Here is a 70,732-nt window from a genome sequence, read left to right as displayed (position 1 = left end):
AAAAGCATTATTCAATTTGAGGGACCAAACGGACAATTGGCAAATATCCATCCATTTGTGTTAGATTATTCAGAACCTTTGTTAGGGAGAGATTTAATGGCCCAGTGGGGTGTCACAATTGATATTCCAGACTCTCCACAGCATATTTGTGCAGCAGTCATTGCACAACAGTGCCCCACCCAAAAACTGAAGTGGAAAACAGACAAACCAGTTGATGTGAAACAGTGGCCGCTCAGTAAACAAAAAATAAAGGTGCTTGAAGAACTAGTGGAAGAGCAACTAAAAAAGGGCCACATTGTGGAGACCATGTCCCCATGGAACTCCCCAGTGTTTGTCATCCAAAAAGCTGACAAAAAGAGATGGCGGCTCCTCTGCGACCTCCGACAAATTAATAATATAATTGAAGATATGGGTTCTCCCCAACCTGGTATGCCATCCCCAACGATGCTTCCCCAAGATTGGAAATTAGCTGTTATTGATATTAAAGATTGTTTTTTCCAAATCCCCTTGCACCCTGATGATGCACCGCATTTTGCATTCTCCGTCCCTTCCAATAATATGGAATCCCCTATGAAAAGGTACCATTGGACCGTTCTTCCTCAGGGATTAAAGGTATCTCCAGCTATCTGCCAGTGGTATGTCTCCTCCCTGCTTTCCCCAGTACGTGCAGCTGCAGAGAAGGCCATCATCTATCATTATATGGATGATACCCTTGTGTGTGCCCCCAATGATGATTTACTCACATATGCGCTTGACCTAATGATCGATGCATTGATTGTTGCAGGTTTCGAGCTCCAGGAAAAGAAAATTCAAAAGATGCCACCCTGGTAGTATTTGGGCTTAGAAATTAGAAATAGGACCATTGTTCCTCAAAAATTAGAAATCAATCCAAGGATCAAGACCCTTGCGGATGTCCACAAGTTGTGTGGGTCTTTGAATTGGGTAAGACCATGGCTTGGTCTGACTAATGAAGACCTTGCCTCTCTTTTCAATTTATTGAAAGGGGGAGAGGACCCAGGTGCTCCTAGGTCTATTACCCCAGAGGCACGGAAAGCTCTAGAAAAGGTTCAGATTGCAATGTCCACAAGACAGGCCAACCGATGCCGGCCTGACCTGCCATTCAAATTTATCATCCTAGGTAAGTTGCCACACCTCCATGGAATTATTTTCCAGTGGGAGGAAAAACAAACACCTAAGGCAAAGAACACACCAAAAAAGGACCGGGACCAGAGGGACCCTCTCTTGATCATAGAATGGGTTTTCCTCAGTCATAAAAGGTCCAAGAGACTGACAAAGACTCAGGAGCTGGTAGCAGAACTGATCCAAAAAGCAAGGACCCGGATCAGGGAGTTAGCAGGATGTGATTTTAAGTGCATTCACATTCCAGTTGAGTTAAAATCAGGTCAAAATACTATGAAAATACTGGAACAATTGTTTCAAGAAAATGAAGTGTTGCAGTTTGCTCTGGATTCCTACTCAGGACAAATTTCGGTAGCGCGGCCCGCTCACAAATTGTTCGAACAAGATGTTCAATTTACCTTAAAATTGAGAAGTGCTTTAAGTAGGAGACCTTAGAAAGGGCTCTAACTGTCTTTACAGATGCGTCTGGGAGGTCCCACATGTCCGTTATGACTTGGAAGGATCCTCAAACCCAGCAGTGGGAGACAGACATTGCTGAGGTGGAAGGTTCACCTCAGGTTGCTGAATTGGCTGCGGTTGTTAGGGCCTTTGAAAGGTTCTCAGAACCATTTAATCTGATTACAGACTCTGCATATGTGGCAGGAGTAGTATCCAGGGCAGATCAAGCAATACTGCAAGATGTGTCTAACATCACACTTTTCAAATTGCTCTCAAAACTGGTAAAGTTAGTCACTCACCGAGAGCAACCATTTTATGTGATGCATGTCAGGTCACACACTGACTTGCCAGGGTTTATCGCTGAAGGCAACAGAAGGGCAGATGCTCTTGCTGCACCTGCAGTGATGGCCACTATCCCAAATGTTTTTGAACAGGCAAAAATCAGCCACCAGCTTTTCCACCAAAATGCACCTGGCCTGGTTCGTCAGTTTAACATCACTCGAGAACAGGCCAAAGCGATTGTGGCCACATGCCCAAATTGCCAACAACATGCACTCCCTACAGTGAGTACGGGAGCAAACCCAAGGGGACTGAACAGTTGTGAACTGTGGCAAACAGATGTAACACACATACGGTCTTTTGGACGGCAGAAATATGTTCATGTTAGTGTAGATCCTTTTTCTGGAGCGGTCTATGCTTCTGCCCACACAGGAGAATCATCTATTGATGCTATTAAGCACCTCTTACAGGCTTTTTCTTTCATGGGCATCCCCAAGGAGCTGAAAACTGATAATGGGCCTGCTTACAAATCCAAGGAATTCGGGAGCTTCCTGCAGCAATGGGGAGTAGAGCACAAAACTGGCATCCCCTACTCCCCTACAGGTCAAGCCATTGTAGAAAGAACTCACCGTGATATTAAAAGGGTCCTGGACCAGCAACAACAGGTTCTGAAGGTGGAACCTCCCCACATCCGGTTAGCCAGGGCGCTATTCACAATCAATTTTCTGAATTGTTCTTTTGACAGCCTGAACCCACCCATCTTACGCCACTTTGGGGGGAGCAATCATAGGTTAATGAAAGAAAAACCTCCAGTTTTAGTAAAGGACCCTGAGACTTGGAAAATGGTGGGACCCTACAAATTGGTTACTTGGGGACGTGGATATGCCTGTGTGTCCACCCCCTCTGGTTTAAGGTGGGTTCCTTCCAAATGGGTAAAGCCCTATGTTCCCAAGGTCTCAGAGAAATCTACAGAAGCACCCCAGGTTGCTCATGCTGCCTGGAGAAGAAAACGCCGCACACGTTCTCTGGAGGAAATTCCATTTAAGCCTCCTATCTGGAATAGCTTGTAATATATGTTTGTCTTAAGTTTCCTTTTACCGGTTTAGATCCTGCTGTTCGTGTGCAGTCTCGAGACGCCATGAGACCGAGCCTGCTTCTCGTCCTACTTGCGATCATTTCTCCAGCAACCTCCTGGTTAGTCCCTCAGCCCAAAGCGAATGTATGGACCACTCTGGCCAGAGCCCTTGGACAAGATCACATTTGCCTCTCCACCGCGACAGCCTCTGACCCTCTGTCAACTTGCCTGGTGGGAGTTCCTTTTAAATCCTCAGAGTTCCCAAATGAAATGTGGAGTGCCTTAAATGAAGTTAACTTACTCGCACCTTCCCCTGGCCGTTACCCTGCTGACAATCCTTTACTGTTTTGGCAGGAGTGGGCGAGAAAGTTACCAGTATCAAAAAGGGAGACACAAGAGTTCCATCTCTTAGGCTCCATGAATGCAACCTTTTGCATTCACTTTAAATTCAATTCCCGCTTACCATATCATGAAGCTAAACCAAACACCTATTCTGACCCTAGCAACCCACACTACACAGACAAGAAATGGTGTGAAAATTCAGTCTTAGTCATGCACTCATCTGGTGGTGATTACAAGCCTCGTGAACTCCCAAAGGGTGTGTTTTTAATATGTGGAGACAGAGCATGGGCAGGTCTCCCTCCTTGTCTGCTCGGAAGTCCATGTACCTTTGGCAAGCTGAGCCTGTTAACACCAAATCGAACAAACCTAATACATTGGCAAACTAAAAACAACACACATACATTGGCTATCAAAAAAAGAGACCTAAGGCAATTAGACCCTGACTGTAATTCAGAAATTATTCACTGGTCCAGACTTAAGGCCACCGCAATTACAGTCCTTCTGCCGTGGATCTCGGCAGCAAAAACCATGGGAGAATTAGGCCGATTGGAATGTTGGGTTGCAAAACAGGCAAACCTCACTTCTACTGCCCTGAGTGACCTCTTATCAGATGAGGAAATTACCAGGCAAGCCACCATTCAAAATAGGGCAGCCATAGACTATCTGCTCCTTCTGCACAACCATCGCTGTGAAGAATTTGAAGGACTCTGCTGTCTTGACTTGTAATCAAAGGCAGAGAACGTACATGCCACAATTGACAAGATGAAAACCATGGTGAGCGACGTCAAGAGAGAAACTGATGACTGGCTGAATGGACTGTTCAATGGCTGGGGACTCTCGGGCTGGTTGGGATCTATTCTGAAAATGGTGTTTTTAGTGCTATTTATTTTAGTTATAGTTATTGTAGTTTTTAGCATTGTGTTTGGACTAATCAAACACATGGTGCTCAAGTTAATTTCAAGCTCACTCCCCCTCCTGAAGTCTACCATTTGGAAGCCCTCAGTGCTCAAATGGATGACCTGGAAGCCTCAGTGGAAAACACTGACCCTCCTGTAGAGGAAGAACTGATTTACCAACCATGGTTTGGCAATCATTCTGCACCACAAACACAGTCCTCTTCTTTTTAAACAAAACTAGGGGGAGATGTTGTGGTGTGCTGTAATGTCCCATTTTGGCCTTCCAGGTCATTTCCGCAAGTGTGCCTATACCTCTCTCCCTTCCCCCTTGCCCCCATGCTGAGTGAGTCCTGTCAATCAGGCTTAACATTCCAGCAAGGCGTCGTGTGGTTGGTCAAGTTCAAAGGATGCCCCTATGCCCAGAGGTCATTGGCCTTTCTGGGTGTCATCTTCCCCTGAGACCCTGCCCCTCTCACCTGGTTGGTGGCTCACCTGTACCTCCCCTCCCTCTGTCCCTGAGCTTAAAAAGGTGATCAGAGCATGCGGTCGTAGTTCTGTTGGAGCAGTTCCTCACGTTCAGACCTCTGTAACCATGGAATGAACCTCTGGACATTAAACCCTCCAGCAGAATCCTCTCCTTTTTCTCTTCACCATCGCCTGAAGCTATCCTCCTGAGGTAAACGGGGTTTCCTAACAAGCCTGGACTTGTTCAGTGCCCAGCTGCAACCACCAGCAAGCCAAGGTATCTCTGGGGTGATACACCGCAGTTGCTGCCTTTGGCCCAGCAGCGAGGGTCAGACCGGCCCAGGCACAATCTAACTGGTAATATTGGGAGCCTTTTTCCAATAAATATTGAAAAGAAGTTTCAATCCAGCAGACTATAGTGAATTTCACCTATGATCCTGTTTCTAATGTAGCAACTGCCTTTGTTCCTACCATACGTAATGCCACTGTTTATGTTATCCATCCCATCGTTGCTCTAAGATTAAACCATGAAAAAACAATACTCTGTCCTTCAGAACATAAAGTGTACACACAAAAGATAAATAGAAAGTAGCAGACAGTAAACTTAAAATCCTGCATTACTAGAGAACAAATAAGATTCATTTGTGAAAGCAATACTATTAAAGCTCAAAATGTGTGTTTAGACACTGAACAAAGTATTTGTCACTTTGAAATTCATCCAGTCACTGACCAAAAATCTGTGCTCGTATATACTAAAAAAAATGTATGCTTGAGAACTGCTTGTGCTGCTGTACAAATTGATAGCAATGATGTTATTCTGTCTAGTAGAAACCATTCTAATCTCTGTATTTGTAATTTTGTTAAAATTATTAAGTGTGGTTTTTTGTATTTAGTACCAGTAACATCTCACCAGCTGATTTAAGCCAATTACACAATGTATCACAAACTGCCACCTACCCCTAATAAGATAAACCTTACATTAGTAAAACAATTAATTAAGCACCAAGACCTATTAGAAAGCTTAAAAAGAATCCAAAGAAGCAGAAAGAAAACCTTAATTACTGTCCAACATAATATAAAAGAGATAACCAGAGTTCTACAAAGACTAAAACAAAATATAGATCATCACTAGTGAGATGTGATCTTTGAGTAGTCACCAACTGCAAATAGAATCTTTAATAAGTTGTGCCACCCCATTGTAGTTTTACTAATATTAGTTAAAATAAGCTTAAAATAATCTATTATATTGTTAATTTAGAACTAAAAGATGCTACAACAAATAGCTGTACTAACCTCTTTGTCAAGCCTACATAGTGAAGCACTAAAAGACACTTACTGTCGTAAAAGTTTTCATTAAGTAAAAGAATTTACTTATTTCCTAAGAAAAGAGAGAATAAAACAAAGTAAAGATCCATTCTAAATTAAGTGAAGTGTTTAAGAAAAGTGAAAAGTCTGTAAAGCCAAAGCTAAAAGAAAAACTCGCATGCCGAAACAGCAGAGACAGAAAAAGAAAAACAGAAAAGACCACAAAGTCGATTTGCCCCTGACTTAGAAATTCCTTTAATAAAGAAGAACTAGTGCTAAATGTCACACAAAATAAATATGTATGAACTTATTGTGAAACTATATGCATTTAGAAGAGAAATAAAAGAAGACCCGAAGTCTTCAGAAGTACACATGCCTTTTTAGAAGACTTGCGTCCTGCGCCCATCGTAATAAAAGCATACCAAGCTTTACAACTTTTACAAAGTTGTGAAGTTTCTTCTTTTCTCTGCAAAACAGTACTGTCGGTGGTGCACTGTTGAGGTGGCAATTGGCACTCATTGCTCTTCCACCTTCAGGAGACCTACTGCAGATGGGCTTTCTGACAGTCCAAGCAAGCTGTTCAACTGCTTGACACCTTCTGTCTCTACAGCAGCTATTCCAAATGCCCATCTGAGTCCCTTTGGGTCTTTGAAATAGCCACTTCGAAGGTAGTCTATGCCCAAAATACATGGGGCCTCTGGGCCAGTCACAATAGAGTGTTTCTTCCACTCATTTCCAGTCAGGGTCACCTCAGCTTCCACCAAAGTAAAATCCTGTGATCCCCCTGTCACACCAGCAATAGAAACAGACTCTGTCCCCACATGTCTCAATGGGATTAATGTGCATTGTGCACCAGTGTCAACCAAAGCTTTGTATTCTTGTGGTTCAGATTTGCCAGGCCAATGAATCCACACAGTCCAAAACCCACGGTTTTCCCCAGCCTCTACCTGGCTAGAGGCAGGACCCCTCTAAGCCTGGTTATCCTTTTTTCCCTGGGCACATGCCTTGGAGGTTCCTTCAAGGGGATCAAAAATATTGTCATTACCATCATATGTGACAGTTCGGTTACTGGCCACTGGAGCTGCTTCCCTTTTGGACCTTCCTCTCTGAGTCTTCAGTTCACGCACCCGTTGTGCCAGAGCAGTGGTAGGTTTTCTATGCCATCTCCCCATGTCTTCTCCACAATCACGCAGGTAGAACCACAGCTCAGCTCATGGGATGTACCTTCTGTCGCCATCTGGGGAACATCTGTGTTGGGTACCAGAATCTCTGATCTGTACTGCTGAGATTTGGAGAAAGCTCTCTTTAATCTCCTCCCTCAGTTTCTTGTGACCCTCCTCCATCTTGTCTTCCAACCTTTACAGACATGTTTCCACTGCTGCCATTCTGGCATGTGTTGGGCCATGCACAGTGTCTGCATATGCTCGGAGCTTCTTTGCCATATCCGGCACAGTCTCCTCACCATCATCCCGCTTCATTATGGCTAAAGCAGAAGCGTATTCTTGTGGCCCAAGTCATACAAGTTTTCTCCACATCAGAGATGTGCATGGTACCAAGTCTGGATTTACAGTGTTTCCATCATCTGAGAAGACAATCTCGGCCACTGCCATTTCTCTCAAGCGTTGAATCCCTTGTTCTATGGTTTTCCACTGGGTTTGCTGCATATAGAGATTTTCTGCACACAGGTATCTTTGTGGTACACTTCTTAGGACCCACTCCCAGAGGCTGTGAGGGTTAGCCCCCCTCATCATTTCTTGGCCAATGACAGGATCCTGTGATGGGGATCCCAAATGCCTGGCTTCAGTGCCATCCAGAATTGTAGCCTCGCCTGCAGCATCCCAGAGCTGAACTAACCAACTAATAATTATGGATTCATCAGGTCGTCGGGTGTAATCTTTTCGTAAGCCACGAAGGTCCTTCAGGGAAAAGGACTCAATATTTGCATCTCATCTTGCACCTGCTGCTTTGACTCCTGATTTTATGTCAGGAGGCATCGAGGTTTCTTCTCCTGTATCATCATCATCATCATCCACTGGTTGATTAGTTTTTTCCGTGCATTTCCCACTGCTAGTACTGGTAGCAACAGCCATGGGTTTAGATGCTGGCTTAGGCTCACTGTCTGGTTTGGCTGCTGGCTTCGAGCCTGGGCTGTTGGCTACAGCTTGAGTGACTGAGATAGCTGATTTATCTCCCTGACCCCCTGCCTCTGTCTGCTGCCCTACACTATCTAACAGAGTGTGATAAGCATAGGCCAGGGCCCAGCTTATTGCAATGAGCCTTTTCTCCTTAGAATCGTCATGGCACTTCTCTTTTAGGTATTTTCCCACCTCAGTTGGGTTCTGAATTTGTTCCCATGGAAAATCCCAGTCTACAGGATCAGAAAATTCCTTCTGGGTTTGGCCTATATTTTCCCATTGTCCACACCACTCAGGATTTTTCATGCCTGCATCTGCTTCTGGGTCAGGGGAGGGAGAAACAGGAGAGTTTTCTGACAAAGTGAAGGGAGACGACCATCTGATTGATGAGCATCGAACTCCGATTTATTGATCCAGCTTACACACTTTTATAGTAGTGTTAATTAAGCTCATACACATTACAAAATCCAAGCTCATCAGTGGTTACAGATTACACACCAACCCCTCCTTTGTTGTCAATACCTGTGGTTTTCTTGTTGAGGCTAATACTTGTTTTTTCTCATCCTGTTGTTGACTTGTTATTGAACATTCTCAAGGCCTCCATGTTTTCCACCATGTTTTTCTCATCACTTACTCAAGGACATGGTGTTTATTGTTGTTAAGGAAAAGGCCTGAGAACTTGCTGCTTACAGTTGCCTTTTACTTTTTAACCAGCTATATATGTTCATGGCCTTTTTCTATAAGCTGTGTTTGAACAAAGCTCTCCACAGTTTTCTTTGGAGAAGCTGACTCAGATCCTACAGGCCTGTGCTGAGCGTGGGATTTTTTGCCTTGTTTCCTTCCCCATGTAAAATGAGGCTTCTCTCTGCATCATCATGGTAACACCTCCAGCTTCCCTCCCAGAGCAAGCTGGGATGATCATGATCTCCATGGAGCCTCTTCCCAAGGCAGCCAGACTCCCTGTTTGCAGGGCTCTGCTTTCACCCAGAGCTGCTGTTGCACTGCTGGCCCTGGCGCTGTCTGACAAAGGGAGACTTTGCAGAGGGGTTGTCTCTTCCCCCCAGCATAGAAAATGGCTTGTTTGTCGGGTGCCAGCAACAACTCCTGAGCACCCTCACCTGCCTCAAGGCTTGGAGGGATTCTGGTGCTTCCTGGACGTGGCGCACACTCCCCTGGGAGGGGAGAAGGCAAGAGAGAATCTGTCCCCCTTGCCCATTGTCAGTGTGGCAAGCAGGACTGGAGCTACCAGTGCCACTGGGGGCCCTCAGCATTGGCCACGGAGGGGTCTCCCATCCCTGCAGGCCCATCACAAAGTGCTCCTGGGGCAGCTGCTTGTTGGTGAGGCTGTGCAGGACACGTTGTAGGGCTGCCCAAGGATGCTGTGCAGCACCTGTGGAGGGCACTGCTCTCCCTGGAACTCCTCAGGTGCTCCACAGGAAATTTTTGCAGGAGCTTTTGCTGTAGCACCTTGAGAAAGAAGCATTTAAATCAGAGAGAGAGGGGAAGAGCCTTAGGAGTCAGATGAGCTGGGCTGGACTCCTTCCCTCAGCTCCAAGAGCTCTCACTCTGAGTCTCCTCCTTTTCTAAAAGCAGGAAGTTTTGAAACTTTGTAAAGGCAAGTTGTGCATCAGAGAGAATTTCTACTGCCAGAAGACATCCCAGTTAACTTTCATGTGATGTACTAATTAATGCATTGCCCCGTGAGTATGGGAGATTTTCCCCGTGGTCCCTGCACTGGTCAATAGCATGGATGCAGGATGAGGTGAGGGTGATTCTGGCAGTGTTTGGGGAATAGGCCCCTCTGGCTACAGCGGCACTTTGCTCCAAGATGCTCTTCTTCATCCATTTCCATGCTCAACACCTCAATCTCTCCTGTCTTCCGTCCAGGCTTTCAGTATCCTGCCACTGCCAGGTGTGCTGCAGCCAGAAGAGAGCCAGCAGGTCTCCTCCACCTTCTCTGGCCACCTCAACACCACCTGCAATGTCCCGGAGCTGTGCCACATGGAGGGAGGCTCCACCTCCGAGGTGCTGGTGCCCAGGGCAGCCTCACATGTCAGCTCCTCCCTGAGCCCCCAGGAGATCAACTGTGGCTCTCAGGCCCCTCTCAGGGACAGGTGAGTCAGCCTTCCATGGATTCCTGCTCTGCCATGGGTTATTGTCCCTGCAGGGCTTCCCTGCTCCAAGGCCTCTGAGCTCAGAGGAGCTGCAAAGCAAAGGCCAGCAGCAACACAGGGATGGCCACTCTGAGCTCCCTGGCTGCCAAGAGAGGAAGGACCTTCTTCTGTTGAGACAGAACATCTTCTTCTCTATTTGAGTGCTGAGCCCTGCTGGCTTAGCTGCTGCCTTCAGGGAGCTGGGCTCTGGGCTTGGCACCGCCTCTAGAGGTGTCTTGAAATCCGTGGTGTTAAGTGGCCTCTTCTTCATCATCTGCCTTCTCCACCAGAACAGTGGGATTGTAGTGTGGGCACCAGTGGGGCACAGAGCAAACCTTGCTTTGGGTCCTGCTCCTGCCACAGATGAAGTCTTTGCACTACTGATCTGCCAGGGTTCTCCTTATGGTGGGACAGCAGCCAGAAAAGCTCATGTCCTTTAGGCTCCCCTGCAGCTGCAGCAGGAGGCAAGCACAGGGGAAGCTCAGCTCCAGCAAGGCAGCCCAGCTCAGGACACACAGGCCAAGTGTGGAGCTGGGAGTGGAGGTGCTTAAAGCAAGCCTGTGCATCAGGATTTCTTCAGGCCAGGCTGAAGTTGGTTTCATGGGGAGGAGACGGATGAGGCTGCTTCCAATGGTTTCCATGGCAGCCAGCACTGGTTTCTTGGTCCCAGCTGGGTTCCAGCAGGAAATCTGCCTTACAAGAGTCTGTCTTGCAGGAGAGGAGTTCCTGCAGCCTTTGCTTTCTGACTGATGGGATTGTTCTCATGAAGGAGCAGGCTAGGAGTCATTAAACTCAAAGATCACGGGCAGAGAGTCTCTAACTAATTAAAGTTAGACAGTGGGATGTTTATTAACTCTGGCGGGCAGCACCAGAGTCATCCCTAAAAGGCATGACCGTGCTGTCCAAGGTGCTTTGCCCTCTCTTTATTGCCCAAGTTCTTACATACAATACATCTGCACAACCCCAGCACCTCCCATCCCTGCTCTGTATTCAAATGAGGTCATTGGTCCTTCACTCCTGTGCAATTCTTCCCTTGAATTGGGTCAATGGTCTCAAATTGGGTCAGTGGTCTTAGGGGATGAAGTCAGGAATGTCTTCATCAGGTCTCTGTGACCCTCTGGCACCATCCAAGGTCCCCTGCTTAGTGATTGATTGACATCAAGCCCAAGTGCCAAAGCATTGTTCTACTGGTTTCAAGATGTTCTTATGACAGTTCACTTTCTCCACTTCCTTCTAGAAAGAAGCTCCTAATGGTAAACAATAGAACAATCAGCTCCAGCTTAAGCATCTCATGATCATTAACCTATGGTCTGCCTATCTAATCTACATCCTGATCAATGGCAATTGCTTCTAAGCCTCAGCTGAAATCTGAACTCTTAAAAATCATGCTTCAGCTATGCACAGGGAGAAGGGGGCTGAATGAGCTGAGTAAGAACTGTAGGAGAGCTAAGCAGATGTCAGCAATCTGTGCTCTGCTTTAAACTGGGAAGCCAAGAGACAAAGGGTGTTTCCAGGCACCAGTGCAGAGAGCTGCTGGATCAGCCTTTGGCAGGGGCTGGAGGGGTCTGGCTGTGCCTTCAGAGAGAGCTGGCACCGTCAAGAGCTTATGATGGCAAAGCTCAGGTTTGGCTGGTCCTGGAGGTCGCCTTGAACCAATGTCGTCACTTGGGATGTTCCCAGCCTCTGTGGGTTGAGGAGAATTCACAGAAATGGCCTCAGGGTCAAGGAATAAAGTGCAGGGCCAGCCAGGACTAGGGAGCCCAAGGTTCTGGTGGGACTCTCAGCCATGTTTTCTGTTTTGTCTGCAGAAGGGAGCTGAAGCAGCAAGCTCAAAAGCTTGAGCAGGAGGCAAAAGCCTTAGAGGAGGAAGAGAGGCAGAAGAAGGAAAAGAAGGGTGTCTCTGTTGGGAAGCAACCTCCAAAACCAGCAAAGGGGAAAATCAAGACTCGAGAGCATAAGGAAACCAAAATCCCCAAAAAGGAAACCAAATCCCCAGAGAAGAAAGAAGCCAAAGCATCAGAGAGGAAGAAAACCAAAATCCCAGAGATGAAAGAAACCAAAGCATCAGAGAAGAAGGACACCAAAGCATCAGAGAGGAAGGAAACCAAAATCCCAGAAAAGCAAACCACAATCCCAGAGAAGAAGGAAACCAAAGCCCCAAAGAAGGCGGAACCTAAAGCCTCAAAGAAGGGGGGAACTGAAATCCAAGAGGAACCACCTGAGCTGGAGAACTCTTTGATTTTTATTCACACAACTAATTTTACACAGTTTGACAGACCTTGTATGCAACTTTAGTTAGTTCATAGATTTCTTTCCAGTTATTTTATTATTGGTTAATAAAATAGATTTTACTTGTGCATCAAATCTCTCTATTGTATTTTTTACCTCTTCACTGATTCTCATGGGACAAATCCCTTGTTGTTGCAGGTGCATTTGTTTTTCACCCTCAGAATAGATTGTTCACAAAGTCTCATTCTCAAAATAGCTTCACACGGGAACTTGTAACTGCTTAGCTGCACTCAGAAGAGATGACAGGCCAGCTATTAATATGGCAGAACAAGGCCTGATTTCAAAAGGCCTTTCTTTTATCATTATTGTACCTGTCTATGACATCTCCCCCTTTTCGTTCATTTAAAAAAGGCTCCTATGTTCTGATGTTGAAACAGCTCACTCTTGTGAGGGTATTATCTCATCAAGGTTATCATTGGTTATCTGTTAGATATGGGATGAGACAGATAAAAGACCAATTACAATCAACAAAACCTACCAAATTCTATCAAGTCATTGACACAGGGTTTTGCAGCATGAGAAAACAAAAGAATAATGTCCAATGTCTCTTAGGGAAATGGAAAGAAATGACCATTGTTTCCAATGAGTTGAGAAGGATGAGAAAGTCTGTGAGCTGGAAATGTTAATCTTTGACATCACTGAATGTCCTCCTGGGAGCTGGAACAGGGAATAACTGCAGAAGGTTCATAGGAGCACTGTACCATGAGGATGCCATGAGGTTTTTGTTGGCAAATTGCCTCTGTCAGTTTGCAGCCACAGCCATGTCTTGGCAGTCCTCCTTCTGCTCCTGCTCTGGCCACAAAGGCTGCAAGGTGATGAGGTTATTTCTCCTTTCACTGGGCCTCAATTTTTCAGAGCTGATCAGTATCTGATGGAATGAACAGGTGACTGCTTTGAGCTGCTGATGATAAAACACAGGCACATCTTCTCCTGAAGTTAATGAATCAATTAGGCTTCACTGTGGTACAGCCAATTGGGATTTAGATGTGATGATCTTTTTTCCAAATTTCTAATGTAAATATTGCATTATTCAAAATGATTATTTGTCCAAACTTCTCTTGTACATATTGAATTACTTGAACGTTCTTAAGGCGATCATTCCTCTTCTTTTTTGTTTTTTAAGAATGAGATGCATGTCTTTTATTACAAGTATGATGAAACATCATAGCAAAATAATACATGCAGTGAACAAGAAACTTACAGCAATTAGGAATAATTTGGATACAACAATCAGGAATATTTCAAGTAGCAAACAAAGCTAACAACATAGGTAGAATTAGGTAAATAGCAATCTCTGCAATAACGTAACAACATCCCAGAGTCTGCAAACAGCTGACAAACCTCGATTCAGTGGAGACTTGGATCATTATTTCCAGATAATAATTCCCAAACTCCCTTTCAAAACAGTTCAACTGTCATGTCTAGAGGGTCAAATTGCCAAGTCAAAGCAACTCAAATCTAGCTTTGATGCAGAAAACATCTGGGTCTGTTGGCAAATTCCCATCCAGGTAGAGCTAAGGTCTGGCCACCACCCAAGCTCTAAGTGGGAGAGAATTCCTTAAACGTAATTTAAAACAAGGATCTTGGGAATAGCACTTAGGAGTAAAGGTCTAGGGGTGACAGACTAATGAACCATCCAAGAGCTGTCTCCTCCAAAATTACCTCAGCACAGAGATGCTTTAAACCCAGAAAACTGTTGGAGTGGTTCTGTAATAATAATTGGGGCTGCATCTGATTACTGAGAGTAGATGTCACAATACCATCAGTTTAGAGGAGGCTTTCGACAAAGCTGAGATCTTATTTCTTGGAACTCTGAAAAATACTTAAAAATGATGAGACAGCACTGGATCAAAGCATAAAGCCACAGTGTGAAGCCCAGCTAGAGGGGTAGTCTGGTCTGAGAGATACATAAGCAGCTAGTGAACAAAAGGAGGATTCTGAAATGACACGTGTCTTGTAGATAATTACACCAAAAGGTGGTAAGGCATATGAAAAGCTGGCTATAAAAACAGTAATACAAACATTTATGTATTTATGACAGAATAAATGCATCAAAGGAAACCACTGAACAGCTCACTAGTAAAATTGATGATACTTCAGATTAAATAACACTCAAACCTGATAGAAATTTATTTGGACAGCGCTAGAACTTAACAAGAGGAACTTAAACTCAGCCCTAAAAGGATTTCAAATTAATAAACATAATTTCATAATCACCTTGGTAGTACAAAAAACACACTCAAGAGAACTCAAAGTTAATTCCTATTTAATACCAAACATACCTGGATGCATAAAAACTGGAATAGAACATTGTTCAAACTTAGTAATACTGAAACTTAACAGAAATAAAATCTACCAAAATTAACCAAATAAAACTTTGCCTTATTTAATTTAACAGAAGGTAACTGAGCATCAAAATATTGGGCTTTAATTTAACAGAATTAAAATAAACATCCTTAAAAGTTATAGATTATGACATGATGTAATTTTGTCCAAGGTTATTAACACAAAAAGACTACTTGAAGGTGAATAAGCACGAAGTGAAATAACCGCATGATGATGTACTGGAGGGATTCAAGTTGTAACAAGCATATTAGAATTATAAGTAAATCATTTATGAGAAAAACCCATGGTAACTGCAAATTCCATGGAAAGAGAAATTCAGTAAGACTTTTTAAAGTGCAGGTTTACTGGAAAATAAACATAATAACATGCAATTTAGCATATTGCTTAACAGCCCAACAGCTTTTTGTGACTGCATCTGGCATCATTTTATATGGCAAACTTGTTAGCATTCTTGTTAAAGAAATCAGACCATGTTAAAATTTGATAGGTAATAAGGCATTGCATTTACCGCTTTTCAGTATAGTTGATAGTTATCCATAGGGATAGTTACAGGCTTTGTTAATTGCTGATATGTCTTTTTGGTATGTGTTTTGTGTCCGGTCAATTTCTGGCCAATTGTTTTTCAGATGTCTAAAGTAAAATTTGACATAGGATGTGGCCTTGGAGGACCCCAACAGGTCCAATTCTTCGGATTCCTCTACAGCATTGGGCAGTATTTTTGTCCACCTGTCCCAAGTATCTGCCAGGTTGGCTCTCTTACCTGTGGTGCAGAGGAGCTCTGAGTTATAGACGGGCCAGGCGTCTGCTAAAAAGGTGTCCCGGTTTGACGCTGACACAATGCCAGTGCCCCCATGAAAATACATTCTCCCTGGTGTCTGCTGTGAGACGTGACCAGGAATAGGGCAAAGCAGGCTCCAGCTTAGGAATAAAAGGGGAAAAAAACCACTTTATTAACTTGGAATATATAAAAGAAACACACAGAACTCAGGATTAAAACCTTCCAAACATTCCTCCTCCCCTGACCAAATTCCCAATACATCACAGTAAGCAACACCTTGGACTCTCAATTCAGTTACCACCCCTCAGATCGCCAACTCTCAGTCCATCACCACCCTTTAGATAATCAATTCTCAGTTCATCAAGAGGAGAGGAGTCCCTCTTGTGCCATAGGCTTCCCCTGGAAACACAGTTGAGACCTCTTGTGTTTCCATGTCACATGTAGCACCACCCGGAGATCATTTGCCATGGTGACATCTTCTTTCCATGCCCAGTGCTCTTACCACTGCACATGGACCAGAGCTGCTTCTAGGGCTCCTCTTTTAAGGATGCTTTGCCCAGTTCCAGAAAAAGCACAGTCTCTCACTCTGGGACACCTGCCCCCCCCCCCCAAATTCACCCCCCAGGGCTGAGGGGTCTTGAGAACAGAGATCTCTTCCCTGAAGACGGAGGGCACCACCACCCTCCTCACCCGTTGCCTCTGTTCACACACTCCTTCACATAACACCACCATACTCTCTTGGCTCCAAGGCATTCCCTCCCCCTAAATGCAGTCTCTGTGTCACAAGAAAAATGGTTCTGTCCATGGCTACACAAGAGAAGTCCAGCCAAAGGCCATTCCATCATCTCCTCCCACCTAGGATTCTTCTCAACTTTCCTGATATCTTTCACTTGCATGGACTTTCATCACACTTGTCCATTTCCTTCTATTTCATCTCAATCTCTCATCATTCAAATCCAGAAGGATCAGTATTTGTAAGGTTTCATCATCCAAGAAAAGGGTTCAAATCTCAGGCTCTGCCTGTCCAGGACTCCCACGCTGGCCCTGCCGGGCACCTGCTCCCCGCACCCTTGCTGCATGCTCCCCTTCTCCTTCAGCCTCACTGCCAGCACATGATATCAAATTTCAAGGTGGCACAAGCACAGGCACAGGCTCGCTCTTTCTCTGTCTCGGGGGCCAGGGGGCTGCCTGCTGCCTCTCAGTCCTCCTCCACCCTTCCATCCTGCAGGAGCCTTCACCTCCTTTCTCTGTCCAAGGCCTCGGCCTACCTCACCCGGCCCCATGGCTTCCCCTTCCCCACCCAGCCTGCAGCTGGGCAGGGGAGCTCTGACCTCTTTCACCCACCGGAACCAAAAGAAAGTTTTCTTGGCAGTTCTCTGCTTTTAACCCCCTGTGTCCTCAGAGGCGTATCCATGCCCTCAGTGGCCACACCATGTGCCAATATTCAAATCTAAGCTCCTATTAGTTTGACCACAGCATCCCAAAATCTCACTTCCTTTTCAAACCAGGACACCAGGATAAACAACCCCAGTTCCCTCAGTTGCTACTCACAGGACTTGTGTTCCAGACCCCTCACCAGCCTTGTTGCCCTTCTCTGGACACAATCCAGCCCCTCCATGTCCTTCCTAAATTGGGGACCTAGAACTGGACACAGCACTCGAGGTGCTGCCCCAGCAGTGCTGAGCACAGGGAAAGAATCCCTGTCCTCCTCCTGCTGGCCACACCATTCCTGATCCATAGAAGTCCCAGAGCTTGGACAAGGGAAATGGTATGGAGGGGTTAGGCATAAAGTGTGATTCATTGTCAGTCATGAAGGGTTTTGATTTTCATGTCTATTCAGACTGCTTTAGGAGGTTCTGGAGGTCAATATCAATTGGACATTGCTGGCATCAGTCTATAAACTAGAAAAGAATACAAGACAAGACAATTCTCTCTGTATTGTTTTCCATAGTGTATTTTGCAGTGTCAAAATGGTCTCCTTGGTTCCACAAGGTCCTGCAGAGCCCCTTGGTTCAATGAGGCTTTGAAATGTCACAATGGGCTCCAGTATTCCATGAGGCCCTGCAATGTCACAATGATCCTTTTGTTCCTTGAGCCCCACATTGTTCCATCAATCCTTAGTTCCATGGAGCCCTGTAGTGTCACAATTTTCTCCTTGGTTCCAGGGTGCCACACAGTGCCACAATTGCCCTTTAGCCCAACCGGGCCGCATAGTGTCACAAGGGAATCCTTGGTTCCATGAGGCCTTGTACTGCCCCAATGGACTCCTTGGTTCCTTGGGGACACAAAGTGCCGCAATGCCCCTTTGGTTTCACAAGGCCTCAAAGTGTAAAAATGGCCTCCATGGTTTCACGGGGCTGTGCTGTGTCAAAATGGACCCTTGACTCCATGATGCCCCAGAGTGTCACAACGGTCTCCTTGGTTCTGTACTTTAAGAATGCTCCTTTGGTCCCTTGGAGCCCCACAGTGTCACTGTTGTGCCCTTCATTCCATGAGGCCCTGCAGTGCCAGAATGGTTCTTTGGTTCCACATGGCCCCATGTGTCACAATGGTCCTTTGGTTCACAAGGCCCCATGTGTCACAATGGCCTCCTTGGTTCCATGAGGCCCTGAAGCATAGCAATGGTCTCCTTGGTTCCATGGTGTCAGAATGGTCCCTTTGTTCCATGGAACCCCATAGTGTCACTGTGTTCCCCTTGGTTCCATGAGGCCCTGCTGTGCTACAATGGCCCCTTCGTTCCAATGGGGTCTGAAGGCTCATAATGGTCTCTGTAGTTCCATGAGGCCCTGCAATATCCCAATGGACCCTTGGTTTCAAAGGCTCTGCAGTGTCACAAGGCTGCCTTAGTTCAATGAGGCCCTGCAGTGTCGTAGTGGCCCCTTGATTCCATGAGGCAAAGCAGAATCAGAATGGCCCCTTGGTTCCATGAAGCCCCTTGGTTCCAAGAAGCACCACGGTGTCACCATGGTCCCTTTGTTCCATGCAGCACCTCTATTTGTAATACCAAATTTTATAATTAATTTATAAAGTCCATACCTTTTTAGCAAGCAAAAAATTTATTGGTCATTGTTTCTAAGTAACACAATTCCCTTCATTAATTAATTGAGCAGTGTGGCTATTGATTTTTCCTTCTTTATGCTAATCAGTCCTATATTAAATCCTTTTGTTATCTTTTATATCATTTGAACAGACAGGGTAAAAGACGCCACTTTGGGGTCCCTGGTGACATTTCTGGGGCCCATTTGGGGCAGTTCTGGGTCTGCCACCAGTTTTAAGAGACAGAAAAACTAAGATTAGTATTAACACCAATGAGAGATATGCAAAAAGTCCCCGTATTGAGTGGGACAGAAGAGGAAGAGCTCCTCAAAACGAGAGAAGAAAGATAATGAAGGGAAGTGGAGATTAGCAGATGGGAGCAAATGTTGAATAAACCCTTTGCCAGGAAAATGCTAGAAGGCATACATGGAACAACACATTGGAGTACAGAAGTGCTAAGTGATTGGTTTCTGAGAGACTGGGGATGCATAGGAATTTTCAGAATAGCTAAGCAAGTAACTGATCAGTGTGTGATAATCAACAAGAGAATAGGAAAATCATGAGGAAAACACCCAGAGGAGGGTGAGAACTGCCTTACAGCCCTTTCAAAACATCCAAGTAGACTTTACTGAGCTTCCCCAGGTACAACGGGGAAAGTTTTTGCCAGTGATAGTAGATCACGCGACTCATTGGGTAGAGGTGGTAGCCACTGTGAAAGCCAATGCCAGTGTTGTGAGGAAAACACTTCTAGAATCAATCATTCCCCCATACGGGATGGCAAACAGGATTGATTCAGACCGGGGAACTAATTTCATATCTACGATATTTCAAAAAGTTGTTCAGGCCTTGGAAGAAAATTAGGAATTACACACTCCACGGCATCCACAGAGCTCTGGTTGGGTTGAGAGAATGAATCAAACTCTTAAAAGCTCTAGTTAAGCTAATGACTGAAACCCAAATGTCATGGATAAAATGTCTCCCTTTGGCCTTATTAAGAATTAGAACCCAACCCCAGTCAGATCTGGGGGTGTCACCCTATGAAATGATGTTTGGGTTTCCCTTCCTGACCTCACCCCAGAAGGTTGCCACCTATGAGGAAAGGGAAGCCAACGCCAAGAAATAAGTTATGTCTATAGCACAAACCTTAGAAGGGCTAAGACATAAAGGGACAATTCCTCAAATTACCACCCTGGATTTCAGAATCCATAATATTAATCCTGGGGACTGGGTGATGATTAAGCCATGGAGAGATCAGCCTCTAACTCCTCAGTGGGAAGGTCCCTTTCAGGTACTGCTCACCACCGAATGGGCCGTATGAACTGCAGAGTGGGGATGGACTCATGCCAACAGAGTCAAAGGCCCAGTAGAAGAACTGAAAGAATGGAGTATAACATCCAGGCTGGGTGAAACAAGATTGACTTTCAAGCAGAGACTGAAAGACAACCAGAAAAAAACACCAAGATACCCAAAAAGTAGAGTTAAGCTTCCACCAAACAGCTCGAGAACTGTCTTCCTGTTTTAGTGGGTGAGAATTACCAGCATCTGTTGAGAAGTACACAAAGGACTGTAAAACATAATGGGGCAGCATCCTTAAGAAGTAAGACAAGGAATAGAGGGCAAGATCAGGTTGGCCCCTTTGTTCACTACCAAGAAGGCTCCATAGCCCTGCTGTGGGTAGGAACCCCTAAGGCATGGTAAGGAAGGGACTAAAGGCCATACCAGACCTCTATCATTGCTCAGTTGCCTTTTAATTCAACAGGGACTGGAGGGCAGGACCGAGTTGGCCTCTGTACTCACCCCTAAGATACACCAACTATGGGTAGCAGCCACATAGGCACGGTAGATGGGAGTCAAAGCCATACTGGACCTCTGTGATGCCCTTTTGTCCATTCCAAATAAGTGTGTCTAAGGAAAACCTGAGATTTTTTCTCCTGTCCCACTGTCCTTGCCCACATCAACAGATGCTGGTATGACTCATTCAAGAGAGAGAGAAAGTTTTTACCTAATTGTTCAAGCAAAAGGACTTACAGAAAAAGAAAAGGGGAGCTTGTTATAGATGAGTAATTCTATGGTTGACTATCACAATTAAGGGGTGAATATTAAATATATGTTAAGAAAAGTTTTTTAGATGTATAGTTATCCTTCCCCTCCCCCTTGCATTGTTATCACAGGATGGCCTCAGTAGTTGGGGCATTTGGGAAGGTTGGCTTGTTACTATGGCAGCCCCTGACCTCCAATCAAGATGTTAGACAGTGATCTCCACCACTGGACAGTGAAGAAGGAGTCGATAAAAAGACCTTGGGAGGGGCTAGAGGTGTAAAAGACAGAACATCCATTTTGTAGATGAGCACACAGTGACTGAATCCTTTGCTCCTGGTGCTGCATTCTTTTCTTTATTCAGTCTTCTGTTGTATTTTGATATGGCCTTAATAAACCATTTAAAATATTTGAAATTAAAAATTGTTTCTCACATGGGGTTGGGGAATGTGGGGCAAGGTTGTCCACACTCGGTCAGCTCCAAGGTACAATTTCCCTGATCTGGCCAGACCAACTTAGGAGACACCCTGGATCAATATCAATCACAGAATGCTGCAATCACCTCTTGTATAGTAAGAACAGCAATAAAAGACACCCTTTAAGAAAGGAATACATATTTCTTAGAAGCTGTTTAAAATAATTCTCCATAACTGTAAAAGGAATACTTCCTAAAGAACTGCTCCAGACCAGGAAAAAATCAAGGCAGAGCCATGGTTTGTCAGCACAGGCTCGATCCTAATGAGCCCCGTGGTGCATTTGGAGCTGAGCCCTTGAACATCAGGGCTTGAGAGGAGATTGCACGAACCTTTCCAGGAGTCAAAGTCAGAGAAAAACCCCAAAGTGTCTCAAAGCATGAATAGGTCTCATTGAGGTCCATCCCCAACACAGGCTCCTCATGGACTCATTGGAGGAGAGAATTGGAGGCCAGGATGGCAAAAAATTCTCTGAGAAATTCAGTGTAGAAAGGAAAAATCCATACTACCTTAAAAACCTTGAGTATCTCAAAGCATTAATGAGCCCCACTGAGTGTCAGTACAAAGCCCTCAAGGGACTGGTTAAAGCAGATAATTGGGGCCATGATTGCACAAACCTCTCACAGAGTCTGTATCAAAAGGGAAACAGAAAGTACCTTAAAATAACTGAAGTACCTTGAAGTATTAATGAGCCCCGCTCAGTGTTGTTACTGACAAAGCCTCTCCAGGGAATAATTACAGCAGATAATTGGAGGCCAGGGTTGCACAAACCTCTCAGAGACTCTAAGGCAAAAGCAAAACCCAAAGACCTTTGTAAAATCTGCAGTCCCTGCAGGGAGCGTGAAGGAGCCCCCAGGGCCATTCCTGAGCAAGGCTCCCCAGGGAATCCTTCCAGCAAAACCTTGAGGCCACTGGGATGTGGGCTAGGGGGGGATGCTAAGGGCAGGACAAAGGGCTGACAGTGCCCAGCCTGGCTGGGGCTGTGCCAGGAGGCCCCAGGGCCTCAGAACAAGGTGTCTCCTCACAGCCCTTGGTAGCGCAGACCCTGCTGCTGTGCCCCAGGGCACCAAGACTTGGCTTCTCTTTTTCCCCACCTCTCATCACTGCCTCAAGTTTGCTGCTCTGCCTGGGGCCTGGGGACACTTTCTCTGTTGTGTCCCTCAGAGGAACCCATTAAAAGTCCAAGAAACTTCGGAGTTGGATTCTGACTTGGAGCTCTGGAGAGGTTTCTTCAGCTCCCTCTCAGGGACTGGTGTTCAGGGACTGAGCACAAAGCCCCAGAGGCTCATTAAAGTCCTGGTGCTGTGTCTGTGCTGCTGAGCTGGGCTGGGCTCCTGGCACAGAGGCAGCTCCTGGTAACCTAGAGGAGCTTCAAAAGCACATTTCTCTTGATGAGCAGCTCTTCTGCCAGCCCAGCAGGGCTGGGGCACTGCCTGAAGCCACCCTGGGCACAGCACAGAGGCACAGAGAGCTTCAATCAGTCAGGGCTGGGAAGGTGCTGAGAAGTGCCTGGGGCAGAATCACTGCCAGCCCTTGGCACAGAAACCTCTGGCTGCTGGACAATGCAGCTGCAGCTCCTGGAGCTATCTCCTCAAGCTGGAACATCCCAGTGCCTACAGACTCTGTGAGTACAACTCTGCATATTTCTGGTGCAGGGGAGGTGAAATGCTCTTGAATCTCTGACATGCTGATGGTTTCTGATCCGTCATAGAATATTTCCAAGACAAGGACTTTGTAAAAAATGAGGATAATTTCCTAAGACATTGTATTCAGTTTCCTAATATTGGACAATGGCAGGGAGGGGGAGGTAAATATTAAAGGTTGATTATTAATTATTTATTATTAATTTTGCCAAGTGCCTGAGACAATGCAAACTATACGTTTTAGTGATCAAAAGGAGATATCTAATTTTCTTTCAGCCACTCTGCCCATGGACAGCACCACCATCGCCTTTGCTGGACCCGTCAGGCTCAGTCTGAGCTGTCTTTTCTCCAAGCTGCAAACAAAACCTGCTCCCAGCCAGTGCCCTGCAAAGAGGCAGGGTTCTGTCAGGCCAGGGAGAGTGCCCAGAGATTTGGGGTCTGTGAGTGCTGACAGGGAGAGATCAGGCACAGGGAAACACCTGCAGGAGGAAAATCCCCAGGAAGCAGAGAGAAGAGCAGGCAAGGAGAGAAAACAAAACCCAGAGATGCTGTGGCAGGGAGAGTTAAGAGATGTCCACAGGATCCCCACCTGTGCAGCCCCTCCCTCTGAACAAGCCCCCTCCCTCCTGTGCCCCCAGTCAAGCCTCTGCCCTCAGGGCCGGGGCTCCAAGGCGTGCAGCCCCTCCTGTGCAGGCAGAGCTGCAGCAGAGCCGTGGGGCAGCTCTGCAGCCCTGGGCCCAGTTCCCTCTGCAGAGCACAGGGCTGAGAGCAGCTTCTCCGCCCTGGGGGTTCTGGCAGGGGGCAGAGCTGGCTCAGGGTGATGCTGTCCCCAGTGCCCAGCTCTGGTCCATGCTGTCAGTGCAGCCAGGGAAGGAGCTGCATCTCCCTCATCCAATGCCATCATAAGGACACTTGGAAGTCCCTCTGAGATTTCAGTCCAAGCTTGGAGCTTCAATGCTCCAAGCAGGGTGCAAACCTGTCCTGTAACATCTCTGGGTTATAGGATTGATGGGGAAAGGCAGAGGTGTTCTGACACTGAAATGATGCTGGGTTGTTGAAATGAGCAATGTGAGTCCTTGTCTACAAACGTGGAGCTGGGCTGTGGTGCATCCATCTGCTCTCTGCAGTACCTGAGGAATTTTAAGGAAAACGTGGGAGTGTGAACATTCTCCATTTGAGAACAGTGAAAGCCCAGACAAACTCCAAACAGAATAAAGTGACAGACCATCTCCCCCCCCGTCTCCATTTTCTCTGCTCTCCCAGAGTGCCTCAGAAATGCTGAGGGTTTCTGATATGCAGGAGCAGCAGCAGAGATATGGGGGAGCATATATAGAAAACCTCCTAACTAAAAAAACTAAAGACACTGTCTGTGTATTACAGACGATGGTGTATGGGAATTGGCTTTGCTTTTGGATACAGGGATCTCCTCTAACCCTTCACTATCCTTTTCTCCATGAACAGGTCCCCATGGCCAGGCACAGCAAATGTCCAACAGCAGCTCCATCAGCCACTTCCTCCTGCTGCCATTGGCAGACACGCGGCAGCTGCAGCTCCTGCATTTCTGCCTCTTGCTGGGCATCTCCCTGGCTGCCCTCCTGGGCAACGGCCTCATCATCAGCGCCGTAGCCTGCGACCACCATCTGCACACACCCATGTTCTTCTTCCTGCTCAGCCTGGCCCTCAGCGACCTGGGCTCCATCTGCACCACTGTCCCCAAAGCCATGCACAATTCCCTCTGGGACACTAGGAGCATCTCCTATACAGGATGTGCTGCTCAGCTCTTTTTCTTTCTGTTCTTCATCTCAGCAGAGCTTTTCCTCCTGATCATCATGTGCTATGACCGCTACGTGTCCATCTGCAAACCCCTGCACTACGGGACCCTCCTGGGCAGCAGAGCTTGTGCCCACATGGCAGCAGCTGCCTGGGCCAGTGCCTTTCTCTATGCTCTCATGCACACAGCCAATACATTTTCCCTGCCCCTGTGCCATGGCAATGTCCTGGGCCAGTTCTTCTGTGAAATCCCCCAGATCCTCAAGCTCTCCTGCTCGAATTCATACCTCAGGGAACTTAAGGTTATTGTTTTTTCCATCTCTTTAGCATTTGTCTGTTTTGTGTTCATTGTTTTCTCCTATGTGCAGATCTTCAGGGCTGTGCTGAGGATCCCCTCTGAGCAGGGACGGCACAAAGCCTTTTCCACCTGCCTCCCTCACCTGGCTGTGGTCTCTCTGTTCATCAGCACTGCAGCATTTGCCTACCTGAAGCCCCTCTCCATCTCCTCCCCATCCCTGGATCTGGCCCTTTCAGTTCTGTACTCAGTGGTGCCTCCAGCCCTGAACCCCCTCATCTACAGCCTGAGGAACCAGGAGCTCAAGGCTGCTGTGAGGAGACTGATGACTGGATGGGTTTGGAAACATTTAACTTCTGGCCCATTTCTGCCAATCACTTGTAATAAAAGTCATTTTAGATACTTCTCGTTGGTTTCATTTTGGAGGTTCTTTCTCTTTGTTTTACTTTTTTAATCATGTCTGATATTGTTGGATTGGATGTGACCTACGCACACGTGATTTGCGTCAAAGAAGAAAACGTTTTTATATTGTGTGTTCTCTAGTTTATATGCTTTTAACAAAGCATCATCTTAAGTCCTTAATTACATCACAAAAACTTCTTATATTCATTGGAGTAAAGCTATTAGTATCAATATATTCGCAAAAGTTTTACAGAAATTTAATAAGGCCCATATACACATTTACATATGCACCTAGTCTAGCTTATAAAAATTTGCATGTATCTTTTATAATCTGTTCTCATGCAGATGCCTTGTTTTCTTCCTTGCTATGGATAGACTCTTAAATCATCAATTGTTATTTCATCTATGAATTCAGTTTTCCTTGTAAGCCAGCTGTCAAGCCCCACTATATTGTTCACAGAGAAATGTCATTATTAAAGACATTTCTCATTTTGTTTCTATCCATCTTCCCTGTGGTCACAGACTGTGTCAATGAGGGGCTGCACTCTCGGTGGCTATAAATGAACTAAAGGATCTCCCAGCAGAGTTTTCTGCAGAGATGCCCTTTTGTTGCCTTCTCTGGAGCTGCAGCAGCAATGTCTGTGTGCAGAGCTGGGGCAGATCAGTGCTGGCACAGCAGCTGTACCCAGCAGCAGCAGCACTTGGTGTTGCCAGTGCTGCTGCCATGGCCCTGCCCCGCTGCCCTGGTGTTGCTGTAGGGCCTGAGTGTTCTCGGGGCTGGGCACAGTCCTGGGGGTGGCAGTGCCGGGGCTGCAGCGGGGACAGGCCATGGGCACTGCTGGGGCAGCGCTGATGCCTCAGCCCAGGGCCTGGGGGCTCCAGGCTCCTTGCCCAGGCTCTCTCAAGAACACAGCCAGGCCAATGCTCAGCACAGTAAAGTCCCATGAGCAGCCCATTGCTGTTGGTGTGGAGACATGATCCAGAAGCACAAATGCCATCAGCCTCTGGGGCCAGCAAGGGCTGGGGGACACCAGGGAAACCACTCAGCTTTGTCCTGGCCTCTGCACTCAGCCAGAATGTTTGTTCCCATGAGCTGGGAGTTTCCTGTGCCACTGCAGACGCTGTTGCTCAGAGCCAGGGATGCCTGGCAGCCACTCCCAAACTGCCCTCAGCATTTCTTTGGCTTCATCTTTGCTTTCTTTACTCTTCCTTGGTTCAGATTTCTTCCCATTGCCCACCCCTGTTCCCTCCCCTGCAAACAGCCCATCCCTGTTTGCCCTTTCCTCTCTGGCCCCACTCCCCATTGCAGTTCCTGACTTGGCACCATGGGAACGTCCCTTGGGGAGCAGGATCATCCTACAAGGGCTGCAGGAATTGTCTGCAGGCTCCTGCAGTGCCTGGTGCTATTCCCTTGCCAGAGGCACCCCAGGCCAGGGGGGCACATCTGGGCTGCTGTGTCTGGCTCTGGGGCTCCCTGTTCTGGGCAGTGAGGAGGAGCTGCAGAGGCTCTGCAGGACTGACAGGATGGGCTTTGAGGCTGGCAGGAGAAGCTGAGGGACCTGGGCTGCTGGAACTTCTCATGAACTCCCAGTTCATGCTCCAAGGGTGGTTTCAGAGAATCCCAGAGTCAGCAAGGTGGGAAAAGACCTTGGAGGTCATCAAGTCCAACCTGTGTCCCAACACTGCCTTGTCGCCCCTGGGCCTCCTCTTCTCAGGGATAAACAACCCCAGCTCCCTCAGCCACTCCTCAAAGCTCTTGTGTTCCAGACCCCTCCCCAACCTTGTTGCCATTCTCTGGAAATGCTCCAGCCCCTCCATGTCCTTCCTAAATTGGGGGCCAGAACTGGACACAGCATTTAAGGGGCTGCCCAACCAGTGCTGAGCACAGGGGAAGAATCCCTGCCCTGCTCCTGCTGGCCACACCATTCCTGATCCATAGGAGTTACAGGCATGGGATGAGGGAAATGGTGGGGAGGAGGTGTGGAAAAAGTCTGTTTGAATGTCAGCCATGAAGGGTCTTGATTTTCATATATGTTCAGAATGCATTAGAAGGTTCTGGGGGTAAATACCAACTGGACATTGCTGATATCAATACATAAATAGTAAAAGAAAACAGGACAAAACAGTTCTGTTTTTTTTTTTTTTTCAATATAGTAGTTTCACTTTTAATACACCTGTGAATTAACATCAGAAATATTGAAAAATTAGATTTTTTTCCGTGGGGCTTGTATTGTTCTAGTGTTTTGAGCAAATGTTTATGAGCTTTCCTCACTGAATTCCTGAAATGAAGTGCTGAAGAAAGAAGAAGCCTCTGGAGGAGTAAAATCCAAGTGGCTGAGGATCCATCCCCATCAGAGCAACAATGAACAGAAATGGGCACAGCTTTGTGGCTGCCCCAGCTTTGGCATGGGCCCTGGGCCTGGAGCAGGAGCAGCTCTTGAGGGCCCCAAGGCCGCAGCTCTTGTGCTGCCCTGGGCAGATGGGATGGCAGCAGGGGCTGCAGAGCTCTCAGCACCTCAGCCCGAGGGGAGCAGGGCAGCCAGGGAGCCTCCTTTGGCCTTGGCCAAGCACCTTCCCCCATAGCTGGGGCTGAGTCCTGTGGCAGTTGCAGCTGCTGCTGTGCCCTTGCCAGGGGCTGAGGCCGTGGGGCAGTGCCCAGAGCAGCCTGGCCTGAGCAGAGCTGTGGGGCCAGAGCCGGCTGAGCTGGGTTGGGGAGAGGCCCTTGGTGCTGCCCAGAGCTCAGGGCAGGTGGCAGAGCTTGCAGGGAGCTGGGCTGGGCTCAGAGAGCCTGGCCCAGAAACCATCAGTGTCCAGCTCAGCCTGGCTGAGCGTGCAGGGGCAGGACTCAGGCCAGGCCTTGTGGGGCAGGGCCAGCACCTGTGCAAGGCATTGCAAACAGGCAAGTGTCCCAGAGAGGAGGCTGCTCTGTGCCCTTGGTGGCATGGACAGAGCAGGGAGGGGGCCCACAACATTTGTCAGTGCCAGCCTCTGTGCCCATACATTGGCAGCCCTGGCTGCTGAGCCCAGCTTTGGCCTGGGCTGAGTTTGGCTGTGGCCCAGCTCCATCCTCCTGTGGGGCTCAGGGCCTGTTCCCGGCCATGGCCAGCCCTGGCCAGTCTCTCTTCTGGCCCAGAGGCCGGCAGAACCCGGAGCAGGGCTGTCTGTGCAGTCCCACAGGTGCCACGGGCTCTGCAGGAGCTGGCAGAGGCTGCCCAGCAGGGAGGCCATGGAGCACAGAGCCCCAAGGCTGCTGTGGGCACCATGGCACAGGGGCTGTATCCAGCCGCAATGCTCCTGGCCTGGCCTGGGCCTGCACAGGGCCTGGGCCACCATGGCTGGGCCATCACAGGGCCACAAAGGGGCCACGCAGCCGCTGCCGGGGCTGACAGCAAGGCCAGGCACACAGAAGCAATTGCTGAGTATGGCCTGTGCTGGCCAGGCCTGACTGTGCCAAAGGCAGAGTTCAGCTGCCCTTGGGGGCTGCAGGAACAGTCCAGAGCCCAAAGAGCCTCCATGGCTGTGCTGGAGACCAAGGCTGCAGGAGGGAAATGCAGGGCTGCTGCGGGATAGGGAGGGCATTGAATTCCAGCACACACCTCAGCTCTCTGATGATCCCAGCACCATGCTGGGCCCTGTTTCACACTGGAGCAGAGCAGATGTTGATGGGACAGGAGCCCTGCGGGGCTGTCAGGGACCTGCAGATTGCAAAGTGCTCTGCTCTCCTTCAGGTGCTCTCAGAGAGATCCAGTCCCAGCTGGGCACCTCAGGGCACAAGTGGCACTGCCTGTTCATGGGCACACAGCTGATGTCTGGAAAGGGGCACAGGTGTTAATACCTGTTAGTTTCATAATATACAAGCAAATCTTTATTTTCTGGGTCTTTTGAGAACTTTTGAGAAATGTAAACATTTTCTCTCCTGGAACAGGAATTTCCTGGATGTGCTAGATTCTTCTTCTGAAGGCAGGAGAAGAAATACTCATCTTCCCCTCTGCCTTTGCCACAAACATTCACTCTAATATTTAATCACCCCTTCCCTTCAGGTGTTTCCAGCTGTCCTGTTGAAATGGCCCTGTGTAAGAACATCTCTTCATTTAGAGCAGCTCCATCTATGTCCTTTCCATCGCTCCCAGATTTTCTCATCCAGATGCTCTCTGGTCATTCAAGTACCTCTCAACTAACTCATTTCATGCATTGAACATCAGGGAGTTGTCAAATCTTTCTGAAGTTTAAATAAATATCACATTAGACAGCATCCTAATTGTGTTTATATCTATCATAGAATTACCATTTCTTATGTCTTTGTCCAAAACTCTTGCTATACGACAATCCATGGGGAATGGTGGACATGTCAGATGGTGCTGGGACATCCCAGAGATCCAAGGGAAGAGCTGTGATGGTTATTAAACTGTTCAAATGTTCAACTTCTGTTTTTTGGCAAGAAACCTTCCTGTGCCTCTGAGTATCACCAGGCCCTGAGCCCAAAGGACACAAACCTGATGAGTTGTGGCTCCCACTGCAGGGGCACTTGGACCTTGGCTCTGCACAGGGGAGCTCTTCATCTCCTTTCTCTCTTTTCCTCCCTCTGGGTATGGAGGGAGCTCCTGACTTCAGTGTGTGACTCATGTGTGCAAAGAGCAAATCTGGGCAGAATTGGGGCAGGGAGGGTTTTCACGGGAGGATCTGTTGGGATCTGTGCTGGGCACAGAAGGTGTTTTCCATTGCTCTGAGATGTCTGCTGTGCAAAGTGGATTTAATACCTTGCAGAAGAATGATTTTGGCATATGATGGAGCTGTGCCTTCCCTTGGCTTTGTTGGCTGACAAGAAATGAACATCCCTCTGTGTCTCAGGCAACTCCTTCTCCAAGGAAAGCAGGTGGGAGTTGGAGCCAAGGAGCTGAAAGCTGCAGGTGCAGCCTGGGCTGGAGGGAGCTCAGATTTGCACAAGGCTGCCCTGAGTGCCAGGGCTGGGATGGGGGAAAGGGTGGGGTGGGGGTAGGGACAGAGTCTGATTGATTGTCAGCCATGAAGGGTCTTATGTCGCAGAGAACTTTTATGAAAAATCCTTTCTTTAAGATTTTTCCTCCTGAGAAGCTGAGAGACCTCAGGAACCAAATGTAAACAATGATTATCTGCTGCTGTGGAAGGTAGCATGTAGATCTGTGATTAGTCTCATGTAGTTGTTTGTAATTAATGGCCAATCACAGCCCTGCTGGCTTGGACACGGAGCTCGAGCCACAAACCTTTGTTATAATTTCTTTCTTTTCTCTTCTTACCTAAGCCTTCTGATGAAACATTTTCTGCTATTCTTTTAGTATAGTTTTAATGAATTATATATCATAATATAATAAATCAAGCCTTCTGGAACATGGAGTCAGATCCTCATCTCTTCCCTCACCCAAGAACCCCTGTGAAAAACGTCACAGTCTTGATTTTCATATCTGTTCCAACTACATGAAGAGGTACATGGATTCAAATTCAATTGGAGATTGCTATTAACAGGGGGAAAAAAAATAAATAGGACCTAAAAAATGTTTTCTCACTGTCTTTTTAAATAGAACATATTCAGTTGAATGCACTTATGAAATCTCTCTTTGTTAATCACACAAGATTTGGAAACTGAAATAAAATCATCCCCAGAGGCTTGGCTTGTTCAGCTGTTCTGAATGTTAATGAGCCCTGGGACACTGAATTCCTGCACTCAAGAACTGAAGGCTGAACAAGCCTCTGGAGCGGGAAAATTCAGCAGCAGCCTCCAAGGTGCTGAGGATGTCAGCAGCCCCCACTGAGGCCATCCCTGCCCAGAGACCGTGGGGGAATGGGCAGACAAGGAGAGCGTCCCTGGGGCTGGGGCAGCACAACTCAGAGGCAGCAGCGGCTCCAGCTGGGCAATGGAGTGTGGAATGTGGCTGGGAAAGCCCTGCCTGGGCTGTGCCAAGCAGGACACACAAGCCCTGCCCCCTAAACGCCAAACAATTCTCTCAAGGAGACATTTGAAAAGAATTACAATTGCTAGTGTACTGTGAGTTGGACTCCCTAGAGATATACGAACTAGAGATTCTCAGGAACTCAAAACAACAAAACAGCCTTTACTGGCAACTTTGGAAAATCAGAGAAACTTTGGCAAAATGTTTTTTATGACACTGTAGTGCTTTTTGTTTGTTAATTATAGATCTTTCTAATCTTGAGATTTCCTAATTAATATACTGATGAGTATGTAGGGTTTTAGTGCTGGTTAATTATTTATGTATTTAACTTGTTGTGAGATAGGATTACAAGAAAGGTATAGGAGGCTTAAAATTTTAAAAGGGTATAAATAAAAATTTATTAAAGTAAAATAAAATAAAAGGTAGTAAGAATTAAAATAAATTTTTTAGAATACTTTTTTTTTCCTTTACATCTTTTTCATTTTACTGAAAATGTAAAGAAACTAAACTAGAAATTGCTAGTCAGTTCACTATTTCTAGAATGAATTATTTTAGTTTACTGTGGGGAGAAGTTTTTCTTGTTAAGGTTATGGAGATTTTTTTACAAGAGGAAAAAAATAGGTTGTTTTTTGTTCTTAGTTTTGTCATGGATAACAGTTGTCTGGGGATCTTTGTTATTGTGATGTTTTTATTGCTACAAGCTTTTTTACAGCTTGTTGATGGGTCATGTCAACTTAAGGGGTATTGTTTTAAAGATGAGCTGTTTAAAGTTTTTATTATTTTCTTTTAAAATTATTTTTATCTCTGACAATAGAGATCTTCTCTTGGGGATACTGGATTACTTTTTTTTCCCTCTGTTTAAACTTTTTGTAAAATTACAGTTATTTTAACATTTATTTATTTACCATGTAGGTTTTTCTTTTATTAATTTGAATAATTTTGATTAATTTGAATTTTTTTATAGTTTCATGTGTTTTTAAGTAAAAGAGTTTTTTCTTTATAGTTTATAAGATTTTAGTTTTAAAATGAATTTTCTTCATTTTTGGGGCAGAGATTTAACTTTTTACTGACTTTTATGGTTTTATGGTTTTTTGCTTTGGTTTTTATTTTTTTTTTTTCAGTTGAGGGAGGTTTGAAGTATTGAAAGGATTTACACCTGACCCGCTGATAACTTTTGGGGGAAGTTGTGGTTGAGTTGTATTAAGATTGCTTTTATGACTGGTTTGGGGCTTTTTATTGTGTTTAATAGTAGTTGTAGGGTTATTTTGTATGGGTTGTAGGTTGTAAATTTTTTAGTTTTAATTGTCTTGGGGGAGGGGACTTGATGGTAAGATTTTAATTGCTGCGGCCAGCTTTGTTCTGTTGGGGTTTTGTAGCCTCTTTTGTTTTCCTGTTTGGGAGTTGTTGGGGTTTTGTTTGGTTAGAATAGGGCCAATGGAGGGGGGCGGTCTGGGGAGGGGGAAAGGGGCTCAGCCCATGGCAGGGTTGCTTGGCTTGGTTTGGTTTGGTTTGGTTTGGTTTGGTTTGGTTTGGTTTGGTTTGGTTTGGTTTGGTTGAGATGGGGGCTGGGGCCAGTGCCTGTTGCTTCTTTGTTGACTGGAAAAGAAAGAGGAGGTTCCTGGGCTTTTTCATCTTTAACATATGTGTTTAACAGAGGTGTGTTCAGTGTCTTTGTGGTTTAACAGATTGTCAGTTACACAACATTTTTGTATTACTTTTTAAAATTCTTCTCATGTCAAACTACAACAGACATTCAATCAACAAAAAACGCATCTCAAAGCATTGACTTGGCCCATTTGACTTCACAAACTCTAAGCCTGTTCAATTTCATGTAATTCAATATCTGCAGAAGCAAAGAAACATAAGAAGACATGGAAAGAGAGAAATACAAAAAAGATTTAGAGAAGCACACACAGAGCTACCAACTCCTGGATTCCAGCAGTGTTCAGATGGAAATTCCAAGAGGAGGCAGGGTCAAGATGTGTGCTTGCCTTGTGGTCAGCCTGAAATACCCCTTGGTCTTCCTGAGCCCTTCCCCCAGGTGGGCCTTGGGCTCATTTGGTCCCTCAGGAGCTGGGCTGGGGGCTGCAGACGTGGCTGTGGAGCATTGCCTGTGCTGTGCCAGGGACTGGCAGACACTGCTGGGCTGGGATGGAGGCTCTGGGGGGATTGGGGTTCCAGGGCAGGGCACGGCTGGACCTGCCCCTTCCTCCCTCACACATGAAAAGTTTTGATCCAACAATCTCCTCCAGTCTTTCACAACAGGAAATGTTAGAGAGGGAACCCAAATTCTGGCCATGGGCACCTGGCTGAGAAGGACAGTTCCATAGGAAGGAAAGCACAGAGACCCAGTGTTTGGAAAGCAGTTGAAAGGCTCACTAGGCCAAGGCCAGCCAGACTTGTCAGGAATGGCAGATTTTGTGGGGAAGCAGTCTTTGGATCTAGGGAGTTGTGGAGGTGGAGCACCAATCTCACCCATGGACACCTGGAGAAGCAGCACAATTCTTTCCTGTAGAAAGGAAAACACGGGGCCTTCCCCAGTGTTTTGGGGAAAGATGAGAGGTGACCCTTGCAAAACCACTGCCATAAAAACTTGTTCTGGCATTATTCCTATGGGAACAATCCCTGGATAAAAGGAAGTTTGGAGGTGAAATCTCAATTCAGGCCATGGGTGCTTGGAGAAGAAGGACAGTTCTTTTCCATCAGAAGGAAAGCACAGAGCCCCAGTATTTCAGCAGCAGATGAGAAGCGACCTTCAACATGCCAAGATCAGTTGGACCAGTCAGGCAGTCCATGGGAGGCAAAACCAGCCAGACCTGTTCTGTGTTCCCTTGGCTTTATGGTGCTCCATAGTGTCACACTCGCCCCTTGGTTCCACAGTGTCCAGCAGTGTCACAATGGTCCCAATGATTTCATGAGTCCCTGCAGTGTCACAATGGTCTCTGTGGTTCCCTGTCAGGACCCAGGACATCCCTCTGGCTGTCCTGAGCAGCCAAGACCCCTGTCAGGGGTCTCAGAGACCCTGGCACAGAGCCCAAAATGCCCCTGTGGTTTTGATTATGACCCGTGGAGCAAATTACCAACCTTGTATGAAGGTCAGCAAGCCACAACAGTTTCATTAGAATATTAGTGAAGTTATCCCAGTGTGGAAAAGTAGATTTTTGCAGTTTTGGTATGGGGGCAAGATGGAGGGAACTAAGTGTGTCCAGCCTTTCTCCTTCTCCTTGGCCTCCATCTTCTGCTGTGGTGTTGGCACTTACAGATTGGTTTAGAGTAGAAGCTCAAGGTCTAACATAGGTGATAGGTTTTGGAAATTGTAAACATTGTATACACAGCTTTTGTATAAAGACATAACACCGCCCTGTGGGCAGGCAGAATGCCTCGGACTGTCTTTGTGAGCTGACCTCGGCAGGGCACTAGAAAATTTTTATTAGATAAGATAAAATCAACAACCTTGAGACCGAGAAATGAAGAGCCCTGACTCCTTCTTCAAGCACCGGGCTGGGAAAAGAGACTTTCAAACTTTTCTCGGGGTCACTCTGATAAGCTAATGATCCCGACAGTTCCCCAGGCCCTACAATGACACACGATTCCTCTGTTCCAAGCAGCCTGCAATGTTACAATGGGCCTTTGGATCCTGGGGGTTTGTGGTGTCACAATGGTCTCCCTTTGGCTGCACAGTGTCACAATGGACAATTGATAACAGGAGGCTACTGTGTGTCACCCTGGAGCTTTGGTTCCATGCAGCCCTGCAGTGTCACAATGAACTCTTAGTTCAATGGAGTTCCACAATGTCACCATGGCCCCTCGGTTCTATTCAGCCTGCAGTGTCACAATGGTTGCCCAGTGTCACAATGAACCACTGATGTCATGAGGCCTTGCAATATCACCCTGGACCTTTGGTTCCATGCAGCCCTGAAGTGTCACAAAGGCCTCTTGTTTTCACAAGGCCCCACAGTATCACAATGGTCTTCTTGGTTCTGTGAGGATCCCCAGGGTCACAATGGTCTCACTGGTTCCATGAGGCTTCAGAGTGTCACAATGCTTTCCTTATTCCATAAGGCCTCACAGTGTCCCAATGATTCTATGAATTCCCTCAGTGTCAAAATGGACCTTGGTTCCATGAGGCTCTGCAGTGCCCAAATGGTCTCTCCATTAGGTTCTATGAGGTCTTGCAATGTCACAAGGGACCTTTGGCTTAATGGGGTCTTGCAGTGTCACAATGGCCCCTTGGTTTGATGGGGCCTCTCAGTGTCACAATGATCCCTACATTCCATGGAGCCACACAGTGTCAGTACTGTCCGTTTGGTTCCATGAGGCTCAGCAATGTCACAGTGCTCTCCATGATTCCATGAGGCCCCACAGTGTCAAAATGGTCCCTTGGTCTCACAAGGCCCCACAGTGTCACAATGATCCCTTGGTTCCATGGGCCCTGTGCTGCTGCATTCCCCCCTCCCCTTCTCAGGCCGCCCTGCCAGCTGAGAAATGCTCCTTGGGGCTCGACCTTGGCCAACAGCCCCTGGGCTCAGCTCCTCTGCAGCTCATCACAAACACTGTCTGCTCCAGGCACTGCTGCTGCCCAGCCAGCTCCTGCTTTCTGTAGGAGCAGCCCTAGGAACTGTTTTTGTTCCCTCTGTGGCACAACATCCCTGTTCTCACACTGCCAAAGAAAGCTGTTGGTGCCAAGTGCGGCCAGGATGAGCCATTGCTGGGACTGAAGCCCCTCTCTTGGCGCCCTGCACACAGCGCTCCAAAAGGAGCCCTTGGAGCTCTCCTGGGCCAGCGACTCCCTCTGAGTGGGGCCTCTCCCAGCCGGGAACTCTCCCGTTTGCTGCTCTCAGGGATCCTGAACAACAACGGAGCCTGGGCCAATCCCCCCACTCCTCCAGGCTCAACCCTTCACCCACTGGGGAGATGGCAAAGGATCCACAGGGAGCATTCCCTGCCCTCAGGGGAATTGCTCACAGGTGCCTTGCACTGACTCTGTGTCTGTGTGTTAGGAATTTAGCTGCTAGAGACTGGAAAAGTACAAAGCCGTGGCTAGTTCCAAGTCCTGCACCTGTGAGATAGCGTGTCCTTGGGCCTAGCTGTAGTAGGATAACAAATAGTGAAAGAGACATGAGAAAAGAGAGATGTAACCCCTAAGGAATGAGGAAGAGTTCATGGTATAGTTTAACCAATAGATTGCTTGGCTTACAGAATATTCATAAGCTTATTTTTTGCTGTCTAAGTGTTTGATGCTTTCTTCAATAAACCGGACCTGTGATGAACCAGCTGGTGTCCTGGTCTCCTTCCTTCGACATCTGTGTGCACACAGGAGTGCCTGTGCTGGAGAAATGTGGCAGAAATGCTGCTCTCTGAGGGGTTGGAGTGCCTTGGATAGCTGAGTCAGTCAGATATCCAGATATCAGTAAGTAAGTATAAGTTACGATGTCTAAACGAAGTTCAATGCTGCCAAGAGTTGCTCTTTTTCTAAGTTGTTACATTTAATTTATTAGCTAAGTTAAGGATTGTTAAGTGTAATTCCTCTGATAAATTTCTAACTCATAAGATTTAAGTTAGATTAGTGTTAAGTGCTGTTCTTTTGCTAAATTGGGGAGTTGAAGGTACCAGTTAAAGTTAAGGTGTAAGTAAAGTCCTGTTAAGTTTGAGCTCTGTTAAGCTTTTGGCCCATATTCCTTTTACCTTCGCCCTCACTGTCCTTGTGTCTCACACATACCCAGGAAGAGTTCATGCCTGATTTCTGGTTTGATTGACTGGATTTTGTTTGGTTTTATTGTTGCTTTGTTTCCTTCATGTGCCTGAAGAGTTCAGTCAGGAGCAGAGTGACTCTTGCCAAGGAACTTTGTGCTGCTGTCCCTTAATATTAAATCTGGTTTTTGCTGATCCCTTGCTGGGGATTTTTTCAGCACTCTCAAGGCCTCATTCGTAACAGGGTGAATGAGCCCTGGCCCAGGCTCTGGCCCTGGGGGACACAGGGACACTGCCGGAGGGTCCCTGTCCCCCTGTCCCACCCCCAGGGCCCCGGCCCCCTGTCCCCGTGTCTGGCCCTGGGGTCGATCTCATGGAACATCCTCTGGGGAAGGCTGCAGGGCTGGGGGCGGGGGGACCCGGGGGGACAGGGGACCCCGCTGTGCACGAGCAGGGTTGGACTGCTCTGGGGGGAACTGTGAGGGGGGCCGGGGCAGAGTGACCTCCCCAGGGACCTCACACAGCCATCTGTGATGCCACACCCCCTATGATGCCACATAGCTCTTTTGCAATGTCACACAGTCATCTGTGATGTTACAGCCCACTCTGGGACATCACGCAGCACCCTTGTGACATCACAGAGCCCGCTCTGGGATGTCACCCTGGAATGTCATGCACCTGCACTATGATTTCACAGAGGACTCTGTGGTGTCAGAAAGTCACTATGTGATGTCACAGCCCATCCTATGATGTTACATAGCCGCCCAGTGATGTCACAACCCACTCTCTGATGTCATAGAGCCAGCCTCTATGATGGCAGGATCTGCTCTATGTCCGCTCATTCTACCCTGTGATGTCAAAGACAGTTGTGTGATGTCACAATCCCCTCAGTGATATCACAAAACCCTCTCTGTGATGTCATACTGCTACTCTGTAATGGCACAGCACACACTTTCAGCTCATAGCCATCTCTATGATGTCACACAGTCATGCCATAATGTCACAGCCTGCTTTGTGATGTCACAGAATCCCCTCTGTGATGCTGTAGCGTCTCATTGACCTCACACAACAAACTCTGTGCTCTCATAGCCCTTCCTGTGACCTCACACAACCCACTCTGTGCTGGCCTTGGCCTCTGGGGGACCACCTCTCATCTGCTTTCAAAACACCTGGGGGCCTGTGCTTTTCTTCTCATTGAAAAAAACATCTCTCAAGTCCAGGCATCCATGGCCAAAATTGAGAATCAGCCTCCAAAATTCCTTATATCCAAGGATATCTCGCAGAGAAAAGCTGCCAGATCTATCCAGGTTCTCTTGGTTTCCTGAGGGCCAGATCTCATCTGTCTTTGAAACACTGGGGCTCTGCACTTTCCTTCCGATGGAAAAGAACTGTCGTTCTTGTCCTGATGCCCGTAGACAAAAGTGGGCTTTGGCCCCCCAAATTCTGTCTTTCCAAGGATACTTCCCTGACCACAGGTCTGGCTGGCCTTGGCCTCCTTGGGGCTGCCTCTCATCAGCCATTGAAACACTGGGGCTCTGCCCTTTCCTTCCCATGGAGAACTGTCATTCCAGTCCAGGAACCCATGGCTGAAATGGAATTCCACCCCCAAAACTCCTTGAATATCAAAGGGTTACTGTAAGACAAAAACTGCTAGGACAGACAGCTCTGGCTGGCCTTGGCTTCTGGTGACTGCTTCTTATCTGCTTTCAAATCCTGGGGTTCTGTGGTGTCCTTCCTATAGAAAAGAACTGTGCCTCTTGTCCAGGTGCTCCTGGCCTCAAGCACTTGACAATTTATAGGGACATGGGAGCCCTGTGCTCAGTGGGGTGGGGAGTGAGGACAGCAGAGTAGAGCCCTGGAAGGGATTGAAGGGTGGTGTCAGAGATGGTGGATCCTTTTCACATGGTAGAAAACAGCCAGAGAAAGAAAGAATTGATTCCAAAGGCACCTGAGGAGACCCAGACTGGACACCAGGATAAAGGAATTTCCCTGCCAGGGCAGGGCTGTGGTACAGCACGTCCCCAGAAGGAGCCTGGAGCAGCCCAAGGCTTTGTGTGGGCAGGCAGAGGCAGGCAGGAGGCAGAGCTGGCAGCAAAGGAAGGGCCCAGCCAATTGGGGCAGCCGGGGGATGCCGACAGCCTGCAGGGACAGAGGCACAGGGCAGGGACACCGTGTGACAGCCTGGGCTGCACAGGGCACAGGGATGGGCAGCAGCTGCAAGACAGCCCTGCCAGAGCCAGCTTGGGCAGCACTTTGGCCGTGGCTGCTGGGCCTGGGCCTGAGGCCACGAAGGGACAAGTGACCCTTGCAGTCCTGGGGCCTCATTGCCTCCTTGTCCCTGCTCAGCAGCCTGGCAGGGGCCGCCCCATGCTCCTGCCCTTGGCACTGCACATCCCCACATACCAGTGCCCATCCTGGCAAGAGCCCTGAGCAAGGAGGGAGGGACAGGATCTGCCTGGCCAGGGGCTGGGGCTCAGGCCTGGGCCCTTTGCATTCCTCAAACATATCCAGCTTTGCTCAGCACCAGAGACACCTTTGCCTTGCTTGTCCCCAGCTGCCATCACTGCCTCCAGTGTTCTGCTCTAACTGGAACATGGAGACACTTTCACAAGAGTTATGTCCCTCAGTGGGCCCCATTTAACTACAAGAAATTTCCATGTTTCAACTTAACTTCAAGTTCTTGAGAAGTTTTTTGAGCCCAATCTGAGGGACACAATCTGATGCAAATAGCACCAAAGGCCCAGAGGATCATTAAAGTCCCTGTGCTGTGTCTGTGCTGCTGAGCTGGGTTGGGCTCCTGGCCCAGAGGCAGCTCCTGGCAAGGGCAGCGCTGCAGAGAGACAGCTCTGGCCAGGAGCAGCTCCTGTGCACAGCCCAGCAGGGCTGGGGCACTGCCAGGGCCTCTCAGGGACACCAGCAGGGCACAGACAGAGCTCACAGGGGCTCAGCACTGGCAGGGGCTGTGGGATGGCCCAGAGGGGGCTGTGTCACAGCAGCACCTCTGTGGCTGTGTCATAGAGGCACAGAGCAGCTGTGATGTCAGCAAGGGGCTGTGTGACAGCACAGAGTGGGTTGTGTGAGGTCACAGATTGGGCTGTGACACCACAGAGTTTGTTGTGTGAGGTCATTGAGCAGCTACAGCATCACACAGGGTATTCTATGAAATAACAGAGCAGGCTGTGACATCATGGCATGGCTGGAGGTCATCATAGAGCCAGCGGTGAGGTCAAAGTGTGTGCTGTGAAATTACAGAGTGGCAGTATGACATCACAGGGAGGGTTTTGTGACATCCCTGAGGATGTGTAAGGTGTGAGGCCATAGAGCAGATCCTGCAATCATAGAGGGTGGTCCTGTGGCATCACAGAGTGGGTTGCGACATCACTTGGTGGCTGTGTAACATCATAGAAGAGGCTGTGATATCACAGAAAAGACTGTGACATCACATGGTGACTTTGTGACATGACAGCACCTTCTGTGACATCACAGTGCAGCTGCATGACATTCCAGGCTGACATCCCAGATTTGGTTCTGTGGCATCACAAGGGTGCTTTGTGATATCCCAGAGAGGGCTGTGACATCACAGGTAGCGGTGTGACATCATAAGGGGTTGTGTGATATCACAGGGACTGTGTGACATCACAGGCGCTGTGTGACATCACAGGGGCAGTGTGACATCACAGGGGCTGTGTGAGGTCCCTGGGCAGGTCACTCTTCCCCAGCCCCCCTCACAGTTCCCCCCAGAGCAGTTCAACCCTGCTCGTGCACAGTGGGGTCCCCTGTCCCCCTGGGTCCCCCCGCCCCGGAGCCTCCCCCAGAGGATGTTCCACAAGATCGACCCCAGAGCCTGACACGGGGACGGGGGGCTGGGGCCCTGGGGGTGGCACAGGGGGACAGGGACACCCCGGCAGTGTCCCCGTGTCCCCCAGAGCCAGAGCCTGGGCCAGGGCTGCCAACAAGGCCTTGAGAGCGCTGAAAAAATCCCTAGCAAGGGAGCAGCAAAAACTAGATTAAATATTAAGGGACAGCAGCACAAAGTTCCTTGGAAGAAGTCACTCTGCTTCTGACTGAACACTTCAGGCACACGAAGGAAATAAAGCAACAACAAAACCAAACGAAATCCAGTCAATCAAACCAGAAATTACCTGAGAACTGTCCCTCTGTGTGTATGACATAAGGATAATGAGGGTAAGGATAAAAGGAATATGGCCCAAAACCTTACAGAGGTCAAACCTAACGGGACTTAACTTACACTTAACCCTAACTGATACCTTAAAAGAGCAGCACTTAACAGTATTTGACCTAACTTATAACCCATGACATAGCAATTTAACAGAGGAATAACACTTAACAATATTTACCTTACCTAATAACTTAAATTAAACCTAAAAACTTAGCAAAAGAACAATTCCTAGGAGCATTTAATTTAGTTTAGACCTTCTGACTAAACCATACTTACTGATATCTGGGTATCTGACTGACTCAGCTATCCAAGGCACTCAAGCCCCTCAGGGAGCAGCATTTCTGCCACATTTCCCCAGCACAGGCACTCCTGTGTGCACACAGACACAAAGAGTCAGTGCAAGGCACCTGTGAGCAATTCCCCTGAGGGCAGGAAATGCTCCCTGTGGATCCTTTGCCATCTCCCCAGTGGGTGAAGGGTTGAGCCTGGAGGAGTGGGGGGATCGGCCCAGGCTCCGTCGTTGTTCGGGATCCCCAAGTGCAGCAAATGTGAGAGTTCCCGGCTGGGAGAGGCCCCACTCAGAGGGAGTCGCTGGCCCAGGAGAGCTCCAAGGGCTCCTTTTGGAGCGCTGTTTGCAGGGCGCCAAGAGAGGGGCTGCAGTCCCAGCAATGGCTCATCCTGGCCGCACTTGGCACCAACAGCTTTCTTTGGCAGTGTGAGAACAGGGATGTTGTGCCACGGAGGGAACAAAAACAGTTCCCAGGGCTGCTGCTAAAGGAACCAGGAGCTGGTTGGGCAGCAGCAGTGCCTGGAGTAGACAGTGTTTGTGATGAGCTGCAGTTCAGGGCCATGGAACCAAGGGACCATTGTGACACTGTGCGCCCTGTGAGACCAAGGGACCATTGTGACACTGTGGGGCCTCATGGAATTGTGGAGAGCACTGTGACATTGCTGAGACTTATGGAACCAAGGGGACCCCCATCAGGGCAGATTCCTCCTGCTCTGGAGATGGTGCTGCATGGCCAGGACTGCTCTCAGCTTTCTCCTAAAGGGAAGGGAAAGGAGCAGCAAGAAAACCTCTACACTGGAATTAGGAAGGGCAGACTTTGGCTTGTTTAGGATGCCGATTTGGGGAGTACCAAATCAGGTACTGATTTTTTTAAAGAGAAACAGCCCTTAAAACAAAGGGGTCCAGGAAGGATGGACACATTTCAAGATAGTAATTTTAAGGGGGAAGGAGCAGCCTGTCCTAGTGTGGCAAAAGATGAGCGATTCAGAAAAATTACTGGCCTGGCTGGCTGTGGAGCTTTTGTGGGAACTCAGGGGAAAAAAGAGAGAGCATCAACTTAGGACAGAAGGTCAGGCAACTTAAGAAATGTTTAAGGATCTTGCTAGGTTAAGCAGAAAGAAAAGCTGAGACATGAAAGCTCAATGAGAACTTAACCTGGCAGCTTCTGTAAATAAATGCAAAATATTTTTATAAAAAATATTAAACCAAAGGGAGGGATAAGGAGAACCTCTACTCTTTATTGGATGCAGTGGAGAATATAGTAACTAAAGATAAGGAAAAGACTGACCTACTTAACACCTTCTTTGTCTCAATTTTCAATATTAGGACAGGTTTACCGCAAGAAAAGTGTTCTCCTGAGCTGGTGGATGGGCACAGGGAGCAGAACAGCCCCCTGTATTTCAGGAGGAAGCAGCTGGGGACCTGCTGAGCCCCTCAGATGCTCACAGGTGTCTCTGGGAGCAGATGGGATCCATCCCAGGGGGATGAGGGCGCTGGTGGATGAGCTCCCCAAGCTGCTCTCCATCATTTACCATCAGTGCTGGCTCAGCAGGGAGGTCCCAGAGGACTGGAGGTGCCAATGTGAGCCCATCCCCAAGAAGGGCTGGAAGGAGGAGCTGGGGAACTCCAGGCCTGTCAGCCTGACCTGGGTGCCCAGCAGGGTTATGGAACAGATCACCCTGAGTGCCATCCCAGGCCACCCATAGGATGGCTGGAGGGATCAGAGCCAGCCAGTGTGGATTTCAATATCTGCATTGATGATCTGCATGAGGGGACTGAGTCCAGCATCAGCAAATTCGCAGATGACACGGAGCTGGGTGTGAGTGTGGATCTGCTGGAGGGAAGGAGGGCTCTGCAGAGGGCGCTGGACAGGCTGGGTCCAGGGCCCAAATCCAGCAAGGTGAGGTTTAACAAGTCCAAGTGCCGGATCTTGAACTTTGGCCACAGCAACCCCTGCAGCGCTACAGGCTGGGGACAGAGGGGCTGGACAGCAGCCAGGCAGAAAGGGACCTGCAGGGACTGATGGACAGCAGACTGGGCATGAGCCAGCAGAGTGCCCAGGTGGGCAAGAAGGCCAATGGCTCCTGGCCTGGCTCAGGAATGGTGTGGCCAGCAGGAGCAGGGCAGTGATTCTTCCCCTTGTTATGTTTGCCCAATTATCCCATCATAAAAAGGCCAAACAATATTAAAAATAGTAACAATTTTAATTAAATAGTTTAAAAAATATATAAACAAGGGATAATTTGGTTCAAATAATAGCTCATAAGCAAAAACAACCGCAGGGTACGGAGGGCAGGGTTCAATGACCCTTGCCACTTCACGTACAAGCTTGCCAAGTGAAAGTCACCCCTTATATGCCATGTCTCAATGCCATCTCCTCCTATTTTTGGTTCGTCACTTTTCTGTCTCCGCCTTCATTACCACCTTTACCACACATGCGCCACCACTCGGTTTGGTGGTCGCACAAGTCTTTGGGGGTCGTCACTGATGAAGGCCCTGTAGTCTTCTTCGTTGTCCTTTAATTCACCTTTGGGTTACACATGCGCACCAAGCCAGTACAATGTAAGCCAAGACTAACGTATCACTGCATCTACATATCAAAGCAATAAGTCCCTTATAATTAGCATTTTCTTGGACCCAACCAGGTTCTTGGTCATTTTTAGCAACTGTATCTTCAGCTTCTTTCCTCCTGTCCTTGTGAACATCTGCTAGGAAGGAGGGGGTGGGTGGAGCCCCTCCTTTCCCTCTCTTCTTTGGCATTACAACTTTTAGCTATGAACTATTTTATTATTCTCAAATATTAATTACTGTATCAATATTGATTACTGTTTCAATTTTTATCAGCACAAATCATACCTATTTATCACAGCATCAAACACTTATACAGCAAATAATAAGCTTATGAATATTCTGTAAGCCAAGCAATCTATTGGTTAAACTATACAATGAACTCTTCCTCATTCCTTAGGGGTTACATCTCTCTTTTCTCATGTCTCTTTCACTATTTGTTATCCTACTACAGCCAGGCCCAAGGACATGCTATCTCACAGGTGCAGGACTTGGAATTAGCCACAGCTTTGTAATTTTCCAATCACTAGCAGCTAAATTCCCAACACACCCAAAAATTACCCCCAAAAAATCAGAATTTCACCCCAAAATTTACCCAAAATTATTTCCAAAAATCCCAAATTCACCCCAAATTCACCTCCCAGTGCTGACCCTGCTGTGAGTGACCCAAAAACCCCCAAATTCACCCCCAAATATCCCAAATTCACCCCCATAAAACCCCCAATTTACCCAAAAATTCACCCCAAAAATGTCATAAAACATCCCAAAATTCACCCCAAAATATCTGAAAATTCACCCCAAAATTTACCCCAAAATATCCCAAATTCACCCCAAATTCCCCCCCTGATGCTGAACCTGCAGGGAGTGACACAAAAATGTCCCCAAATGACCCCAAACCCCCAAGATTTACCCCAAAAAGTCCCAGAAATTCCCCAAAACCCCAAATTGAACTCCTGGCACTGACCCTACTGTGCGTGAACCCAAAAAATCCCAAAATTCCCCCAAAAATCCCAAATGTCCCAAAATGTCCCAAACTCACCCGAATTCCTGCAATGACCCCGAAATGCCCCCAAGTTTCCCCAAAATTGACCCCAAAATGTCCCCAATGGACCCCAAAATATCCCAAAATTGCCCCTCCAATGTCCTCAATTGTCCCCAAATGCCCCCAAATCCCCAAAACTGTCCCCAAAATTTCCCCAAATGTCCCCAAAATGACCCAAATTTGTCCCAAAATTGCCTCAAATTGACCCTGAATTGTCCCCAAATGTCCCAAAATGCCCCCAAAGTTGACCCCAAATTTTCCCCACAATTGTCCCCAAAATGTCCCCAAAATTTCCCCAATTTGTCCCCAAATTTTACCCCAAAACGCCCCAAGTTTGCCCCATAATTGTCCCTAAAATGTCCCAAATTCCCCCTAAATTTTACCCCAAAATGCCCAAAATTGATCCCAAATGTCCCCAAAATGCCCCCAAATGTCCCAAATTTGCCCCAAAATGCCCCAAATTGACCCCAACAGTGCCAGAATTGGCCCCATATTTTCCACAAAATGGACCCAAAATGTCCGAAATTCCCTCAAAATGCCCCAAAATGCCCCAAGTTTGCCTCAAAATATCCCAGAATGGCCCCAAATATTCTGAAAATTGACCCCAAACTGTCCCCAAAGTTTCCCCAAAACCACCAAGAATTGTCCCCAAAATTGTCCCCAAATTCTGCTCCAAAATTGTCCCCAAAATGTCCCCAATTTGTCCCCAAAATTGTCCCTTAAATTTGGGGGCCATTTTGGGACATTTGGGGACACTTTGGGGACATTGGGGACACTCAGACACTTGTGGGTGACACTTTGGGGACACTGGGGGGGGCTGGTGCCACCCTGGTGCCACCCGTGGCCGTTTTTGTGTCCCTTTGGTGCCACCTGGTGCCACTTTGATGCCACCTGGCACCACCTGGCAACCCTTGGTGACACTTTGGTGACATTTGATGCCACTTGGTGCCACCTGGTGCCACTCTGGTGCCATTTGGTGCCACCTGATGTCCCTTTAATGCCACCCGGTGCCATTTTTGTCACTTTTATGCCCCTTTAGGTGCCATTTGGTGCCACCTGGTGCCATTTTTGTCACTTTGGTGCCACTTTGGTGCCATTTGGTGCCACTTTTTGTCACTTTGGTGCCACTTGGTGTCCCTGGGTGCCCCTCAGTGCAACTCTGATGCCACTTGGTGCCACTTTGGTGCCACCTGGCACTGTCTGGTGACACTTTGGTGCCATCTGGTGCCATTTAGTGCCACTTAGAGCCACTCTGGTGCCACTTAGTGCCACCTGGTGCCACTTGGTGTCCCTTTAGTGCCACCCTGGTGCCACTTTAGTGCCACTTTGGTGTCGCCTGGCACCCCCCGGGTGACACTTTGGTGCCATTTGGTGCCACTCTTTGTCACTTTAATGCCATTCAGTGCCATTTGGTGCCACTCTGGTGCCACTCAGTGCCACCTGGCACCCCCTGGTGACGCTTTGGTGCCACTTCATGTCCCTTTAGTGCCACCTGGTGCCACCTGGTGCCATTTTGTGTCACTTTGGTGCCACTTTGGTGCCATTTTGTGTCACTCAGTGCCGCCTGGTGCCACTTTGGTGCCATTTGTGACAATTTGATGTCACTCAGTGCCACTCTGGTGCCATTTGGTGCCACCTGGTGCCACTCTAATGCCACTCAGAGCCACCTGGTGTCACTTTGGCCACTTAGTGCTACCCTGGTGCCACTTGGTGCCACCTGGTGCCACTTGATGTCCCTTTAGTGCCACTCTGGTGCCATTTTTGCCACTTTGGTGCCACTCAGTGCCACGCTAGTGCCCTTTAGTGCCACCTGGTGCCACCTGGGTGCCATTTGGTGTCCCTTTGATGCCGCTTTGGTGCCATTTGGAGCCATTTGGTGCCACCTGGTGCCACTTTTTGTCACTTTGGTGCCACTCTGGTGCCATTCAGTGCCACTCTTCTCCAATTTGCTGCAATTTGGTGCCACCCGGTGCCATTTGACGTCCCTTTAGTGCCACTTTGGTGCCACTTTTTGTCACTCTATGTAGATTTTCTGGTGTTTTTCTTAGCCCTCTTAGGCTGATTTACGCTCTCGGTTTTCTGTTTCTCCTGCTGGCTGTTTTATGTCCGGAGATAGCTCAGGGATGCCACTTGCTCGGTTTCTCGGCTGTTTCAAAGACCTGGAAAGGCCCAGAGTGGCCTTGGACAGCCCGCGCTTCAAAGGACGAGGAGAGACTTCTGATCTTGTTTCGGTCTCAGTGTTTATTAATTGTTTATCTAAAAGATTTTCTTTCAGCCCGACAGAGGTCTGCACAGCAAGTCAGCCATGGGCACACTGCGAGCCCCTGGGGCGGTCACTTATCTTTATACCCGAAGTTACGTGTACAATATTTATAATTTTTCTCCAATACTTTCTACTCTTATTAACCGGTGCACTTCTAGTAAAGAAAAATCCCAAAGTGCCACCATCATCACAGAAGATGGAGGCCAAGAAGAAGAAGAAGAAGGACAGGACACGCCCCAATTCCTCCATCTTACTTCTTTAGACCCCCCTGTACAGAAATCCTAAACCCTGTGTTCTACACCTTAATTAACTTATCCCTTCACCATTCACCCCAGTGAAATCCTCCCAGTCCTCATACAGGTGTCATCTCCTGTGTAGGATCAAAGTCCTGCCACCAGACACTTCTGGCAACATTCCAGGACTCCCAAGCCCCCCAAGGGTGGTCTCGGTCTCTCTGCACCTCAGTCCTGAGGTGCTGAGATCCCACAGGGGGTATCTTTGTGTTTCCTCACCTACAGGACCTTTGTGGGTGCCTGCTAAGTGGACTAAACCTGTTTTTGATGCAGCCTCTGGTGGATCGCCTTATGGAGGAGGACAGGGAGCGACTGGGGAAGAAACTGCTTCTAGTCCTACGACCACTACTGTTACAATTGAAGGGGTACTCGGAAGCGGTAGACAGAGCACTGACACGTCACTACCGGACGGTCCACGAGTTGATTGGTTTCATTGACTCATTATCAACTTTTCGCTTAACAAATCCAGCGAAACTACATTGCCTTGACTGTCACAATCCACATTGTGCTGCCTGGATAGCTCTACGTTGTGGGGGTTGTAAAAGAACTTTTTGGATAGAACAATCATTATTACGGGATTTGTGGTGTCATACTTGTGAACACGAGCATACGTGGGGAAAAAGCTGGCAAGATGAATAATGGAGACAAACAGGGCAAAACGCATATATAGCTTTAAATCTTTATGAGTCTCCTGAACAGAAAGTTCTTGCTTATTATCGATGGGAAATACAATGTATTGTAAATAGAATTAAGGTTCAAAGTAAATCACGTATAGTTTCTATAAGGTGTAGGAAATTAGTGCCTTTAACACAGCATTCAGTTATAGGACCCTTCCAAGGGGATCCTGATAGAGCATTAGATTGCTGCATTGATAAGTTGCAAAAATTAAGTTTGAAAGTGGCAGGACCAGTGAAATTAGGAGCAGCAAGATTGAAGACAGATAAGAAAAAGAAGGCAAAAAAGGGAACGGTCTCATTTGAATAGGGGTATCAGTGATTGCTAATTGATTTTCTATGATTAGAACACTTTTACAGTTGTGGGACCCTCAGGAGGATATAGTTGTTGAGGAGGAAAACGAACAAGAACTACGATTACGAAATAAGATACACCTTGTGTTAAAGAAAGACCTTGAGCTGTTAGCCTCATATAGTAAAAAGGCTGAAGAGGCTTTGCGATCACCACCATTGAATTGGTTTCTTTGGATTGAAGAACCAGAATTTTATACTGGTCCTTACTTACATTCGCTTCCTTGTTATGTTTGCAAAAAGGATAAAGATAAATGCTATGCATGGGTAGCTTTGCATTGTGCAGATTGTAATCAGGTTTATTGGTATTCACAGAAGTCATTGGGATATTTATGGTGTACATCTTGTTTTGGAAAGTGGATTCGAAATCATATCTGGGTTAGAGCTCTTGAACAAAGTACTGGCCTGCCAGGACGGACAGGATTACAGCTCTTTGAGAGTGCAGAACAAGTGGTTATAGCATATCTTAGGTGGAAGTTACAGGAAAACCTTAGAATATTTGAAATTACTAAAGCCTCACGCATCATAGCAGCTCGCTGCAAAGCTGATTTGCCTTCAAACTTACCTCGTGCTATACTTGTGAGCAAGGATGCTGATTTAGAATTAGATCAGTATATTCAAGAATTGACTCAGCCTTACAATAGACAATCTAGCAAACCAGGGAAAAGACAGCGAAGAAAGGAAAAACAACGTAAGCAGAAGGAAGAAAAGGAGAAGCAAAGCAAGCAGAAAGAAAAATGAGGTTTGTTTTTGTAATACTGCTCAATGCTGTAGCAAGTGAAGCAGTAGGAGTAACACACTTTAGTCAACCAAGGGAAAATTTATGGGTAACGCTTGCTAATCAAACTAACCAATCATCACTTTGTCTTAGTCTTGGAGGAGTCACTAACCCATTTCGAACATGCCTGGTGGGACTTCCAGTGTGGTCTCCTGGAGAATTTTGCAGTTTGATAAACAATCAAACCTTATGTATGTCTAACATGTCAAACATCACATTGCCAGCGCAACAAGGGTATACTGCAGGTCAGAGTGATGGCTATCGTCAATGCTTACTAATCCAATCACTTAACACCTCTTTGCATTCTCCTCCTGAAGAATTGGATCTTTTTGGAAGTACAAATGCCAGCATATCTAACACTACAGCTGGTGGATGGTTTAGCTTCAAACTTTTGGGTGCTCAGAATTTAAACCAACCTAAAGAAACATGGGCCACCCTAGATTCATCCCTGAATGTGAGTGAATTCTCTCCACAGCATTACAGTCAATGTAACGGCACAAATATCACAGCACCAATGAAATTACCCACAGGAATATTTTTGATTTGTGGAGACAGGGCATGGAATGGTATACCAGCTAAACCACAGGGTGGACCCTGTTTTTTGGGAAAATTGTCACTGTTTCATCCTAATGTGTCCTTGCTAATGCAGCTGAGTCAAAATTCAAACAGGAGAAAACGTAGCATACATGACTTAGACTGCAGCAAGATAGGAGATCCACGGTTTTGGGGCACATTCAAACAGGTGGTGGTTTCAACTATCTTACCAGGAGGATCTGCCAATAAAGCCATGAATTTGGCAAAACAATTAGGATGCTGGGCAAGGGATGAGCTGAACAAGACATCACAAATTCTAGACATGCTAACTACAGATGTGCAAAGTGTTAACCATGCTGTTTTGCAAAATAGAGCTGCTGTAGATTTTTTGCTCTTAGCACAAGGACATGGATGTGAAGAGTTCGAGGGAATGTGTTGCATGAATCTGTCTGATCATTCGGTGTCCATTCACACTAAGATAAAAGAACTGCAACAGGGACTTCACAAACTTAAGGAAGAAGACGGTTTAGGAATTGACGAATGGCTTAAAGGCTTAGGACTTGGACCGTGGCTGAGGAACCTTGTGATCTATGCTATAGGACTGCTGGGTGTAATTTTACTGTTTTTGCTTATTTTGCCTTGTATCTTTAACTGTATCCAAAACATGGTCAGCCGTACAATAGCAAAAACATGGCAAACTAATCTCCTTGCACAAGAAGAAAACGGGGGAAATGTGGAGAGCATTATTAATAATTGGTTAGCTGAGAAAGGCCATACTGACATAATGCTGCTGGTTAAGCTGAAGGAGAAAAGTCAGCAGTCAGCAAGCTGAAAGGAAGAGTCAGCAGTGACCTTGCTGCAACATGAGGATAGGGAGTTGAGATTAGTCCTGAATATATCCTAAGAATATGTAGAAAGTATCAAAAGTAGAACCATAGGAATGTAGAAGTAGGCGTAGGTGCTGATATGTAAGCTGACCAATCCTGAGCTCAACTTTTGCAATATGTATGAAGCTCATTATTAACTGTATTTAACCCGCCGTACTGATCAATAAAATTGAGCCTGTGATGATCAAACTGATGTCCTGGTTCCCTTCCGCCGACAGAGAAAGAAATCCAATTATTAAACTAGACTGCTGTGACTGGAATCTACAGCTGATACATTAAAGCCCAACTGTCATGCTTAATAAATAACTCAACCCGCGGGCAATACTGGAAGAGAAAATTAACATTAATAATGAGATAACTGATCATTATTTCTTTTTCCTCCTACCATTCGAAAAATATGTTGCAGTATATCAATAAAACAATAATTTTACATCATATACACTGCGTGCTTTCAGCAGTGCTTTGCTATCTCCTGCTTTCCCAACACCACTTTTATGGAATTAATGCTCTTTTCCAAGTTTCCTTTGCTGCCTCGGGCTGTGTAAGGCCTGAGAGAGCCAGTACAGGTTGCAAATGTTACTCAAAATGCCCTGTTTACATCTGAACCCAAGAGGAATGATCCGCATCCCCACTGACAGGTACGTATTTGTGAGGACTTTCTGAGCACTCTGAAGCTTCTGATTCAGCTTCTCACTCAGCACAGCTCCTCCTCCTGCTGCAGCCGAAATCTTGGCATTGTGGTAGAGTAAATGCCCCTCAGGCCCAGTGGGTTGGGAGACAGTTCTCTGCGCAGTAAGGCACCTGCCCACCCTGAAAGGTGTGCTGATATCACCTGGAAAGCCCCACCTTTGGTGGAGAAGCTTCATGACCAAGCTTTTCCCCAAATTATTTCAGAAAATGGTGTCTTTCAGTGATAAATGTTTTTGCAGAGGATGGATAGGTTCTGCTTAAGCAGTGCCCTCAGTCACATGTGGGAGCAACGTCACAGGCTGTGCAACCCAACAAAGCCCAGAAGGCCGGGAGGAGAGCCCGGGGCCAGCAAGAAGCTGAGAGAAGGCCCTGCTCTAGAACTGAGGGAGTTCCACCAGAAGCAAACAAAGACGGTAACTTGAAGAGATTCCCACTGTGCTCATAGTTTGTCTGAGAAGACTAAGACGTGAGCTTGTCAAAAATCCCAGGAAATATCTGGGATAGGGTTTTATGTATGTTGGTTGTGACTAGGTACAAAGTTCCTGTGGGAAAAGAGCCTCTGCAGCAGGCTGGCTGGCTGAAGGGGTCTTACTTCTTCCTAGAATAAAGATTACCACTAAAATGCAATTTTATTTTTTATTGTATAAGGGGGAAATATTTTCCAGAACTCTAAAACTAGTTTCAAAAATAGAGATGTGTTGTGGAGACATAAACGAAACATTTGGGGATTTCTCTCTACAAAAGATACTTCTAAATATTTCTAAGAATGAGAAGTGAAGACAAAATGTGGTCACTTGTTCTCTCGATTCTAAAACTACTTACAAAAATCTTTAAACACTATACTAATTGGGAAGATTTATTTGGGGATGTCTCTCTACAGAAAATATATTTTGAAATATTTCTACAAATTTCTAATTTCTAAAACTGAAAAACTAAGCAAATGGGGTTTCTTTGTCTTGGGGGCCCCATGCTGCTGCCTGACCCCTGGGCTCCCCCAGCCCTCGGGACCCCACCGCTGGTCACAGCAGCCCCTGCCTGGCTCCTGCCTGCCCACACCGTGGGCATCCACGGCTGCTCCTGGCCATGGAGCTCAGCCAGTGCTGCTGCCATCTGGGCTTTGCTGCTGCTGCCACCCAAACACTGGGGTGACGGCACCTTCCCTGTAGTGCAACTAAAGAAAGGGCCATCACCTAGCCTGGCAGAGAGCAGGGTTAACTTCAGTGTTTTTTAGAGGGCAGGACCAGGGGGTTCAGGGGAAGATGAAACAACATGTTAGTCTCAGAAGGGGCTGTAGGGTGCTGGGCTGCTCCTGGGGTCTATAGAAGAAGTCGGGACGGGACAGAAGAGGATTAAAAAGGAGATGGAAGTAGCTTGGGGATATACATGGAGAGAGGAGGTGTCAGTGGGATCTCCAGGAGAACAGGAGATTTCCTTGTCTATGGCTGTTCTGCAGTCTTCTTCTCAGAACTCTTGACAGGGATGCCCAGGCCCTTCTAACTGCAGGAAGAGCTGCTCCTTCTGTTTGGGTGTGAGGTGCAGCCACTGTCTTACAACTCTTCTCCAGAGGTGGAACAGTGGAAAGAGGAGGTGGCTGAGGCCCCAGCCGCCAGTGGCACACAGGGAGCCTCCTGCACAGCCGGGCCCAGAGCTGGCAAGGCTCCCCAGCACGGCTGGAGCTGCTGGCACAGCTTGGCCCAGCTGCACAGCTGTCCCTCAAGGCCCCGGCCAGCAGGGCATGGCTCTGGGCAGGCTCCCGGGCCAGGAGCGGGCCCCAGAGCGCCTCTGCCTTTCAAGGGCAATCTCGTCCCTGCTCTTTCTCCTCCCCACCGTGCTTTGCCTCTGCCCAGTGCCCCTGGGGCTGCTCTTGGCCAGGCAGCCTCAGTGGGAGCCAGCACTGGCTGCAGGCCCAGCGGGTCCCCCAGAACAAGGCCCAGCAATTAGGAGGCCAATGAAAGCTCTGAGCAGCAGCAGAACCCTCAGCAGAGTTCTTTGGACAATCATGCACTGGCCACACCTACGCTGCAGCCTCACTGGGAATGTTTTCTGTCTGAAGTACAATTTCAAAAGAAGCTGTTTGAGGGAAAGGTGAACTAAGCACTCACCCATTTCTCTTCCAGCAAGTCCATATTATGACACAGCATAAGATGAAGATCAGCTCCAAAACAAGCAGGCCTGCCAGTAACCCTAACCAGAAGCCTGTTCCCTTACAGAAACCCCTTCCAAGGCTCTTCTGGGCATCAGGAACATGAGCTGTGGTTCCAGCTGCACCTGTGGGAGCAATGGGGAATGTCAGCCCGTGCTGTGCTGCACTGCTGAGCTGGCAGCACAGTGGATGTGGGCAGGACGTTCTCCGTTTCCCCCAGAGCTGGGACCTGCAGGCAACTTGCCGCTCCTTGGCACAGGCTGTGCCACCCAACAAAGCCCCGCAGCCTGGGAGGAGAGCCCGGGTGTGGGATCTCAACACCTCAGGATGAGGGTGCAGAGCGACCGAGACCACCCTTGGGGGGCTCGGGAGTCCTGGAATGTTGCCAGAAGTGTCTGGTGGCTGGACTTTGATCCTACACAGGAGATGACATCTGTATGAGGACTGGGAGGATTTCACTGGGTGAATGGTGAAGGGATAGGTTAATTAGAGTGTAAAACACAGGGTTTAGGATTTCTGTACAGGGGGGTCTAGAGAAGTAAGATGGAGGAATTGGGGCATGTCCTGTCCTCCTTCTTCTTCTTCTTGGCCTCCATCTTCTGTGGTGATGGTGGCACTTTGGGATTGGTCTTTACTAGAAGTGCACCGGTTAATAAGAGTAGAAGGTATTGGAGAAAAATCATAAATATTGTACACGTAACTCTGGGTATAAAGATAAGTGACCGCCCCAGGGGCTCGCAGTGTGCCCATGGCTGACTTGCTGTGCAGACCTCTGTCGGGCTGAAAGAAAATCTTTTAGATAAACAATTAATAAACACCGAGACCGAAACAAGATCAGAAGTCTCTCCTCGTCCTTTGAAGCGCGGGCTGCCCAAGGCCACTCTGGGCCTTTCCAGGTCTTTGAAACAGCCGAGAAACCGAGCAAGTGGCATCCCTGAGCTATCTCCGGACATAAACCGGACATAAATCAGCCAGCAGGAGAAACAGAAAACCGACAAGCATAAATCAACTATAAATCAACCTAAATCAGCTAAGAAAAACACCAGAAAATCGACACCCGGGGGCAGCAGAGCTTCTTGGGCAGTCGCTGCTTGGAGGGACACGGGCCAAACCCATCCCTGGGCAGCCCCTGCCAGCCCTGACCCTCCCTGCCCCGTGACAGCTCCCCCAGCCCCAGGGCACAGAGTCAGGCCCTGTCAGGACCCAGTGCAGCCCCTGCCCAGTCGGGAGCCAAGGCTGGCTCTGGCCCTGGGCTTGTGGCAGGGCTCCCGCGTGGGGCTGCTCTCTTGCCTTGGGCCTCTGGGCACTCAGGGCCAGCTCCGGAGCAGCTGCAGTGGGAGGGACGGTGGTGCACGTGTCCCCTTTCCCCAGGGCTGTGAACGAGCTCCAGAGGTGCCCACAGCTTTGGCTGCTGCCGGGCCGTGCAAGGGCAGGCCCTGGGAGAAGAGCTGCAGTCACACAGCCCCGCCAAGGGCTGAGCCCTGCTGAGCCCTGCACAGCAATTACCTTCTGAGCCTGTGCCCATGCCCATGTCTGTGTTTAGCTTGGCCTTCTGTCCTGCAGCAGGGGCTGCCAATCGGCCTCTGCTTCGTTGGGAAAACACCTCCTTCTGTCCTGCCTTTTGGCCCATCACTTGAGAAACAAAAAGTACACCTTAAAAGATGGAAGTGTTCTCCATTACTTTGATGGCATGTTCAGGACGTCATGCTTATGCAAAATCTGGTAAAATCAACAACTCATCTAGGCTTTTTCCGCTGGGCCAGGGCCCACCTTCCTCCAAACAGCTGCCAGTGCTGAGCAGAAGTTGTGAGTGGATCGTGCAGGGCGAGGGCACACACAGCCATGGCTCTGTCCTGGCACCTGCAGCGATGCCCCCCTGGCCGAGCTTTGGGCTCTCAGCTGGCAGCTCTCCCAGGGGAAAGGCCTTGACCTACCCTCACCATCTCCCAGAGGCTCAATCCTGTACGTGGGCTGGGAAGCCAGATCATCTTTAGAAACAGGCTAAGCTGCAAAGAAAGGCAGGACAGAACAGCTCCAATGGCACTGCTGAAGATTCTCCTTCAGGCCCGAGTGGCAGTGAGGGCACCTGGGTGATTGGTGCCCTCCAAGGCATTCCCTTGTCTCTGCCTTCCACTCAGGAGCAGGGCCAGGGGGACCTCCTGCCTGAAGTGGCCCCACACTGGGATGGAAGGAGCCCCTTGTGGGGCAGAAAGGACTCCCTGGAGCAGCCAGCAGCTCCAAACCCAGCCCCAGGCAGGGCCAGGGCTTAGCAGTGGCAGCAGAAGCAGCTCGGGCTCCCTGGGGGCTGCAAAGGAGCTGAGAAAGGCTCAGCCCCCAGGCACAGCCCTGGGCCCAGCCCCTTCCCTCTCTGCTCTTCTCTGTGGCTGCACAGAGCACACAGAAGGACACAGTGGCATTGCACACGGGAGGAGGATGGACAGCTAAACGCTCCTTCCTCCCACTGACTGTGATCCTGTGGGATCCCTCAAGGCTCCAGAAGGGAGCAGGGTAAGGTTTCCAGAACTGATCTACCTTCAGTGAAATTTAAGGGAACAGGCTCATGGTAAGCTCTTGGCATACTGACACAGATTATTCTGTCAGGAAAGGTACATTCAGAACATGCCTCCAACATCTGGCAAGGTCTTCAAAGCACCATTCACCAGCATTTCCAAGTAATCCAAGTCATGATCCCAGTCGAGGAGGGATCACAGATGCTACAGAACCATTTCCATGGTGTGTTGGGATCCCCTTCTCCCTTGGGGAATTGGGGACTGCAAGGGGGTGGGGTAAGGCTGTGGAAGCCTGTGGCTCCTGGTCACTCTTCACGCTCTTTGCAGGTCCTGTGCAACATGCCTGGAGGGGCAGCTGGAGCAGCCCAGGGCCCTGGGGCTCTCTCCCTCCCACACAGGAAACCCTCACTAAATGCTTGGGGAAATCTGCAGTGCCACAGCTGTCACTCCCAACCTCCGTCCCTCCCTCCTGCTTGCCCACCTGCCCATGGAACAGCTCCCACAGCCCACGGGCACATAGCCAGGCCCTCTCAGGACACACTGGAGCCTTGCTCTCCCCCTCTGCCCTTTCCCCACCACAGGCACCCTGTGCAGCCGCTCCCAGGTTTCGGGACATGTCTCCCACGGAGGGAGCCCAGCAGGACAGCTCAGTACCCGAGTGCCCTGAGCCTGCTCGGGACAATTCCTCTGGGCTGTGCCCATCTTATCCGGGCTGTGCCCGCAGTGCCAAGCAGCTGAGAGGGCAGCTCAAGCCTCAGCAGGGCTCAGGCCCAGAAGCAGAGCAATTACCTCCTGTGGCTTTGTCTGGCATCGCCTCCCTTCCTGCAGGAAATGCCACCTTCAATAGAGCCCCTCTGTCCATCCCTTGAGAAAGGAAGAGGCACAGCTGGACCAGATGGAATCATTGCACATCCAGGAGGTGGCCTGTTCAGGAGGCAATACTTGTCCAAAACATGGATAAGGATCAGGAAAATTGATCTTGGAAGGGCATTAAACCAAGAAACAAGTACTTCAAAACCCCTGGAGGTGGCTGCCATGGTGAGTTCCCTGAGGTGTCAAAGGCCAAGCCATACCCATGGCTGCTTTCCCTGAGGTGTCACAGCCGCAGCCCCAGCCCCATGGCCGGGTTTCCTGAGGGCTGGCAGTCCCACTCTCGCTCCATGGCCGGTTTCCTGAGGTGTCACAGCCCCAGTCCCACTCCATGGCCGGTTTCCCTGAGGGCTGACAGCCCCAGTCCCGCTCCATGGCCAGTTTCCCTGAGGTGTCACAGTCCCAGTCCCGCTCCATGGCCGGTTTCCTGAGGTGTCACAGCCCCAGCCCCGCTCCATGGCCGCTTTCCCTGAGGTGTCACAGCCCCAGCCCCACTCCATGGCCGGTTTCCCTGAGGTGTCACAGCCCCAGCCCCACTCCATGGCCGGTTTCCTGAGGTGTCACAGTCCCAGTCCCGCTCCATGGCCAGTTTTCCTGAGGTGTCACAGCCCCAGCCCCACTCCATGGCCGGTTTCCCTGAGGTGTCTCAGCCCCAGCCCCACTCCATGGCCGGTTTCCCTGAGGTGTCTCAGCCCCAGCCCCGCTCCATTGCCAGTTTCCCTGAGGGCTGACAGCCCCAGTCCCGCTCCGTGTCCGGTTTCCCTGAGGTGTCACAGCCCCAGCCTCGCTCCATGGCAGGGTTTCCTGGTCGCTTTGAGGTGCTGTTCCTCTCTCTCTGTGGAGAAAGTAGAGGCCAAGGAGCTTGCAGAGCAAGCCCAGAGCCACGAGGGCTCTACCGCCTGCTCAGCCCTGTGTGAGCTCTGCTCCTTCATGCCTTCTCCTCCCGTTGTCAGGTCACACTGACACTCGGCCTGAGCCCAGTGTTCCCTTTTGGGGTCAAGGGAAATCTCTGCTCCTGCCTCTGGCACAGGGTGCTCTGCCAGCAGGTCAGGGAAGGAGACAGCCCTGGAGAGAGGCATGAGCAGTGGAGGAAAGCTAACATCACTGCAGTCTTGCAAAAGGGCACCAAGAAAGAGCCAGGAAACTGCAGGGCCATCAGCCTCAGCTCCATCCCCAGAAAGGTGACAGAACAGCTCCTCTTGGATGCCATCTCTAAGCCTGTGGAATAACAGGAATGGAAACCATGCTTGACCAATCCCATAGCCACCTGTGCTGCAGTGACTGGCTGGGCTTGTGAGGGGAGAGCAGTGGTTGATGCCAGCTGGGACTTCAGCAAGGCTTTGTCCCTGCCTCCCATAACAGGCCCCTGAGGCAGCTCAGGGACAGTGGGGCAGAGAAGTGGACAGGGGAGCTCCAAACTCAGGTAGCTGTGAGCTCAGGGCGCCGTGCTGGGCCCAGCCTTGTTTGCCTTATTCCCCAGTGACTTGGCAGAAGGGACAGAGTGTTCCCTCAGTGTTTGCTGATGGGACAGAATTGGGAGCAGGGCCTGAAGCACCACAAGGCTCTGCTGCCCTTCAGTGAGACCTGGAGAGGCTCGAGAGTTGGGCAGAGAGGAACCTAATGAAGTTGCACTGGGAAAAGCCTCTAGAAGAGCTTCAGGCTTTGTAATTACCAGGCAACAGAAGTGTTTTAGTATAGTGGAGTCTATAACGTTGTCTTGTAATGTCCAGTCAGGGAAACCACTGCGTCTCTGTATGTCATAGGACCAGTCACTTGTATGTATGTCAAGAAAGTCTTTGGGAGAAACATGAATGAATTCAGAAGCTTCCCCTGATATTATTTTGGATTTTCACGATTTTCTGGAATGCTGGATGAAGTGTAAGGATGCCAAAAGGAAAGTGAAAGCAAACCAATAAATCTTTAAAAACTCAGAAGCCTCTCCTGTCTGTTCCTTGAAGAAGTTGCCAAACAATGTCACTTTTGCAATCCTTTGAAAGATCTTATAGGAAAAAGCATTGGCCAAAAGTGCTGCCCTGTGTTTCTGAACAGCAACATGCATTTTGTGTTGATGCAAGGTTTGTACCAGGGTTTGGGGTTTTTGTGTGTGCTTTGAATGTGAGTCTTTGCAGGACTATTAATAATTAGACCATGTACTGAAGAGAACATGTTAATGTGTTGTGCTGTTCAGTGCTGAAGAGGGTTGAGACAGAGCAGGTAGCTCTGTGTCTGTGTGTAACTTGCATGAGCAGCACGGGAGCAGTGCCCAGGGCCTGGAGAAGCAAACGGGTTCCCGGTGCTGAGGACAAGGTGTCCAGAGCTTGGGATTGTCCGGCCAAGCTCTTCTGGCTCCTTGTGCTTCGAGACCTAGCCGGGAGCCCTGCAGAGCCCCAGCTTCAGCTTCCTAACTTCCCCCCTCTTCCTCTGCCTCCTCCCTGCCTCCAGGGTAAAGGCACTCCCTGGCATTGCACTGGCTGTGCCTCCCTCCTAGACCAGTGAAGGCATCGTTTCCCAGCCAAGGTGGCTCTCCCATGGAGACAGGAAAATGGGCAAACTCCTGCTGCCCCAGCATCAGGCAGGTGCAGTGTGTCCTTGCCTGTCAGTCCCTGCCCTGCTTCCCAGAGATGCCACTGATTGTTCCAGAAGTCATGGATCTGCATTTCCAGGAGCATGTTTGCAAAGACACGAAAGAGAAAAATTGACAAGAATTGTTTGTGCTTCTCTTCCTAATTTTTTCCAATGTATTTTCTAGTAGGAAAGCATGGACCAAACTGGCAAAGTTCCTATAATGTAGGAAAAGCATCCTCCTCTATTTGACTTGAGTTGAGGACAGTTGCAAGCTCTCCTGTCAAATGTACACAGAAAATTCTCAGTGAATTTTCTGTCTTTCTGCTGAGTCAGTATAAAAGATGACGTTTCTCAGAAGCTTAATACTAATTTTTCCATTTATATGGAAAGTCAAAGTTGTTAGTTCATATGATGGCAGGATAACGGAGGCAGCTGTGGTGGTGTCCAGGTTTATCTCCTGTACCCAATGGTGATCAGCAGCAGCATCAAATCAGGTTCATCTTAGTTTTCTGCAGACAGGTCTTGATGAAAACATCAGTTCACCTAGAGCAGGGTTTGAATCCCTGTAGTGCAGTTGACTCCGCACGGGCTCTATGGGCCACTGCCTGCCAGGGGCAGGAGCATAAATTTCCCTTGGCCGGGGCCGGAGCCCTAGTGTGGCAGTGCCTGAACAGCACCTCCCTGCCTACAGTGCCACCCTGGATGGCTGCCCCAGGGCCTGGCATTTGACCCTGCACTTGCTGCAGGAGTCCTGGCCCTGCTTCCACCCTGAGCAAACGCTCGGACCATTTTAGAAGCTCGGTGCCCAAGGGGGCCACCACAAGTGGTTGCCAGGGACCTGGGGCCATGGCTGCCCCGATTCTGGGTACACAGTGCTGATGTCAGAGTGGCCATTGTGACCTGTGCCACCAAGGCCACAAAAGGGAACGCGGGGCTCAAGCCGAGTGTCAGTGCGACCTGACAACGGGAGGAGAAGGTAGGGCGGGGATGTGGCTGCCCAGGGACCAGAGGGACCCCACTACACGGGGCTCTGGGCCTGTGCTGCAGGCTCACCTGCCTCTCCCTTCCCAAAATCAGAGAATCAGCAGAGGAACAGCCAGAGGACACTGCAGTGTTACTCAAGGCGACAACGGGAGGAGAAACAGACAGGAGCAGGGCTCACGCAGGGCTGAGCAGGGAGTAGAGCCTCGTGGCTCTGGGCCTGTTCTGCAAACTCCACCCCCCCCCCCCCTTCTTTCTCCCATAGACAGAGAGGAACAGCACCTCGAAGTGATCACGTCCCTCGAGGAGATAGACTCAGCGTAGACAGCCGCCATGTCTGACAGAAAGCAGGAGGGTCCTGGTGCCAGGGAGCCAGGTGAGGGCAAAGCAGCTCTCTGATAGCCTGGCCCAGGGGGTCTTGTGGTAGCAGGCAGTGTGGGGATCAGAACAGAGGCAGGGGGAGGCAGGAGCTTCTCGGCCATGCCAGGGCTGGGAGCCTCCTTCCTGCCCAAGTGGGGCCCAGCTGGGCCAGGGGGCAGCTCCTGGGACAGACGTGCCCGCAATGGCCCCTGCTCTGGAAGGCCTCCAGCACTGCCCATCAGCCAGGCAGGGACAGAGCAGCCTTGGGGCCGATGCTGCTGCAGGCTCAGAGCCCCGCACAGCTGCTCATGCCCGGTGCCATTGGCTCTGTCCCCTGCAGCCTGCATGCTGTGTCGCCGTGCCGAGGCTGACCCGGACATGTGTGGTGACAAACTGCAGAAGGGTGGGCTCTGTGCCCACGTGTTCTGCATGGTGAGTGGCTCCGGGTGCTCCCTCCACCTTTGCAATGGGCAGCTCCTCCCGCCCCCTCCTCATCAGCTTCTCCCCTTGGCTGCAGTTCTTCGCCACTCTACTATTTCAGCAAGAGACGGACCGCAGGGGACTCATGGACTTTCTCCCTCGAGATCTCCTAATTGCAGTGCGGCGGGCGGCACAGAAGGTGAGAGCCTGACAAGAGCAGGGAGATTTGTGCCAGGCGAGGTTTGCCAGAGCTTAGCCCAGACAGCAGGAAAGAAAGGCCGGCCCAACAGTCGGGACAAAGTCTGGCTCCCAGCAGCTCTGGCACAGAGGCCCTGGCACAGCAGCCTCCCTCCTCCAGCAGGCGGCTCTGTGGGCTGGGAGCCGGCAGTGGCCACGTCCTGCGCCCTGCCCTTAGCCCTGGGGCTGCCTGGGGAGGCCTCGAGGCTGCTGCTGATGCTGCTGCTGCTGATGGGGCTGCTTGGCTCTTTCCAGCGCTGCTGCGTCTGCGGCCAGAGCGGGGCAACCATCATGTGCTGCATGGAGAACTGTGACAGATGGTTCCACTTGCCCTGTTCCAAGGAGGGCGGCTGTGTCAATCTATACGTTACTCCGTTCAGGTACCTCATCTCTCTTTATAGCCACCCCTGGGGAATGATCCAGCATTTCTCACTTTCCTCATCCCTTTGCCCCCAGCTCTTTCTGCCCTGAGCACCGTCCAGAGCAGGAGGTGGAGGCGACTCCTGAGCCGGACACCGTTTGCCCCATCTGCATGGAACCTGTGGAGGACAGAAAGACCTTCACAACATTGGTGTGCCCAACGTGCAAAAAGGCCTGGTTCCACAGGGACTGCATCCAGGTAGGAGCCCTCCCCTGAGCCCCGGGGCACAGCAGGTGCTCAGCAGCAGCAGCAGCAGCAGCAGCAGGGCCTCGCTCACCCTGCCTGTGTTTGCCCTGCAGGGACAGGCCTTGCGCACTGGTGCTTTCTATTTCCAGTGCCCCCTGTGCAGAGACAGTGGGGAATTCCCTGTTGAAATGTTCATCTTGGGGATCCGAGTCCCCTTCAGGTTGGTGTCCTTCTGCCTGGCCCACCAGCCAGGAGGGTGCAAATGCTGTGCTGTGCCAGGCCCTGCCCCAGGAGCCCTGGCCCTGCCCTGTCCTGTGAGTCTGGGCTTCAGCTTCACCCCCAACTTGGAAAAGCGCTGGAGAAAGAGCTGGGACACCCTGGACCTCCGTGAGGGAGAGCAGCAGAAATTCATCATCTCTTCCTTTCTCCATCAGACAGCCAACGTGGGAGGACAACGATGCCTTCGCAGATCTAGGAGTGAGGCACGGCCAATGCAATGCCAGGGATTGCCTTTACCCTGGGGGCAGGGAGGAGGCAGAGGAACAGGGGTAAGTTGGGAAGCTGCACCTGGGGCTCTGCAGGGAACCTGTGTCTCGACAAGGGCTCAAAGCAGGAAGAAGCAGAAACGCTTGGCTAGACAACCACGTGCTGGTACACTTTTTGTTCTCAGTGCTATGAGCTTGTTTGCCTCCCCAGGCCCTGGCAATTGCTCCTGTGCTCCTCCTGTGCTGCTGAGGGCACCCACAGGCGCTGCTCTGGCCTGAGGAACAGCACACACATATGGGAGTGTGACAGCTGTGCTGGGCTCAGAACATGTATGAGTCAAAGTCCCCGGTGTCCCTGGGCTGGGGGCAGTGCCCAGGCCGGGCTTGGCAGAGTGCAGCATCCACTGCTGGAGGGCTGGAGGCACTGCTCTGGCCTGGCCTGGCCGGGGCCTGGGTGATCTTTGACATTCCTGCTTGCCCTTACAGCCTCCAGGGATGAGACAGAGCTCAATGGCCCCAGGCCGGCCAGACAGTCAGGACTACAATCTGCTCGTGGCTGGTCAGAATCTGAGGCCATCAGCCCCAGCTCCCACAGCCCTGTGCCATTGGTGCTGGTTTCCCCACCTCCATCTCCGGAGACGGGCAGCCACAGCAGGCCCCAACACGCAGCATGGCAGCAGGCGCTGCCATCTTCCTCACTGGACACCAGCAGCATCAGCAGATCAAGGGCAACACGCAGCACGTCCCCTGACCCTGAGGACAGGGTCCATTCCAGACGTGCTGGGCCCAGCCGCAGGCGAAGCTACTCTCGCCGGCAAAGTCGCGCCCAGAGTCCACCTGTCCGGTCCAGGAGTCGCCGTGACAGGAACAGTAGGACAGGGCCAAGGGCTGAGAGGCCCAAGCAAAGGGAGACACCATCACGGACATCCCCCAGACGCAGGTGCTCCCGCCAGCAAGGTCGTGCCCAGAGTCCACCTGTCCGCTCCAGGAGTCGCCGTGGCAGCAGCAGTGGGACAGGGCCAAGGACTGAGAGGCCCAGGCGAAGGGAGACATGGTCAGGGCCATCCCCCAGACGCAGGCGCTCCCGCCAGCAAGGCTGGGCCCGGAGTCCACCTGTCCGCTCCAGGAGCTGCTGTGACAGGAGCAGTGGGACAGGGCCAAGGACTGAGAGGCCCAGGCGAAGGGAGACATGGTCAGGGCCATCCCCCAGACGCAGGCGCTCCCGCCAGCAAGGCTGGGCCCAGAGTCCACCTGTCCGCTCCAGGAGTCGCCGTGGCAGCAGCAGTGGGACAGGGCCAAGGACTGAGAGGCCCAGGCGAAGGGAGACATGGTCAGGGCCATCCCCCAGACGCAGGCGCTCCCGCCAGCAAGGCTGGGCCCAGAGTCCACCTGTCCGCTCCAGGAGTCGCCGCAGCAGCAGTGGGACAGGGACAAGGTCTGAGAGGCCCAGGCGAAGGGAGACATGGTCAGGGCCATTCCCCAGACGCAGCCGCTCCCGCCAGCAGCGCCGGGCCTCGACTCAAACTGTGCGGTCCAGGAGTTGCCAGGACAGGAGCAGGAGGACAGCAGCGAGTGCTGAGAGGCCCAGGCGTAGGGGGACATGGTCGGGGACATCCCGCAGGAGCAGCCGCTCCCACCAGCGACGTCGGACCTCAACTGGGACCTCCAACAGCAGCACGTAGCGCCGTCATCTTTTCTTTCTAGGCCGTGTGTTCCTTGCCAGAAGTGAAGGTGAGAACGGTCAGTGCAGGGACCCTGAGATGTGCAGCTCTGTGGGCAAACCCTATTAGCTCTTGATGTTTCTACTGGCAGGAAGAAGTCTGGGCTAAATACCTTGATTTCTGTGTAACTGTGTATTCAGTGAAAAGTCACTTAAGGATGTGGCTAATTAAAAAGGACTCTTGTTCCTGCCTTTAGACTTCAACCTCAGATGTTTCCCCACTGCTTACCCTTGATAATGAACCACTCCTTAATGCGCTTGGATATGCTTAGGGAGACATTCAGAGCAAGGTGGCTCTTAGGGAAGCTGTGTCTGAAAAGGACGTGTGCTGTGTTGCTATCCTTGAACAATCTCATTTCAGTAAAGCCAAAAAAGGAAGAAGGAGAGTGAGACACTGCCTCACTGTCTGAAGACAACTCCTACACCATTGCTGCGGATTTGAAAGAGGCCTTTCAAAGAACAAACCAGAATAGACGGTATTTCCTCTGTCTATTCTGGTTTATTCTTTGAAAGACCTTCAAAGAGCAAACCAGAATAGACTGAGGAAATACCCTGGGACAAAGAGGATGCACAGGACTCTGCCCCAGATGACCATTTGGGACCTTTGCCTGAGGATGATGCAGCTCAGGAGACGAGTTACTTCAAGTTTTCTTTCTTTGGAGGCACAGAGGAGTTGGGCATCAAAGAAGGTAACAGCAGAACCCTTCTAACAGTGCCATTGCTAAGGAAGAGCTTCTGGCAGGCACTGTAGGGCAATATGGTGTAAAAAAGGTCAGGATGCAGGGGATTTTCAGCAACAGAAGTCAGTAATTAGGCAGAAGCATTTTGATCTTCATTTCTGCTTGCTAGGGTTGTGGTAGATTATTGAGAGGTGCCTCATGCTTGCATCTCAGGAATTCTGAAAGGCATGCTTTGAGAAGGCATTGGGGGTTTTTGCTGAGTGGTGGAAAAGCTTGTTCTCATGCCCTGAATTCCTCAAGCAGGGAAAAAGGTGACACACCAGTCATATCAAGTTTCATAGGAACTCACAATGCTTTTAAGGAAATGTGCATTAATGTAGAGGGAGGAGCAAAGTCCGAGAGCTGGCCCCAAGATCCATGAACATTCTGTTTGTTACTGAATTCTACTCTTGGACCTTTAGAAAAAGGAAATGGAATGACACATGATCATTGGGGTGTCCTAACCTTAGATAAAATTAGGCCATCTGAAATGAAGATGAAACAACATTAACTCAAGTCCCAGTCATGTAGGAGAGAAAAGAAACCCCATGAAGTTATCCCAAATATTAAAAAACCCAATGCAACAGCACAAAGCAATGAGCCCCCCAGACTTGTGCTGAACTGAGAAGGTATTCAGTGTCTTCTGAATGCAATGAGAAATGTTTAAGAATACATAAGGGATCCCTGGAACAAAGTGGAAAATACTGGAGCAGAAATGTAGCTTAGAAAATCTGGCAGGGGCAGACTCTGTCCTTCCTAAATCTCTCTTCTCCACTGTAAGTATTTCACTTGAAAGGAGGAATTTTTCCTGATGATTAGAGGAATAATCTGGTTTTGGCTTTTTTTCTCTATTGGTGCTGTCATTGCAGAGCCTCACGCGCTTGGGACAATAAAGCCAGTAAAAGCCACATGGCAAGAGGATCCACGTTTCCAGGACAGCAGTTCTGAGGGTGACGATGAGCCTGAGATGACAGAAATGGAACAGGACCAAGAAATGCAAGTTGCATTTCTCTTTGTTGTCTACTTGGCTGTAGTAGTTGGATGCTGTGGGAATATTAATAGCAGCACTCAGGGAATGGGAAACTGACATTGCACACCTCTGAGCAATGAAAGTCATCTTAGAAAACCGTTTGTGCTGCACAGAGTCAAAACTCCCAGCAACCCATTGGATGTGAATGTGAATATGGAACGAAAGAGCAGAGCACAGGAAATTAACTGGGTCATTTTGGTTTGACCAACTCCAAACTGAGTTTGGCCAAAAGCCAAAGACACAGTCAGTTTTCTCTTTAAAAGAGGATTTGGAAAATAAAAAGATTTATTTGGTTTCTAGGGAATAAAGCTTTTCAATGTATGGCATTTCTCTGAAGCACTACAGGATTAACTTGTGTTCATGAAATTTGATAGTACAATTAGGATGCTCAAATCCCTTTGTCCTTTTCTAGGTTTCTTTCTTTACCATGCACAGGAAGTGCTAGAGTTTTTTTTTTTTTTTTGTTCTCCAAAGATGATGAATGCCTAAGAGGTATGATAGAATTTCTTTACGCTCTTTTATTTTTTTTTTTCCTTTTAAACCCTTCCTGTAATTCAGTGAGGAGGAAAAAATGCTGCCTAGTTATCAAAGTTTTCTAGTCAAAATTTGCCACCCTCACTTGTGATCCAAGTTGTGGTAGAATCCCGTGAGAAAGTCCTGGCAAAATAAAGGTCAACCAGATTTCTGGCTTTCTTTTCTTTCAGACAATTACCGAATAGGAATCTGGACTTTTAGAGTTTACCAAAAACTTAGTCACTTGACAGCTTATGTAGACATTTCGGATCCTTTCAGGTATTTAAATCATCTTTATCTTTTTCCTCTCTTTCTGGTGTTACCGTTAGAAATGAGGAGTGTTCTTGTCAGCCACATATGTCCCTGTGGTTCTTTGTTCTAATGAATCTGGGGTTTTGCTTCTGAATCCAGTGAATTTTGTATTTAGAAACAAAGAAAACAACATCCAAAGGAAACATGCACAGTCCCCAAAACCTGCACAGGCCACCAAAACAATTGCTGGCTAGATTTTGTAGAATAGAGTCTTAAGCTTAAAGGATGTGCCTTCCATGAGACTGATTCCATAACTCTGCTGAAATGCACTGCTGTGTTCACACAGTTACCAGCCTGCAATCTTCCAGGCAGCCTGATTTACAGGGTGTGTTGAAATGGAGAGCTCAGGCCTCAGCAGGCCTCAGTTCTGGGGGAAGATGTGGGGTGCTGGTGCTGAGCTTCTAATGCAACAGCTGCAATTTCACTGCAATTCAGATTGCAGCATGTTGAGGAAAAGTGCTGCTGCCTTTGATTGTTCTTAGCACACCAGGCTGCAGTAGGGAACATTTCTGCTGGAGCCAAGGCGTGGTGGGGGCAGGAGAACAGGAAGGATGTGAAGAATTGATTTCTGATTTTAGTGCTGTGGTGGTCAAGATTGTTAGAAGTAGCAGCACAATCACAAGTGTTTAAGGCTATTAATTGGATGTTTCTTTTGTGCAGAGGGTCCACAGTTATTTTGTAGATTAGTAGAAGTCAGTGAAGAAAAAGAGGGTTAGGAAGACAGACGTAGATTATTGCTTGAGGTGAGTATGGAACATCTGTTCCCCGGTAAGTCTAGGTGAAAACTGAGCATGGGGAGGGATTGCAGGTATGAATGTGCATGCAAAATTAAGTCAGGACCTCGAGAAGAGCTTTAAATTTGTGATGAACAGGGAAGAGAAGTTTTTTAGTGTAGCGGTGTGTATAACATCCTGTTGTGTGGTCCACTCAGGTAAACCACTACATCTTTGTGTGTTACAGGAGCAGCTACTTAAGTGTATGTAAGGATAGTGAATGTAGAGACTTCTCCTCATAGTGGATTCAAGAACTTCTCTTTAGAATTTGTTAGATTTTCATTATTTTCTGGAACGCCAAAGGAAGCATTAGGATACCCTATAGGAAGTGCAAGCAAACCAATAAAGTTTTTACTGATTAGAAGCGAATCACGTTTGTTCCTTGAAGGAGTTGCCAAACAAGGTTACTTTCAAAATGCTTTCAAAGGTCTAACAGGGATCAATATCAGCAAACCCTGTTAGGTCGTGTTTGGGAGCTGGGGCTGAGGCTCTCGTGCCCTGGGGAGCCATGGGAAGGCTCCAGGCCTGAGTGTGCGGCCAGGCCGGCGCCATTGAGCTGCAGACCATCCGTGGTGGATGCAAGGGCAAGCAGGAATGCCAAGGGACCCCAGGGCCGGGCCAGGCCAGGCCAGAGCAGTGCCCCCAGCCCTCCAGGAGCGGATGGGCTCTGCCAAGCCCAGCCTGGGCACTGCCCCCAGCCCAGGGACAGGCGGGTGCTTTGCCCAAGGGCTGGGCCCAGAGCAGCAGAGCTGTCACAGCCCCAGCTGCTTCTGGTCTGTGTGCGGCCCAAGCAGGGCCCGTGGGTGCCCTGGGCAGTGCAGGAGCAGCACAGGAACAGTTGCCAGGGCCAGGGGAGGCACAGGGCTCAGCCTCTGCACGGCGACACAGCATGCAGGCTGCAGGGGACAGAGCCAATTGCACCGGGCATGAGCAGCTGTGCGGGGCTCTGAGCCTGCAGCAGCATCGGCCCCAAGGCTGCTCTGTCCCTGCCTGGCTGATGGGCAGCGCTGGAGGCCTTGCAGAGCAGGGGCCATTGCGGGCACGGCTGTCCCAGGAGCTGCCCCCTGGCCCAGCTGGGCCCCACTTGGGCAGGAAGGAGGCTCCCAGCCCTGGCATGGCCGAGCAGCTCCTGCCTCCTCCTGCCTCTGTTCTGATCCCCACGCTGCCTTCTGCCACAAGAGCCCCTGGGCCAGGCTGTCACAGGGCTGCTTTGCCCTCACTTGGCTCCCTGGCACCAGCGCCGTCCTGCTTGCTGCCAGACAACGCAACTGTAAGCAGATAGTCCCTTTCCAGGAATGACGCAGTCACCTCCAGGTGCTGATCCTCTCTTTCTGTGGGATAAACAAGAGCTTGGGGCGCTGCCATGGCAGGGCTTCCCTCAGCTGTCGGCACTTCCAGCCCGGCTCTGCCAGGGGCTCTGGCAGTGCCACGGCGCACGGCAGCTCTGGCATGGCAGCTCTGCACTGCAGCCTCGGCCAGCAGCCAGATCTGCGGGCTGGGACTCCGCAGCGGCCGCACGCTTCTCCCAGAGCCCGAGCAGCGGCGGCTCGCTCCCAACCCCGAGCCGGGAAGGCGCCGAGGTACAGCGCGGGCTCGGCTCTAGGCACGAACCGCCCCGCCCCTCACACCCGCCCGCCCTTTCCCGCCCTCTGGCCCCGCCGCGCGGCGCCCGCGCTGTCGAGGCGACTCTTGCCCACAAGGAGGCGCCCTGAGCCCTGCAATGGCGCCGCGAACCTTCTGGCGCTCTGGAAGGCGCGGGCCTGGACCTGGTGCAAGCTGGGCCCTACGTCCCATTTCCTGAAGAAAACATATCCTGTCATGCCTGGGCTGTCCACGCTTCCAAGCCTGATCAACAGGAAGAGACATTTAACCTGTGACACACATAGCAGCCTACAAGCTCGAAGTGATGGCCAGGTATTAGAAAAGCAAAGTAGTTGTTGCTAGAATTGTCTTTAAGACACAGGGCTGGGCCCGTTTCACTGATCTCAGACCCAGAGGGAGGTTGACAAAGCTTGGGAAGAAGGATGCCCATTGATAGTGGACACAAAGGATGCAGAATTTAGGGGCCATAAGGACATCTGCTAGAACTGCCAAGTTAAGGAAAACAGTCCTAAAGTCGTCTCAGCAAATATGCTGAGCTGAGCACCAGCTGGGTAAAAAAGAGTGTGATGTTTGCAGGCAATGGGACTTTGGCCCCCAAATTATCCTGAGCCTGGCCATGGGATGGTTCTGGTCACCAGAACACATGAAAAGACAGCATAATGCAAGCACTGGGCATTGTGCTTCATAGAACCCAGACAAAAAAGCTGGGAAGACTCTGCTGGATTCTTGTGTGGTATCTACCCCTTCTGTTCCTTCTTCTTCTCAAAATATATTGTAAGCCTGATTAAAAAAACTTACTTAGAGCCATGGTCAGTGCCATATTCTGAAAACTTACAGCTGACTTACAGGTTTAGTATCTCACAGAGCAGGTTTGAGGCCCTGGAATTGGAGGGACAGACAAGTGATGAAGTGGGCAAAAGTCCTTCTGGAATAGAGGAGCACCTAGGGCAGGTCAGGCAACACCATGCATGGTGACCACCTCTGTTCCAAGGAAAGGCAGGGTCCCTTCAGGCCTTCCTAAAAGCATCTCAAGGGAAGGTTTCCATCTCCCCTGCCCTCTTTCCTTGACTTTAGCTGAATCTTTCTCTCACTGAAAGACAGGAAGCTCAAGTGTGTTAGGAGAATACTGTGAGCATTGGCAGCGGTGAACAGTCAGTGTGAAAAACGCCAATCACTTGTTTTTAAAATTTTAAAAAGTTTCATAGTAATAAAATAGTTATAAAAATAGTAACACAATTAGAGTAATAACAATTTGGATAAATTGAATTAAGACAATATGAGACAATAAAAACAAAGAGTTATGGATGTCCGGGTACCTTTTTCTGGGCATCAGGAGCCTGAAAAAGGACACCCATTAACAAAGGATTAACCCTTAAGAACAATAGCCTGTTGCATATTCATATACTTCATACATGATGCATAAA

General features: G+C 49.1%; 2 protein-coding genes across 2 annotated transcripts; both read left to right on the top strand.

Moving 5' to 3' along the window:
- Nucleotides 1–24,425: 24,425 nt before the first annotated feature.
- On the top strand, nucleotides 24,426–60,854 carry LOC131096360 (olfactory receptor 14J1-like; the record flags this gene model as incomplete). Its single annotated transcript, XM_058044700.1, has 3 exons — nucleotides 24,426–25,232; nucleotides 57,828–57,897; nucleotides 60,796–60,854. Coding segments are annotated over 3 exons (936 nt in total), but the record flags the coding sequence as incomplete, so codon positions are not given.
- Nucleotides 60,855–60,863: 9 nt separating this feature from the next.
- On the top strand, nucleotides 60,864–63,390 carry LOC131096359 (PHD finger protein 7-like). The gene is made up of 9 exons (XM_058044699.1): nucleotides 60,864–60,906; nucleotides 61,231–61,322; nucleotides 61,408–61,509; nucleotides 61,803–61,927; nucleotides 62,004–62,166; nucleotides 62,268–62,374; nucleotides 62,589–62,702; nucleotides 62,851–62,969; nucleotides 63,278–63,390. Exons 1-9 carry the CDS (start codon nucleotides 60,864–60,866, stop codon nucleotides 63,388–63,390), a joined length of 978 nt encoding a protein of 325 aa, XP_057900682.1.
- The last annotated feature ends 7,342 nt before the right edge of the window (nucleotides 63,391–70,732 follow it).

The sequence above is a fragment of the Melospiza georgiana genome, unplaced genomic scaffold (assembly GCF_028018845.1).
Source record: "Melospiza georgiana isolate bMelGeo1 unplaced genomic scaffold, bMelGeo1.pri scaffold_29, whole genome shotgun sequence".
NCBI classification, from domain to species: domain Eukaryota; kingdom Metazoa; phylum Chordata; class Aves; order Passeriformes; family Passerellidae; genus Melospiza; species Melospiza georgiana.
The sequence above is the reverse complement of the archived record's forward strand: the minus strand, read 5'-3'. Positions and strand labels throughout refer to the sequence as shown.

What these genes read in the sequence shown, in the direction of transcription:
- LOC131096359 (XM_058044699.1), top strand. Translation starts at nt 60,864, where the DNA reads ATGTCTGACAGAAAGCAGGAGGGTCCTGGTGCCAGGGAGCCAG. An exon ending in TCCTGGTGCCAGGGAGCCAG is followed by an intron (nt 60,907 to 61,230) that starts GTGAGGGCAAAG and finishes TGTCCCCTGCAG; the next exon opens with CCTGCATGCTGTGTCGCCGT. An exon ending in TGCGGCGGGCGGCACAGAAG is followed by an intron (nt 61,510 to 61,802) that starts GTGAGAGCCTGA and finishes GGCTCTTTCCAG; the next exon opens with CGCTGCTGCGTCTGCGGCCA.